Below are 71311 nucleotides of genomic sequence, written 5' to 3'. Positions count from 1 at the left end.
TCGTTCTCGGGGCGTTATCCAAACGGCTCCGACTATCAGTTACTAAATTATGGGACTAACGGCGCGGTGAGCGGCTCGTTCAGGGACCCCGGCGCCATGCACTCCGGGTCTTTCGGCTACAACTACAATGGCATGGACCTCACCGTGAACCGCACCGGCAACACCGGCGCCCACTTCGGGCCGGTGGAGGACGGCGTCCGCGGGTTCGGGCAGGACGCGCGCTACAGGCAGCCCAACTGCGCGCTCGCGTCCCCGGATCCCGCCCCGTGCGCCGCGGCCGCCGCCCGGGAGCCCCTGGAACTAAAAAACCCCTCTCCGCCGTCCGACCGGAGCGCGGCGTCCGCCGGCAACGGCAACGGCCTCGGCAAGAGCAACGGCGCCCATTTCACGGAGATAGAGGACGTCGCCGGCGTCACCTCCGAGACCGAGGAGGGCGCGCACGGCAGCGGCGGCGGCGGCGCAGGCGGCGGCGGCGGCGTCGGCGGCACCGGCGCGGCGCCCCGGGCTCAGCAGCACCAGGAGCCCAACGCCACCTCCTCGACCCCGACACCAAACGATTGCCAAACGCCACAGATATTTCCCTGGATGCGGAAACTGCACATAAACCATGGTACAGATCATTCTACTATTGTGCTTTGTGGGTGCGAGGGGGGGGTCAATGCTGCCAATTCCAAGGGTCATCCCAGATCAAGTGTTGCATGATTTAAACACACATGCGGGGAAGTGTTGGGTGGAATAGTTATTATTATTATTTTTTTTTTTGGGGCGGGGGGGGGGGGGGGGTTGATACGAATAGAAAACCGTAGGGTGGAAATGATTCGGCGCGCCGTGCGTTTTTTGGGGATGCATGGAGAGGGGGGCGGCGGGTTGGGGTGGGGGTTGGTGGGTGGTGGGGGGCGGGGGTTGAATCGAGGGGAATTCGCATGCAATCGGGGCTGATGGTCGTTGCTTAATTTTTTTTTATTTTTTATTTTTACCCCCCCCCCCCCCCCTCCCCCCCTTTGCATGGCTTCTCTCACGAACTGTGTAGATATGACCGGACCTGACGGGAAAAGGGCCCGCACCGCGTACACCCGCTACCAGACTCTAGAGCTGGAGAAGGAGTTTCACTTCAACCGGTACCTGACCAGGCGGAGGAGGATAGAGATAGCCCACACACTGTGCCTCTCGGAACGGCAGATCAAAATCTGGTTCCAGAACCGCAGGATGAAGTGGAAGAAGGACAATAAACTGAAAAGCATGAGCTTGGTCACCGGGGGCAGCGCCTTCCACAACTGAGTTTTTGGATCACTTGCAGGGGGGGGGGGGGGGGTAATAATAATGGAGTTATTATTATGGGGTTGCAGAGAGAGGGGTGGCGGGTGGGTGGGAGGGGGTCCGTGAGTACTGTAAAGCTATTGAAAAGCAGCACCTTCCAGCATGCAATTGTCTTGAAATACCATTTTAGTTCTACTCTTGTTGTACTATGATAGCCTAGTTGTCTTTATTTGGAAATGATGAGAGGTGTAAATAATATTATTGGGGGTGTTGTTGTCCGTTTTGCTCTTTTTGGAGGTCGCCATTCCTCGCCCTGAGCTCTTTATTAGTAAATCCAGTGTACAGTTGAAACGTTTCCAAATCATATGCTGCTCTTATTCCATTGAATGTAAAACCTTGTGTATTATAGGGCCGTTCGAAGCGCTTTAGTGTGACTTTAAATGCTGTGGCCAGGCCATAACTTTCATAATAAATAAGCCAACGTGTAGGTGGGCTATAGGCCATTTTGTGCATCTGTTGTTTTAGAATTATGAACAATGTAAATGTGCTCAACCTGTCAATGTGATGATTTTTTAGTGCAGAGGGTTATTCTGTGGATATAGGCAGTGATGTGAGCTTTTCTCGCCTAATAAGCTTTTTTTTTTGTTTGTTTGTTTTTTTTGTATGTGTAAGTGAAGTCATAGCGCTTGAAATAAAGTTTCTCTCAAATGCTTTACATCTGTTTAAATAGTGCAATTAATTCGCACATCGGTTGATATAAATGGCGAGTCCTCGGGTTATATTTGGGACGCGGCATTTGCAACAAGACTTGACACATCCGCTTAAGAAAACGATAATCGTAATCATAAAAAAACAAAAACAAAAAAAACCCACCACAACACCGCCGGTAAAATTCAGACCAACTTTAAGAGAGGAAGCAAGAAAAAGAAAAATGAACAAAGAAATCATTCTATTTCAGTCAGGGGATCAACTCCGAAAACCATCCGCTTTGTCGTTAAAACTCGCAGCATAATTTGTCAAAGTTGATCCGGTGGCTCTTTTTCTCTTTGTTTTTTTTTTGCCCCCCCCCCCCCCCCCCCCTCTGCAGTGTAAGAGGTTTTAATAAAGATCTGACATTTCAAACTCACCTCGTCTGACACACGGTGCGTTAGAAAACTCTGCTGAGGAAAATCCAAACGAGGCTCTTTACAGGGTTACAGGCCTCGCAGGCGAGACCCGAACTTGGCCAAAAATCCCCCCTCGCCCACGGTCCTATAGGCCTATATTCCTATACAGACCGTGGAAAAAGTCACGTGAGGTCCATAAAGTTGCTTTTATGGTTTTGGGGAGTAGACAATGTACTATATAATTCACAACCTTGAATGAAAGTGACGGCTTAACTGCGTCGATGGGTGGACTGGTTGGACTGGCGATTTGGTGTCCAGTCCAGTCCAGGTTTACGCCAATAACATTTTCCTTAATGCGCCCTGCTTTGAATTTTACAAACACACATTCCCATGGACTGGGTTGTTAGAGTTATGCTTATAAGTTTTGGCCTGCGCGTCACATTAAAAATATGACTTTGTCCCCTGCTTTCAATTTGAGGAAAAGGGGAAATTCACAAGCAGAGGAGCAAAATAACCTAATTATAGTATATTAAATCCGGCATGGAGCACATTGTGGTGCACAGGGAAGAAAACAAAACTTAAAAAAGCAAATATACACACGTGTACATAATAAAAGCACAAATACACACGCATCAAGTACGCCAAACAAAACAAATAAAAATAGGAGAAAACTAAAAAACAAAAGACCTTTACAGCCTAGATTTATAATTTGCTATTTAAATGTTTAATAGTTTAAAAAAAAGTTAGGAGGCTCCTTGGAAAATGCTCTTGCCAAGTGTCTTTATTGATCGTGTTAGGCCTTCTATTATTATTATTATTACTTTTATTATTATTATTATTATTATTATTATTATTATTATTAGATATTTAGAAATAGCTATCAAAGGTGATACTCGGCGGAAAATGATCAACACTGGCCCTTAAGACTTAAAAAAAAAAGGCATTTGTGGGGTTTTCATGGAACGAACTTGAGCAAGGTCCTGAGGTGATTTATCCACACCCACGGAGCGTGTCACGCAGCGGCCAGAGGTGAACTGCTGGACAACTCGGGATCCACTTCATTCACACATATTAATCATGCTGCGGGAGGCTGTTCCACCCTCGATCAGTGATAATCAAATTGTATTTTGTGCAATCCCAACCCAGGGAATATTCAGTGCCGTTTCATGAATCTTCAAATTTGAATAGGAATAAAAAAAAAAATCAACATAAAAGGGTTAGGGCGTAGCCTATACTTAAGAAAAAAAAAAAAAAAATATATATATATATATATATATATATTTTACAATATTACCACTTATTTCAGGTGAAAATGATTCTACCGGTGTGTGCTGTGGAGGTCCAGATATTTCACATATTCATACCTATTAAGTGGCAGTTCAAGCAGCGTAATGAGCGTTGCATATTGATATGGGTAATCAGTGCCCGGATCCAATGAATTATTCATAGGGAGGGATCATCGCCGGGTCAGGAGACGGTAGACTACCGGGACAGAAAGGACCAGAAAGCCCGGACCGGGCCCGGTGCCGCCACGCTGTCGTCCACAAACCGCATCGGACGCACAATGTAAATAAGAAAAAAAAAATTGAAGGACTCATTGATCGATGTTGTTTTTAGGAGCGATGTCGGAAGTGGGCCTGCGTACAGGCCCTGCGCAAATCAAACGACGCGCAGTATATTCAGTACACAAACTATAGGCACTACAGTCGAAATACCCTATATTAAATTATTTAGATTTATTGTGGTATTTTTATTTTTATATCTTTAGAAAGTCATAGTCTTCGCATTTCCAAATCTCCTTTATTTGTCCTTCTTTATTCCGCTAATTAAGCAAGCCTCAATGCGGAGGGATTTGGGAAATGGAAAACACAAAGGATCAACTGTCACATTTATTTAAACTAAACGCGTAATGCTTTTTATTATTTATATGCTGCCTGTTAGATTGTGGTGAGCGTCCGTCCTGAGGATAAACGCGGCGCCGCTGTCCACGTTGCAACGCGCCCCTCGGCCACTAGAGGGCGCCTTAGACCGGCTCGGAAATGATGGATAGTTTCTTAACGACGTTCTGCGCTCATTTGGGGGCGTGTTGCACTCGGAATAATTAAACCTGTGAACGCACCGTGTTGTCTCAAGAGGAGGCACTGGGCGTAATGCGAACGCCAGGAACTTAAACAGGCTACTTAGGTTTTAGTCCCCTAAATATTCTATATGCTGTGAGACTTACACTCTCAAGGTCTCAATTGAATAGCCTGCAACGCCGTCAGAAATGAGAACTGAGCCGTCAACTCAGGTCAAATCATTAACTAATAATATAATATAATATAATATAATAGAATAGAATAGAATATAATATACTCCACTTTCCTTTTTCACAAATGTCCAAATGACAGGAAGAATACACCTAAATGCTGAAAAGCTGTCATCTATATATACCCTGTAGATCCGAATTTGTGTTAAAAACACTTACAAATTCGCGTCTTGGGGAGTATGTAGTTGATGACACTTCGACACGTGGAAACACTTGAAGACAAACGAAGAAATGAACAAACGAAAAAAAAAAAATAATAATAATAAAATAAACCGCATGGTGCCACTAATTCATCAAATCAGACCTTTATTTTTTTTAAATATCGCCATCATATCCGTATCCGTGGAATTTTGACCGCGCTTTAAGCGCTGCCTTGAACGCACCACAACAAGGAGAGATTATGACATCAGTGCAACTTGCGTGACCTACAATGTGTGCATTGTCCACGACGTCATCTATCAGAGCCTTTCCCCACTAAACGATCTGCTGCTGGACAGGTGTTTTGCGGGAGCTGGGCTAAACAGAGTGAAGGTTGTGAATCTTACAGCTTCTATTTCAGGCCTAAGAAGTACACAAAAGGGTTTACACAAGGAAAATAGGATTTAAAACAGCGTTGACCATTTTCTATTTTGTTGCAGACGTTAATGCTAAAAGAAACACGAAATACAATAAAAAAAAGAGCAAATCAAATCAATAAATCACAGGAGAAAAACAAACAAACAAACAAACAAAGATAAAGCCGTTTCCTCCGATGTTGTTTTCATTGTAAAGCAACACCGAATTCTAACGGGTGCTCTTTTTAGGGATTCACGCTTTTATTTTTATTTTATTTTTTTGTGACCCTGTGTTTAACATGCGACCCCCCCCCACACCCCCACCCCCACCCCCTTAAGATTTGCATTTGTCAGGCCTGGCGCACCACACGGACCCCGACCGCAGCACCCGGCAGAGGATCCGCCCTGCACGGGGAGGGAGGGGAGGGCAGGGGATGGGGAGGCTGTGGGGCTCTGCGGACTCCTCTGGATGACGGCAACTCAATGACATCTGTGCCATTTATTCAATCTCGTCCCGCGGACTTTGATGATCGGATGTGCACTTTGCATTTGAAAAGAATAACACAAGGCAGTAACTATCCAATCGTGTTTATATGACAGTTTTGTTGTTATCGACGCGCGGGGGGACACCGGGGCCATTGGCGTGCGCGGCGCTTACGATTTATGGGGTTTCTCGGGGGGGCGGGGGGGGGGGGGGGGGGGGTCGTGCACACAGGTCTCCAAAGCGACCCCGAATTCTCTCTCGCGCCCGTGGATGACGCACGCGGCGGCAATGTGACGCCGGCAACGACGCGTGGCGACATAAAACGCGGTAAAAGCGCAATTTCTGACTGACAGGAGGAGTTGTCGCCCTTCCGCCCCGTCGCGCTCCGCCGTCGCTTCGAGCGGGCTTCGGCGCGGCGCGGCGCGGGGAGTCTCAAAGAAGCGTCCGCCCGCGTCGATTTAGTTAAATATTGCTCGTGCTCGCCGATCGATGGGACCGAGCGACACCGGCGATCAAAGGAGCCGGATCGATCCGTCCCGATCGGCGTGGAAGGGGCGCGGGCCTCAGTAAACCAACCCCCCCCCCCCCCCCCCCCCAGTGCCGAGCTCACTGGGTCGGGATGGGGTTGGTGGGTTAGGGGGGGGGTTCTGACGTGGTTCTGGAAGGCAGATTGAGAATCATCACACGTCACACGTATGATCACTCTGGAATTTTGAAAAACAAACAAACAAAAAAAAAAAAAAAAAAACGTTCCCAAATACTGGACTTTGACCCGAGTCCTCCCCGAGTCTCGCTGCCTGGCCTCGGTCCAACGCGGGGACGAGGCCCCGTTGAGATCCGGCACCGGGACTGCGGGGGAACTGGAGCTGATCAAGACTGTGCTTTTCTCTATTTCACTCTTTACTGGTTTAGAGTCGGTTCACTCTCATTTAAATGCACTAGGATATAATCGCAACCTAATTTAAAAAAAAACAACAACAAAAAAAACACGTTCCAAAACTCGTTTAGCAAAGTTGGTATTTAACACTAACGTATTACAGCGTTGGCTGCCCCTCATTTGTGCTGCTGAGACATGTGTTTGTTTTGTTTCTAACCTTTATTTATTGCAGGGAAATGTCATTTCAAATGAAAGTGTCATTTAAAAAGAAAAAGAAAAATGACAAGAGTGTCCCGAGGCCGGTATGTAGGACAATCAGACGAAAGAAAAAAATCGGAAAAAAATGAGTGTAAAGGAAGCTTTGGCTCTAAGCAGACAGATAAACATCACAATCAAGTCATTATATGATGTATTATAAGTCGTAATCAATCCATCATTTTGTTGGCCTCGGAACAGCATCATTTCCATTCTGAAATGATCTGCTTGAAGCTCTGCAAGAAATGTAAATACAAAAATGAAATAATAATCCACTTTTGCAGAATAACGTGTTAAACAAAGGTGCTATGTGATCTGAGCCCATGCATGCTCAGCAGAAAGGCTTTCCCACGCACGGACAGTGTGTGCGTGTGGGGCGGTGTGCTGTGCACAGTGGCTCCATTCTCTGCCTCCTCCACCACCACCACCACCACCACCACCACGCAGGGAGCCGCACCAGCCCACCGGCCGACGCAAAGGACTCCCAGTGCAATTATCCGATGGTCCTCAAAGAAGGTGGGAGACGTTGGTGATTTTTTTTTTGTGCAAAAAAACCCCCAAAAAAACCCAAGAAAACAAAACAGAAAACAAAAACCAAAAAAAAAAATGAACGCCACTTCCAAGGTAAGCGTGCACGGTGCTGTGCAGGGGACTGGTGCTGTGTGTCGGCGTGATTTACGACCCTGACTACGCGGCGACGGTTCAACCAGAGTTCATAGAGCCGCATGCCTCCGGATTTATTCTGCATTCGTTGTCTCCCTCTTTCCCTCTCTCGTACTTGGGAACTACAATCGAAATAGATGGAATAATGTAGATCCTGATTCTGGAAAGGAATTGAAATAGGAGATACGTGTAATTGTGAGGGAAATACTGCACAGCCCCCTGTATATTCGAGGCTAAATCGGTTATTTTATTTGTGTTTTTATTATTATTTTAATCATTAATATCACTCGTCATTCGTAATAAAGCATGCGATGACCGTTTGGTGATTTATTTTAGTTTTTCTTGTTTTTTTTTTTTTTTGTTTTTTTTTGGGGGGGGGGGGGGGTGCAATTAAGTGTTTGTTGTGGTTCGTTTCAAGCCAGTTTAAACGAATCAAGATATTTTCATCTTTTTGTGCGACGAATTTAAATTGTTTATTTTGTTTCGCGTTGTGTCGTCATAATCTTTCCATGAATGTTACTTGATGTAATAGATAACGGTACACAGCTATATACATGCAAAATATATATGGAATATTTATATACACATATGGACTATATACTGTATATTGAATATAAACCATATATACTGTATGTCTTTATATATATATAGATAGATATACACACACACACACACACACACACACACACACACACACACACACACACACACAGTTTTCTATTTATGATATATATTTCTCAAATAATGTTGCCTTTCTCCTAGTATTGACTATACAACTAATAGGAAATATATTATAATGAGTTTATAACCTCGACTATTGCTAACGCCATTTTAAATTAATTGCAGAGGGAAACTGTTGTAGAATTATGTTTTTGGTGCTATTATTTTAATTTTTTTAACCAGTGTCTAATCCCAGCATCACACCGCTCCGTGGCCGGGAGGGGCTTGCTATTCATGTCAGAATACTATTGAGCTGATAAGATGGATCATGCCGTCTCCTCCCTGATTTTGGTCTTTTTTTCTTTTTCTATATCCTCTCAGGCCACCAACGGACTGGCCCCTGGAAAGCTGCCACGTGACACTTGGCTGCCGGTTCTCTGTTAGGGGGGCCCCTGGGGCCCCAGTGGACACTTCACAGAACATGCAGAAAGCCGCCTACTACAACCACACTCCCCGCGACCCCACGAGCCGGTTCGACGAGGGTGGCTATGTCCGTGGGTTCCCGTGTGCCCACCCGCCCCTGGCAGCGCCGGTTGGGTGCAGCCACAGGAGCGTGTCCGACTGCACCGCACAACGTGGCAACAAACCACAGCTTCACCGGAAACCCCACCCGCAGAACACCACCCCCAAACAGATCTTCCCCTGGATGAAAGAGTCCAGACATTTCAATCAAAATCAGGACATAAGAATTGCAGGTGTGTATAAAACGGCATAATAATTTGGACATGGTCGAAATTGGAAAAAGTAGTTCAACTCGGTTCCACATTAGAGAGGTGTGGTGAACCCCCCCCCCACACACACACACACACACACACACACACACACACACACACACACACACACACCACCACCACCACCACCACCACCACCCTCCTGGGGTTTTAAATGCATGCACAGCCCGTTACATCTGCTCTTCTTTATTTCCCTACCCACAGGCTCCGGGGGCGAGCGACGCGCGGTCACGGCCGCCGCCGCCGCCGCCTCCAAGAGAGCGCGCACCGCGTACACGAGCGCGCAGCTGGTGGAGCTGGAGAAGGAGTTCCACTACAACCGCTACCTGCGCGGGCCGCGGCGCCTGGAGATGGCCGGCATGCTCCACCTGCACGAGCGGCAGATCAAGATCTGGTTCCAGAACCGGAGGATGAAGCAGAAGAAGGACGACAGGCGGGGAGGGCGGGGCAGCCCCACCCTCTCCGGCCTGGGCTACGTCCGTCTCGCGGGGGATTGCCGCGCACTCTCCCCGCTGCCGCCGCCTCCGCCGCCGCCCGAGGCCCAGCGGCTCGCAGACCCGTCCCGCTTGGCAGGCGCCGGGCAGCCATATGCCGCCGCAGGTTGCGAGGCTCTGCCGGCTCTCCCGGAAGACTTCGCCGGCGACCCCGACTTCGACGCGCACTACGGCCCCGTTTTACAAGCGTTGGAGCCGGATCGGGGGCCCGGTCATCCTGACGTGTCGTACTACTCAGAAAGCCAAAACGCCCAGGAAAGGATCATGCAAGCTCCCAAACTGTCCCATCTGTAGGACAGGGCAGGCCTTTAAACCGCTGCCCATAATAAACATTGTGTGAGGATAATGAGCTCATCACGCAGTGAGGACACAGCCCCATGATCCCAAACATGCATCCTCAATAAGATAGAACAGGTTGAAAAGAAAATAACAAAGACTAGAGCCTGTTGTACAAGTGGAATCGCATGAATCGAGTCAAGGCCCACCCTTATTTATTTATGTTTGTTTGTTTATGTATTTATTTCCGTTATTATTTCCGTGTTTATTTAATTCATTATCTATTTATGTATTTATTTAATGTATTATCTATTTTAGTCTTTATTTCATTAAATTGTATATATTTATGTATTTATTTAATTTATTATCTGTTTGGATTTATTTAATTCATTTATTATCTATTTGTGTATTCATGCAATTTATTTATTATCTATTTATTTATTTATTATATATTAATGCATTCATTCGTTTATATGTATTTATTTACAGTATTTTCTTTTTAATTTGCAATGTCATCGTGCACGTTCCGCAGCCATTCCTCGTTGTCTCCCATAGCAACTACTGTTTCAAATAATACGAATTATTTCAGACCGACACGGGAATTCCAGGATTGAATGAATGTAAAGATAAAACAACCAAGTGCAGGGACAGGATCGCCAACAGTAATAATATGGCACAGCGCGCAAGTTATGTTTTAAAGATGGGAATACTATCGTGGCCTTTTCATTCCGCTTTAACTCGCAGTTAATCCCAATTCCTTTCTGTTTGACTATTTTCTTAAAATCTTTGGCCTTCTATCAAACCGCTGCATGTCTCAGACTCTGAAATGTTTCTTTGTTCTGTTAAGGGGCAAATAGGGAAACCGGAGCTGTCCCTCTTCTAAAAGGGGGGATGATTGATCACTGAATTAATCGCGAAGCTCTTTTGGTCGGACGGTGTTTTAATTAGACAGCCATAGGTGCTGGAAAGGCAGGAGCATATTAGAAAAAAAAATGTTTTGCATCGTAGTAGGAATCTTTTTTTTATTTTATTTTTTATCTTCCAGATAATTTTTTTCAGATAAATAAGGCTTGTTGTTTGGTAACTCACTCCCCACCTTATGCAAGGGACATTGTAAAGTGTATTAAAATAGAGAAAAAAATAGATATAATTATAAAAAATAAATGAATATAGGATCATCCTCAATGCCCACCCTGAATTAATTTGGAAATACAGGCCATAACAAACTATAAAAAATTGAGCCATGGGATTAATTAAAAAAAGAATGGAAAAAAACTTTATTTTCACTATTTGTCAACTTAAAACCGACAAACTTTCCGTTTTCGAAGGCGAGAAACCCTAGAAATACGTTCCGACAAACTGAAGAAAAAGTTGCTCCGATTACTCCAAACTGAATGGGGTTGGGCTTCGTCCGGTGCGGACTTTAGTCATCGCGCCATCCCATAATCTGCTCCCATTTGGATTTTTTTTTTTTTTAACACCGTCTCCCCAAACGCGTCTCGATGTTGCTGTTCTTATCAGATGGATGGCCTCTGATCGAAGCGTTTGTCATGTAAATGTTTAAAGGCGTTTGATGGACGATGCGGCCGACCTGACGGAGGGCCGGGGCTCCCTCTTCCATTGGTCATTCGGGGAGTCACATGGAGCTGTCAGGAAGGTGATATGAGGGTGGAGGGACACTTCTCCAGCTTTGACGGACTGCCCAGAGGTTCGGGGGCAAAGGGGAGCGGCGATTAATGACGGAGTAGTCCTCACCGACAGGCCCCGCACCGGACGCCAGGATGAACTCCTACCTAGACTACCCCGTCTGCAACCGCGGGGCCAATCTTTTCAACGCCAAGGCCGGATACCACCACCACCACCACCACCTCCACCACCACCACCATGACCCCAACCACGGATTCGCGTCGCCCTGCGCAACAAGTGAGGGCTACGGCTCCGACGGGAGGCTGGTCGGCGCGACCCCCGCACCGCACCCGACGGCGGCGAGCCACCCGCTGCACCAGCACGACCTGGACCTCCAGTTTGCACCGGCAGCGGGGAACTCCGTGTACGGCGGTGCTGCTGGTGGCGGTGCGCCACTGGAATATACGCACCAGCACCACCAGCACCACCAGTATGGGCTGGAGCAGGACAGAGGCTTCGCTGGCTCCCCCGCCGGAGCCAACATGGCCCCCTACGCTGCAGGGGACAGCTGCGGGGGCCAGTATCTCCACCTCAGCGGCGCAGACCAGAGGCCGCAGGACTACGGGCAGCAGGACGGTGTTTACTCCAGACTCCCGGAGCGGATTAAGGAAAGGGGCGATGCGGAGCGAGCGTCCAAAACGTTCGACTGGATGAAAGTGAAAAGGAATCCCCCAAAAACTGGTGTGTTGAACGAGTCAAATATATAAACATGCAGCAACTAAAAAAAAAACAACAACAACAAAAAAAAACTAACAAAAAAAAGTTTTTTTTAATTGATTCAATTAAAAAAAAACAGATTAAGATATTCAGAACTGATAATAAATAAGTGGAAAAAATAAAAAAAATGCACCGACTTATTTTGAAGTAATGAAAAGAAAACGCATAGTTGTGAAATTGAAGTAGCTATTTATGAAGGGAAGTAATATGGTTAATAATATTATTTTGACTTCAGTAAACTAATATAATAATAATAATAATAATAATAATAATAATAATAGAGTATTACTTACATTTTTTGTCTAAAGTTGGTGTGTTTTCCTTTATTACAGTGTATCCTCTAATCTAAAGATTCACCCCAATGGGGTACAATTCAGAAACCACAGAATAACTGTGACCTTCATTTCGGTTCACTACACCTCAATCGAAAACACACTTTTTAAAAAAATGTACAGCCTATTTATAAAAAGGGGCCTTGAGCTCAAATTGACATAGGCCATGCCATCCACTGTTGCTCCACTAATTGAATGCTTTGTTTCTCTTCTCTTCCAACCCCTTCATCACACAACGTCATTCCATCCCTTTATCTCCATTATATAGTATTTTCATCCATGCATCCATTCATTCATTCTTCTTTTCGCAGCCATTCTGTCCGAGTACGGGGTTCCTGGCCAGCAGAACGTGATCCGGACCAACTTCACCACCAAGCAGCTCACTGAGCTGGAGAAGGAGTTCCACTTCAACAAGTACCTGAGCCGGGCCCGGAGGGTGGAGGTGGCCGCCAGCCTGGAGCTCAATGAGACCCAGGTGAAGATCTGGTTCCAGAACCGCCGGATGAAGCAAAAGAAGCGGGAGAAGGCTGGAAGCGTCCCGCTGAATTCCCACACGCCGGCTGAGAACTCTTCCCCCCAAGTTCCCGACTCTTCTCCCAGTGAAAGGGGCAATGATTGTGAACTATAATGTGACTTAAATAGAAATTCACAGCCTTTCACACACTGTGAAAATGCCTTTTGGACTTGTGGAATATACAGGGTATTTTGAATGTGGTTATGTTTCTTAGGGCATTTATTACTGAATTTGATTTTTTTTCTTCTACTGATGCATTTCTAGCATTCCTGTTCTACATTTAGGCCTATGATGTGTTTTGTGTTATAGCACTGGAGTTATCAGTGTCACTGTTTGCACTATTTATTTACAGGGTATTTTACAACTATTGTGATCATTAAGCTTAATAAAGACTATGCCGTTACAATTAAGTATGCGTTTTTAAATGTTTTTGTTTACGTTTTATTTTATCCAAAAAGATGTTAAAAAGTGCAAAACTTAAAAAAATAAGTATAAATACATAAGTCATTTTTTTAATCTGTTTTTTAATCTTTTAATTTGATTTTTTTTTTCTTTTTTGTTGATTATAAAGCAGAAAATGTGTATTTAGTGTTAGCCCCACCAAAGTAATTTTGTATAATTTGACATGAGGAATCTTTCACAACACATGGGGTGGCTCCTTGTGACCTTTTCACCTCCAAATACCTCCAGGGGCTCTAAACATGACAACAAACTCTGGGGGGGGGGGGGGGCTAGGTGTCACACTTGATTTCTTGCCCATATTCTGAATCTATTTGAGGAAAACTGAGTTACACGGCTAACTTTACTCTTCAGTTGACAGATACAGACTTAAAATGTTCTTAGTGGAATGATTAATTTATTTCATATATTTATTTTAATACAAAGCTGACTATTTCAACGCAGCATGGTTGCTCCGGCCTCACTGCTTGGTAAACCTGAGTCAAACCTGACCACCAAGCTTCATCTGGAGGAAGGGGCAGTTTCAATATTTGCACTGGGTGTTAGGTTCGTACACATAGTTTCTGCCCCAACAGCATTAGCCTGTTGGTGCCCTTTTCCTAAAAGGTTCACACAGAGTTCACCCACAAATGAATTCAGAGTCAATCTGTCAAGACACCAGAGTGGCTTGGAGAACTCAACTCCAGATCTCCCACACATTCTATTTTTGGAGGTATCTGATTTTAAATCTGGACTCAAAATGGTATGACATTTCATAAAAAAAACTTTTCCACATTCTAGTTTGTGGAACCCAAACATACAGTATGTTGCTGGTTCCAGGAGGTGAAATGCCTCGGAAATGGAAATCTACTGAGTCTTCTAAGTCTGATATAAGTCTTCGGAAATATGTCTGCATGAGTTTGCATTTCCCCTATAGCTATATTAAAAATTAATGCATTTCCACCGAATTGCATTCACAGTTGAAATACCACACTGGCCATTACTGTAAATTAGAAGAGGGATTTGGAGGTTTGTTACCACTGTGCATTGTGCACTTCCTGCTAAAAGCCACTTCTTCAGATGACGTGCAAGGCCATGGTCTGTGAAGGGGACACTACATATGGTGAATAACGACAGACCCAATAGCAACAACAAAAGCGGCAAAAGAAATACGGCGCAGAAAACAAGTGTGGGACTTCATTCCAGAGGTGCGATCCCTGCCATATTTTGATGGTAATACCTCAGAGCTCCCAGCAGGCTCTCCATCTGGAGGTGTCAGAATCAGTGCTGGAGACAACACCACAGAGACAGATGTTCAGCTGGGGGAGAGGAGGAGGACGTTTTTCAATCGCCGATTCCTTGAATGTAGGGCAAGGAGAGGAGAGGGTTAGAAAATGGTTAATGGACACAGAGGAAGGAACAAGGTGAGAAAAAAGAGCAGCTCGGCGCCGGCTCGGAAATAATCGAGCAATGCCACGGCAAACAGAAATATGACCGCCTACTAATAGATACAGCAGGGCCATTTTCCTTTTTCTCCGATATCTTTAGTCACTCCCCCCTCCTCCCCTTAACACTTTGTTTGAGGTCAAAGCAATGCTGTTTGTACCCCATGCTGCTTGCAGTTGTTGCGGGCTCTTTTAAAAGTCTATTGCCAGGCTCACTTCCTTGGTTTTCCACCAGTTCTTCTGTCGCATGTCACTCCGCAGGCTCAGCAGGCTTCAAAGGAACACTGGCTACAGTATTCATAGGATAATGGGGGGTTGCTGATCTGAGAGGCGGTATAGAAGAGTGATTTTTATTATGAAATTTAAAGAAAGCCATTTCTTTAAGAAAAAAAACCCAAAAAACACTTTTCGTTGGCACATCTTTTACTTGATTACGCACCAAAGAGGATATAACACCTTGTTATTAACAACAACAACAGGCTAATGATGATGATGATATTTGTGTAAATTTTATATAGTACCATGTATGACAATGTACTGTACTTTTTGTGTGATAAAGACAAAAATAAACCACAGTTACAGAGTGATTCGTGATAGATACACTACAATGTTGAGTTTACAGTTTCAGGTGTTTCCAACCACACCATGGGTTGAATGATCAGATGTGTAATGCTAAGTTAACCCATTACCGCCCAGTAAGGCCTATTCGAGTCATGGCTTCTAGTTGTGCCTGGCACGCACCCTTATTCCTTTGTTATAGCAGCAACGGTGGTGGAGAGTTCTCTGATAACCATCCCGATGTGAATCAGGCTCTGTTGGATATGGAAGCCTCTGCCTCCTGGGTGCTCCGGCAACTGCATCCATTCCACACTCCATCAGCATAGTAACCGAGAGAGACAAGTGACTTGGCAAGGGTTAACATCTTAATACTCCCTGGGATTGCCTGCAGGATCCAAATAGCTACTCCCTAATAGTTTTCCTCCTCTGTGTTGCCTGTCAGACCGCCATGACTGCGTGGCGTAAGAAAAACAAGACCAGCTGAGAGGCAGCGTAACGAAGCAGGACAATGGAATAATGAGGGGTGGAGAAAAAGAAAAGAGCATAGCATGAAAGGTTTGCTGTGTGAAATATGAGTAAAGACGCTGTTTGGCAGCGATGCCAGCTGCCTGGATGCTCATGTATCAAGCATTGGTACTTTGCATGGAGGGGCTGCACACTTGGAATTAATCCTGCTCCTTCCTCAGAACCCAGGAGGGGGAAAACCAGAACTCAATCAGTGTCACGTCGCATGGTTCAAAGCGGCCAATTCGATGCTGCCAGGAGCTTGAGAAATGCAAGGTGACAGTTCATTTTACCAGTGACAGTGTGTCGGTCTCGCTTGCTGGCTCCCAAGTCAATTCCCAGCGAGCAGTGAAGGTTGAGTGTTGCAGGAGACAGACAGCACCCCCCTCCTCCATCCCGCTCTCTCATCGACCCCACTCTGCTTTGTATTCCAATTAACTGGACAGGGGGAGAAGCGGCAATGCGCAGGATCACTACCACAGGCAGACACATTCTTCTGGCTGGCCCCCATCCAGGCTCGCAATCCCACTACTATCAAAACCCTGGTGCATTGCCATCCTTCCCTTCTTTTCCTTTGCTTCCTCCACAGCTCACGACAAGGGCCAGTTGTTCAAGGGGTATAATTCACAGATTCTTCTTTAACAACTACCCCGAGGGAACGTGTCTTGGTAATGAAAAATAGGTCACTCACCATGCATTCATATATCATGTGTAATAGAGGTGTAGAGTCACTCAGTTGAGTCAACGTACTGATAGCTGTGACTGCGAGCCCTAATGGACATCTCAAATAATACTGAATTCATATTTTGAAATGGCTCATATATCCTAACATAATACAATTTTAATATTTATTTTCTTTGCATTCAGTGTTACCGATGAGGCGAGTACAATGGGAGGGACTCTTCAAGTCAGTGTTGGTTGACAGGAGGTTGTAGATTTAGTGCAACACATTTTGTCTTTTGTGTCCTCAATCTATCATCACCTTTTTTTTTTACCTTTCCAAGACCAAACCTCCCTTACTCTGACATATGTTTGAGTAATGGGTGGGTGGGGAACACAATGATTCAAAGGAAATCCTAAAAGTAAACTACCCCTTTTTATCTCCTCGACCAACACAAACACTTGCAACAAACCCTTGAGTATCAGACCAAACACCTTTTCATCAATGTTTTCAATAGGCTCTGAAGTGTTTAAATTAAGTGAACATTAAGTGAGTTCTGTCCCTAAGATGAGATAAACCATTTCGTAATGTGACCTGTACACCCCACCCCCCCAATAAATAAATAAATAAATAAATAAATAAATAAATAAATAAATAAATAAAATAAAATAAAATAAAATAAAATGATGAAATTAGTAAAAGCACTTCAGGAATTCGATGTTGTTTCATTTGCCCAAATGTTTCATTTTGCAACAAATAGTTTCCTCTGCCATTTCTCGGACTAAAATGAAGATACCCACATTCCAGTCAGTGATACACACACAGGCAATTGTGCAGAGCCTGAAAGACAAGCATGCTTTAGGAATCATCCCTCTGGACTGCTTATCTTGAGAATGCATTGTGGGGCAAAGCGAGTGCGTTGTCTGAACAGGACACACACACACACACACACACACACACACACACACACACAATGCCCTCAGGTTCCTCCTGGCTCTCTGTTCTGACTCTATCAGATCAGAGAGACCCTCTGTCCCTCCCCATACCGCAATGCAAATGAAAAGGAATGCGCTGATAAAAGGCCAGATCCTAGAGATGAGAGGGCAGAAGGAGGACAGAGGGAGTGAATGCTAAACGGGGGAGAATCTCTTGGGGAGATGAGAGGTGGTGGAGGAGTCAGCGTTGGTAGTAGTGGGAGATCATAGCCTTGCTCCCCCTCAGCGGTGTTTGATACAGGGCTTTTGTCGCTCTTTCAGCAGTGTATTGTTGGGTGGTGTAATCCCTGTCGGATTACAAAGGGCTTCCCTTTTCATATGGGGCTGGCTCAGCAGGCAGGTGGCTGGGGCTCTGTGGAGCTGTCAAGGGGAGGGGACCTCTTTTCCAGGGGAGGGGACCCCAGTTCCTCTTACCTTCACAGGGGCTTTTTGCTGGGAGGGCAGTCAGCCGTAGGTCAACGTGGGGACAATTCTGACATGGGATTCAACTTGTCTTGACCCCATGGTGTCCTGTAGTGAAGAAGCACGGAGGGAGACCATCATGAAGCACCACCTCAAACACACAGAAACACGTACACACACACACACACACACACACATATATATATATACACACACACATACGTACATACTATATGTGTGTGAGCTAATGCAAATCGTCAATTTTCTGCAGGTGTGTCTGCAGGAAAAACACTGCCCTAATCCAATAACATGAGGTCAATGACAGATGAAAATGGAGGGGGGAGAGGGCACACCATCAGGAACGTGCGTATTAAAGTGCACGTGCTTAAATATTCTCCTCTTTCAGGATACACATTTAACCGTCGTAATAAGGTCCATTTCCGACGAACGCTCATCGACTTGCGAGACACCGGTTAAGCACCTTTACGTGATTGGGTTTACATGCACATTTGTCTTTTTTGACTGTCGTGTTCTCGATATTGGCTAGTTTAAATTCCAATGCTGCTCACTTAGAGGGAACAAATAGGTAAACCGTGCCGGACTCCTCGACGTGACTCCCCAGCGCCCACTGCTCTTCGCTCTGTCTTTAGAGCTGGCTCACTCTGTTTTGTAGATGGGGCTCTGCTCACTGGATGGCAATTGTTTTGGCATTCCCCACAATGCGACCAATAAGGCCTGCGTCGAATGACGAAACGGAGAGGAACACGCCAGGCTCAGACAACAGCGACGAGCCCCCCCCGTTAGAAATGGCCCAATCGGCATCTCGACCAGGTGACGCACCACTGGATGGAACGTGGCGCTTTATGTGTCTGTTGTTTATTGATTTTTAACCTTCATCGCAATTCATTCGTTTCCGCTCTTTATTTCACTTTTCAATTTTCACGCATTATATCATATACCCACCATTGTAGCGACGTGACGTCCCTGTTGACATCCTTCATCCGGGTCCCTGAGAGGACACACCAGCCCGAGACGACTCGTCGGGAGTTTTCGGTGACGTCACGAGGCTCTAGGACTCCTATGCCGAGATTTTATTTGATCCAAAGCAAGGGGTTTATTTTTAATCTATTTTATTTATACGACCTTGTTTTTAATTGTTATTTTATTTTATGCAAAACAAAAGTGTTGTTTAATTCAAGGAGAAATATGTTTTTTTCTAAAGCAGTTTTATTTTATTTTTAAGCATTAAAAGGACAGTTCAGGTCAGGCAGGTGACACAGATACCTACATCAAATGCCGCAGACGGGGCAGGTTTAAAACACGGTTTACAGCTTTTTCTCGGGTTAAAACTGGTGAAATTAAACTTTTGCCATTTCGTCCTGGTTTGAATGTTAAGATAATCACCCCCAAACACACACAGGTACAGTACTTAAACAGCGTTGTCTTGTTTTAAACCATTCTTTTTTCTTTTTTTTTTTACATTGAGGCGCCCGGGGAGCGCGTCAAATATCCTAAAATAACAAAACATACAATTCAACATGAGGTGGAAAAACAAGTGACTGGCTGTGGAACGAATCACCTCCATCTTGTGATGTTTTGCATTTACTTTATTTAACGGTGGCCATCAAGAGGTGAGCATGTTTCACATACCGGCCGGGGTTTGTTTATTTGGTTCTGACCGTGTGCGTAAAGTGCTCGAGCTCTCACGGTTATTCCATGATCGCCAGATCGCGATTATTTGAGTTCGAAACGTTGCACCAGATTTTACATGAATTGGGTTGAGGGAAATGATCACCAGGGATTTTCAGTGTATTAATACGCCATCATCATGGCATCACAATTATTTCCGCGACTCTGAATTGCCAAATAAAGTGTCGTGATCGTGACAGCCCGAGTCTATACCCCCTGTTTCTATGGCACCAACGCTTGAGCACTGATGGATGACCGTCATCCAATGTGTGATTGGCCAATTTGCACTAACCTGCAACACAATCTACCGTCCAGAGCCGGTTGGGATAATAGATTTCGCTCCGTTTCCGAGAACACCTGACTAAACCATCTCTCTGCTTTGGGGGTTTATAGGACAGTGTAGTCGATTAGACCTATTGCCCATATCGAAGTCTGGTAGCACTCCTCCTGGTTCCAGTGTTCAGAGTTTATTGATAAGATCTATGGATAAGCTCGTCTCTAGCGTGCCACCTTTGTTTTACAGAGACCCCCGTGTTAACGGGAATGTTTAAATACGTGTTGAGGTGATAAAACTCAGCATAATGGCGGCCGACAAAGGGTTTCCTCATGTGTTGCTTGGGTACATTTCACATTGTGCAATGATTTGTCTTCCTAACGCATCCGCCTGCGGTTGGTGTCAAAGTGCGCGACACAATTTGTTTAACCCTTCCAGCTCTAAGCACCAAGATAAAAACCTGGACTAAGAAACCTTGAGAAGGGACCAGAAATCAGAATCCCCCTTCCAGGATGGCTTGGTTTCACAAATAGGTGCAAAGTGGGCAACATAGAAGGGCAAAGGGTTAAAAATAAAGAAATTGTATGACAACTAGTATGAACCATTAGAATATTATTTTTACATTAAACACATGGAACTGTGTTTGACCGAAGCTTCGTTTGCCCATCTCCAAGACCACAAGCTGTTCCACCCGATCATCTCCATCCATCGCATTTAATTTGTGACTGCGCGAACTCAGACAGTTGAGATCTTCCTCCAACACCAGCCTTGACTGAGAAACCACAAGCAGGGGCGAGTCACTTTCTGTGCACCTGCTCCACCCCGCTTTGTGCAAATGTAGATGCATGCACGGAAGTTACGTTTCAGGGCAGTACGACGCAGGTGGTTGAATGTAAGCTGATAGTGTGAATGTTTGACAGTCTGCCCGAGCCTTTCATTGGCCCTGTGACAATATGAGCTAGGGTTTCTTCAGGCAGGTTAACGTGTGGAATGGTAAAGTGAGAGGTACAAATATAGAGTCTGAAACAGTCCGAGGACCAATGAATTTGGACAAGTGAATATTGAGAATGGGGACGATCTCAAATGACATCAGGAGGCTTTTGGACGGTAAATATTTAGCCTTTTTTCCCCTCAGATTGTCGACTGTTATGGGATATTTTCTTAAACTGTATTTTTAGACACAAACAGACGTATAGACATATCAAATATCTCCTCTCGGAATTGTACTATCGGTTGTACTGTAACTGCAGATAAGGGAAATAATGAAAAAGATATCCATATAAAAATGGATCATCATGTTACTTTTTATGTTGTCTTGCCACACTATACTGTAGCTTCATCCTGATACCTTTCCATTCTTTTGATTACCCACTCATTTTCATATTTTCCATAGATTGTCATCTTGTTCACCCTGGTATTACAACTCAAACTGGTCCCCAGCCAGTGGCAGTCGGGCATTTTTTACATTTGCATGAACTACTAGGTTAGCAAGCTGGGACTGGGAACAAACATTTGCATCCTCTGCACATAATGACAATATAAAGACTAGCAAATCAATTATTCAAATCCAACTCATGGGCCACACTACACTTTGCCAGCAGATTGGGCCTCATACTGGTTTTCGAGTTCTTGTATGACGTGAAGTCAAAGTTTTGGTTATACTTAGTAGACGTTCCCAGCAGGTAATTTTTTTCTTAAAAATGCCATTATGTACTGTTGATGTCTTGGGGTTGAATAAGGGATTCTTATTTTTCAGTAAGGACGCAAAACCTTTCAGATCACACTCATGACATGTGAAAGGCTGTGTTTCCACCTAAGTAAGTGGTAAATATTCGGCATGCTTCGCAATCTGATACCAATTTTGAATCCTCAACATATACAGTGCTGATGCATTACATTTACTGAACAGTACACTCAGATAGTTTCGGGTGATTATAACACAATGATTGACATAAAATTAATTTTTCTCCATTGGGGACATCCAACATGCTTCTACATGTATAAAAGCAGAAAATGAAGTCACTTTTCTGCAATACCTAGTCAGTTTGAAACGTCTGTGTTCACAGTCGTGGTGGTGGTGGGGGGGGGTGGTCTTCTTTTTACATGGTACTTTCGTCTGACTTTAGGGCGGCACCATTTCATGTGTTATTTATGTCATTATTTTCAATCATTCAGCTCCTTCTCGCAGCCATCGGGCTGAGAACGCTGCACTGCGACACCGCGTCTCTCAAAGGAGTGCCATGCTTAACAGTGCCTTCCTCTCCCCGCAGACTGTGAGCTGTTTGTGTCGGAGATCCTGCAGAATGAGGACCTCAGTGAGCACGCCAGCGACACGCGGGTCATCTTACTCAAAAACTTTCGGGTTGTCCACCTGCGGTACGTTTTTAGCGCTTCAACAGCTCACAATGGACAGAATAAAGGTGTAACCGCTTAAGTGTTCAAATTTCACCTCGCCACCATCATCCAACTTAATTCCTAAAATACTAGCTATTCTAAAAATGAATCTATCGAATCGACCATTAGATTTAACAATAGGCAGGAACTGTATTGATGAGGTCAGCTTTGAGAATTGGTATTTATGATGGGACATGAAACATTCAAACTCATATTATGTCAGTTCCTATGAGAATTTTTCTCCATCCTTTTTATAATTAATTTTAATAATATCATTTTAGTTTTACAAACTAGTTGCTTGCCATGTCAAATTGAGGAGTTAAACGTGTCAGTTTTCTCGCCCACCCTGGAATCAACCATCTTGCACGTTGCCAGCGCTGTATGATAAGAAGTGCATGAACAGCTTGTGATTTTTTGGCGCAGGAAGCTGTTTTGTGTTTGCTTCTGAGCGTTCTCAACCTGAAGCCTTGGGCATCTAAAGGTCTTCTTCGGTTACAATTCAATGCAAAAACTGGCTCACACCCACTTTGGTTTTACAGAAATCCTCAGGAATTCCCCTTCAGATGTAAGTAATTATACTGTACCTCAAAACATTAACACATACAGCATTGTTTCACAAGTCACTTCATGTGGTAGAGTGTGTGTGTGCTTGTGTGTGCTTGTGTTTAAATGTGAAAAACATAAATGTGCGATTGCGACAAAGGTTTGTTTGTTTGTTTGTACACTGCAATAAATAACGCCCCCCCCACCTCCCCCACCCCACCCATGTCTTTTTGTCACGACGACGTACTTGCTCGATGATCTATCCACTCTGTTCTGACGTTCTTTTCCTGTCTCTCTCTCGCTCTCTCTCATACACACACACACACACACACACACACACACACACACACACACACACACACACACACACACACACACACACACACACACACACACACACACACACACACACACACACACACACACAGCGGAGTCAAGGCAGGAGGACGGCTCTGATGATAACCAGAGTTCCAGTCTGGGACGGTCAGCGCCTTCAGATGATGCATCCGTAGCCTCTGACTACCAAGATGAAGCCTCTCAAGAGTGTAAGTCACAACTAGGGGTGTGTGTGTGTGTGTGTGTGTGTGTGTGTGTGTGTGTGTGTGTGTGTGTGTGTGTGTGTGTGTGTGTGTGTGTGTGTGTGTGTGTGTGTGTGTGTGTGTGCGCGCGCACTTGTAACACATTCAGGTTCATCTTAATGTGTTATGGTGATGGTTTAATCGGAACCTGTGCTACTGATTATAGCTATCTAGTAGGAGTGCATGAATATGTGTGGGTTTGATTTTATTTTTGTACTCACCCTTCTCAAAACACCAGTGTTAGTGTGGAAACGATGCGTCCAAGTTGACAAACAAGGGAAATTGGACTGTAAAACGAGAGGCCAGGAGTGTGTGTGGACATGGTGCCAGGAATGTGCCGGACAAGAGCAAGTGCTATGTGAAATATGCGTCCGTATTGTCCTGATGTATTATATTTGTTATTATGCTTTATGTGCATTTCCTCTGTTAGCTGGTGGCCAGGTAGTGGTGGTGCAAAGGAGGAGTTATTGATGTCAAATGAGAGGGTAGGAAATGGCTGTTGGATAACTACTCAGTGCCATGGTTTCTTAACTACTTTATTCACGACATGATAGTTGTACTGTGACACACCTGCGCCATTATTGAGGATGTTTATGTGCGCCTTTCTCCCACTAACTCATCCTCTTAGTGTGAAAAAACGGACCAGGTTGGTCCTGACTCTCAACGTGTGTTGGAAGCGCTGCAACACCAGCGACCCCCCTGCTCCTCCCAGCCAGTGTGTAGGGTAGGCTGTTGCCTGGACACAGAGCTGATTGGTAACCTAGAGCGCCCTCCAGTGGTGAGTCCCCAACCGTAGGCGTGCCCCCCCCCCCCACCCACCCAATGCCTTCTGCAGCGGGTGAGATATGGACGTAGCCCACACAGAGAGGACGCACTGCAGCTTCAGGCTAATAAAGTGATTGATTGGCCCAAAGCCCCTCTACCCTCTCACAATCGTGTTTGAAATACAACACTGTACCTGAGGGGCCATGTGTGTTCCATCCCTCTCTCCCTTTATCAATCTTTCTCTCTGTCTTCCTCTCTCTGACTTTCTCCCCCTCTTGCTTAGATGGTTTGTATTTCTGTCTCTATGCGACAGTTAATAGCTCTTGATGTGATGTGCTGCAGGTGGGCGTTGTTGGGTTGCCTCAGGTGCCCATCTTCACTGTGAACCTTTTTTTTACATTTTGTCCTGGAAGAAATACAATATTGTGGTTTCCAGTGATTTAGCGATGCTTTCATTAGAATGCTCCTCCTTTTGATGATACCAGTTAAATGAACCCTTATTTAAAATACGCATAATCCTAATTTTGGATTCTACACCCCTAGAAGAGTGACTGCCATGTGGCTTTGCAACTTTGGGAAAAGAGAATCAAGCGAACGTGGCAGATGGTCGGAAGATCGACAACGACGCAATTTGTTTTTTTTCATTGCCATGATTTGTTCGTTGAACAAGTCGACGCGGAAGAAAAGAAAGAAACCCATTTAATGAGATAACATAATAACATCAAACTTCCCTGATAAAGTGGAAGTTGTTTCGCATTATCCGGGGGTTGTCCTGTTGTAGAGAGGATTGTTTGGACTTCTGATGATGAATATTTATGTATTTGACGATATGAAACAGCACCGGCTTTCCCCCTGTGCTTCACCTCAGTGTCTTGCATTGCACATACCTTGGCACGCATAATCATTCACTGTGGCTGGAGAAAACAAATCAAAAAACGAAACAAATCTCTCTTCTTGATATATTTATTTATTTTTCAAAGTAGTAATTTCTGAGTGGATCGATAAACATCGTGTGTGTGTGTGTGTGTGTGTGTGTGTGTGTGTGTGTGTGTGTGTGTGTGTGTGTGTGTGTGTGTGTGTGTGTGTGTGTGTGTGTGTGTGTGTGTGTGTGTGTGTGTGTGTGTGTGTATATATGTATGTGTATATATATATATGTATGTATATATATATATATATATATATATATATTAAAAAAAAAAAAAAAGGCGTACGCCTCACAGCCCCTCGTTTCTCTCCTGGTAGTGACCAAGGCAACGCACCCAATGGGTAGTGTCCTCAGCAAAGGGCATGTGGAGTTCAGAGTTCATTTTCTGTTCACTGCCAGTTGAAAAGATGGCTCAACACATCTTTTTTGCAGGGCAGTTCAAGGGTGTGTTTGGTGGAAATAATGACACGAGCATTTAATTAAATCAGTGACATTTTACAAGGAGGAATTATCTGTAGATGCAGTTTGGTTTATATTTGATTTGATTTTCCTTCTGAATCTCTGCTGCTGCAGGATTCAGCAGCATGCCTCTGTCAAAGAAATAAAAAATGGCGGGACAGCTTTGTGATTTAGAGAATTGCATTCTACTATAAAGAAAACTGGGGATGGGTACTCCATTTGCTGCTGTTTATTTCCAATAGATATTTGTAATCCCACTAAACTGTACACAAAAGAGACTTCGTGACTAGAGAATATATTATCCGTGCTAATTGACTGCCGGCCTCAGCTTCTCCTCTCTCTGTTCTTGTGTGTGTGTGTGTGTGTGTGTGTGTGTGTGTGTGTGTGTGTGTGTGTGTGTGTGTGTGTGTGTGTGTGTGTGTGTGTGTGTGTGTGTGTGTGTGTGTGTGTGTGTGTGTGTGTGTGTGTGAGAGAAAGTGTGTGTGTGTGTGTGTGTGTGTGTGAAAGTGTGTGTGTGTGTGTGAGTGAGTGAGTGCGAAGACGATGGCTGCTTTTTACACAGAAGGAGCCTGTGCCGTTTCATTAGATGGTGGGGGCTGTTGTCTCCAGCAGGCTGGGTGACACCAGATTTGTAATGGCTGACGGGAACAGATGGAGCCTCCATTGTTAGCCTGGATGTCTGCATGGTAATGTGAACTGCGTTTCACCCGACGACCGCACCGGTGACCTGACCGCGCCCGCTGCCTCGTCTGGCCCCCGACGCCACCTTCCTCGCCCTCTCTCGGGCTATTTCGAGCACAGACATACATGCTCGAATTATCTTGCACGACTGTTTTGATTTGCCTTGAAATGGGCACGTGCGGAAAAATACTTTTCGCAAAGTCTCTGTCTACACACACACACCCACACACACACTCGTACACTCAGTGAGAGACCTCGGAAGACAGCTGGGGACGCAGGGCTGTTAGCGCTGGCATGCTGTTTTTCGGGTCAAGTTTACAAAAGTCAAAATGGCCTGTTTGTTTTCCTTTGATTGGGACCACCGCCGGGCGCTAGAGGAGGTGAGCAGGGCAGCGGCAACGGTGACGGTCTCCGTGGGATTTCTCACAGCACCTACCCCACGCGCCATATTTGGTCACGTTTTGGCAGGGTAAAAAAAACAAAACCTTTTTAGCATTTTCTTTGTTACAGAAAAATTATATTCGTTAACCAAATCCATAAAATCCCCTTTTATGTGCGTGAGGGGTTTTGTTTTATTGATCCCTCTTATGAACACGTTCCTTATGTGGCCTCGGAGATCTTTTCAGGTTGCGATATAGACGGATGTGTGTTGGTTATTTGGAGAATGCTCCAGTGTTGCAGCTTTCGACGGTAACTATGCCAACGCAATTTCATAAACCAATTACTGGCGATAGAATGCGAAGGGATATCCAATTTAAAGTTACGTCTCGCCATGGCCTATTTCTCATCTAAATATGGAGACGCAATATACAGTAGCAACATTATTTCACTGTGCCAGGAAATAGAATATTAAATTTGAATTTTGTCATTTTGCGTGAACCTTGAAGGACCTCTCGCAGTTAAGTGCTTTTGAAGCATATTGTTAATTTAAATAAAAGGGATATATAACAGAGGCGTCTGGCAGCCTGATGCATCTCATTTCCTGACTAAGCACCTCTGCTAGGTGTAAACCCCAGGACCGTTGGACGGCAAAATAGAAAAACAATACTCCGCCGTGGATTGATGTCCCCTTAGTGGGTTAATTAGCAGAGGTTTCTCCCTTTTTCTCATCCTAACCAGCGTTCCTGATCCCTACAGATCAAATTTATTCACAGACTGTCACTATTCAGGATTTTTTTTTTATACACAACCGGCCCTCTCCGCAGTGGGCCGTGGGCGTGCCGTGTGTCCACCACTGAACTTCTGACCCCTCAGCCTTTTGCTTGGTCAACCTGCGACCCGTCTGAACTCAGACCGGGCGATGTTTTGAGTGATTGAGCTCCTCGTCACCAAAACCTCATTAGGGGCGAAGTGTCTTTGCGCTCGGGAGGCGGCCGCCTACTGTATCCTGTATCTCATCAGTACATTCTTCCTGGGGTTTAATTTTTCACGGGGCTCCTCGGCGTGCAGATAGCGGGCGCTCATTCTCAGGGAAGCGGAGGAATATGTTAATGAACTCCGCGTCTCCCCGTTCCCCTCCGCTCTCCTTCCCTTCCCCTTCCCTTCCCCTCCCTCCCCTCCCTCCCCTCTCTGCCTCGGCGCTTTTGCAGGAGAGACACACATTACGAGGCAGGAGCAGGCTCCGTGCATCGCTTCCACCGCTCGCCATCAGGGTTCAAAAGTTCACACTATTCCCCCAGGGCTACTGTGCTGCTGCAGATGCTGATAGTCTTTTCTTTCACCCCCTCTCTTTTTCTCTCTCTCTCTCTCTCTCTCTCTCTCTCTCTCTCTCTCAGCTCACTTTTTTCCTGCCGCCCTCTCTCTCCCCTCTCTCTCTCTCTCTCTCTCTCTCTCTCTCTCTCTCTCTCTCTCTCTCTCTCTCTCTCTCTCACTCTCTCCCTCTGTACCCTCTCTCCTTCTCTGTTTACACTATTAATCTTGTACACTCTCTCTCACACACTCACTCAGGATGCCTGGCAAGAAAAGGGTGGCTTGAAGGGGGGATTTGGACGTATTTAACCAAAGGGCATCCATCACTCTCGTCTCCCCCCCCCCCCCGTCAGCCCAGCCCAGCCCCGCCCCAAGCCCCAAGCCCCAGACCACGTAGCCTCTCGCGCCCTCGTGTTGCACGCCCTTCTATTTGCCTCTTTCCTCATTTGCTTTGTTTTATTGTTGTGTTGCATATAAATACATCCCTTTCATTTTTTTCCCCCTTCCGGGGGTGTGAAGCCTCGAAGAAATAAACCTGGGCCAGTTCGTGTGGCGGCCGGTCTGTGAAGGGGAACATTGGTAGAATGCAGAGCGGAAAGCCGGGGCAGGGTTGGCTCCTAATCTCCCCAGAGCTGTCAATGTCACAGACAAATAGCAAAACTATCAGATGTGGCGGGTTCACCCAGAGGTTAGCCTTCCCAGGTACCTCCCGCATCCTCTCTCTCTCCCCCCCCCCCCCCCCCCCCCCCCCCGCCTTGTAAATGAGAATTTGATTTTGCCCTCCGCTGGAATCCATTTCTTGAGAAGAATGAAGTTTCAATGCCAAGCCCAGGTGGGCCCCACTGATTTCTTAGGGAAATAAATGGAGATGGGAGAGATGTGTTGGCCTGTACACAGACGTTGACACGACAGATCCCAGTGCCTCTGGGATCCCTCTGTTTAATTGTTTTGGTAATGCAGCACTTTGGGGTCATTAACATGCCCTTGTGGAGTTATTTGAAAATGTTGAGAATGCATCCCAATTTGCAAAGGGATCCTCACACTGCTGTGTGTGTGTGTGTGTGTGTGTGTGTGTGTGTGTGTGTGTGTGTGTGTGTGTGTGTGTGTGTGTGTGTGTGTGTGTGTGTGTGTGTGTGTGTGTGTGTGTGTGTGTGTGTGTGTGTGTGTGTGCGTGTGTCAAGTGGGACACGCTGTCCCCGTGTAAGTATACTGTCGTTGGATTGCTCATCTTTATTGAAAAGTGTGACATATCATTTTTTAAGGGCCGTATTTTTAGTACAAAAGGACATTGTAATGTACAAAATAATGTCCAGTCCTCTTTTATGTGAGGGGAAAAAAAAGGACCGGGGGTATTTATATTTTCATGCTTGTAACTTTGTTGTTTTCGTTGAGAAAAACAAAAACACCCTCCTCATTTATTTCACAAAAGGCAATTTATTATTATTATTTTTACCAAAAACACATTTTTAATGATCAGTTTAACTATAAGAATTCCTTAATACACATTTCAAGACTAAATAGACAATTGAATAAAGTGTTGAGTCTATTTGTCATGTTAAGCTGCTTCATTTAATATATATTTAATAAATACTACTGATATAAATTACATTCACTGTTTGATGCACTTGTTTGATATATACAAACAAACAATTAACCCATCAAATGTAACATTTGAAAAGGGATGAATTAACTGAAAATAACATAAAAACTTGCCATCAAATGTACAACCAATATTGTCATTATTACAATACATTACTACATGTATTCTGATTACATATGTCATTTTTTGTTCATGTATTTCTTTTGTCCTTAACGTTTTTGTCTTAAAAAAAAAAAAAAAGTCAAATGGTGATGCATTCTAATTGAGATTTTTGAGCAAAACTATACACAGGTAAATAAAAAATCAACTGATACAAAATCAGTCTTTATTTAATTTCAAAGACAAATTCAGAAAATGTATTTATATTTAAAGAAAATTCGTTTTTTGAATTTTAAACCGTACAATAATTATATACTAGTTATTTCAGCTTCCTAAAATGGTGCAGTCATATTTAGTATTTTCAAATGAAAAGCCTTTAAGAATGTTTACATATTCTAGATTAATCACTTTAAGATCCATTCGAAAATGTGTTTGGCCATCGGCCTTATCTGTTGATTTATCAGATTGAATACATATTGAATATAAAATATAATAATAAAGAAAATAAATTTAATAAAACAAATATATATTATTTGTTTTATTAAATGTATTTTGACATGTTTAATTGAAGCTTACAAATAAAGTCCAAGAGTAAAATATAGAGTTACAATAACTAGCAAAAACTATACTAACGAATAATCATCTTTCTAGAATTCAGACATTTAGAAAAAACAGCTTATAATCTGCTATGACATTTAATTAATGTATTCAACCTTTTATTGTTTTTAAAAACCTTCAACAATAATTTGCTTAATTATAATTAGCTGTATCAAATATGCTCATTGAAAAGTGACCTTAAGAAATTCAGAATGTATTAGATTTGGGTTTATTAGTATTTTTCTCGCTGATTTACTACATTTCTTTCCCACACCTGTTGGGCCTGAGCAAACCTGTGATTTACAGCAGGTTTCTTGTTCAGAGAACAAGAAACAAAGCTGTTTATTGGCACCATGCGTGTCAACAATGAATCTGTAAAATAAAGACCGTTTTAAATAACGCGGTGCTAAAGAACATATTTATTCATTCATACCCATTCATATTCACTTTCCATTACTGCTAAATGTATTGTTATTAATATTTAAGGCATTTAAGGTAAAAGGAAAAAACAGTATTTTAACCATAAATTTACTGCTCATACAGAGGTTTAGTGTGTTGGTTTTCTTTGAGTGCCGTTCCTCCCGCCAAGGCTCTCACTTTGACTGTGCTATGTGCCGTTTTTATCACAGACGTACAAGCTCTCCTGTGGGCCCAAACTCCCCCTTTGTTGGTATTTATATTCTTACGACAGTTTTTTCTCAGTGTCAGTGAAGCCGCGGAAAACCATCCCCTGCGATTAGAGGATCATTGTATCTGCAGTTAAGCATTTGAATAGTGGTAGTAAATCTACAAAAGAGAAATTCAGGGTCGCTGTAGACGCCGCTTATGGCTGCCCAGGGGGAAGCCGATGTCACATAGTAAATTTAGCCCCTTAGTCTGTTTCACAGTGGCCAGCCTGTGTTGTTTGAATGTAGAGAGGCAGCCCTGCGTGATTTGACATGTTTCGACAGAAACCGGGTATTAACTTTATTCCATTTTTTTTAAATCAGATTCCGTTAAAGGGACATTTAAGCGTTTTGATTCTTCAAGAATATGAGAAAAGCCTTTGTCAGTAATTTCAAATATAATTCATTTGAAGTGGATGCACCTCGTATGTGGTAAATACGTATTGGTAAGTAAATTATTGTGGAAATAGATGTTTCTGTATTTTCTGTCTTGGTCCATTCAGGTTTTTCCACTCTGTTCAATTCTATTCCATTTTACTCTATTCTACAAAGGATTTTAGCCCTATCCAAGCAATATCCAGTACCCCACGAATGAGACACCAGATTTGTGGTGTAGCCTCATTGACATTCCTGGTTCAGGAAAAAAACAACAAAAAAAAAAACCGCGTACGTTTCCATTGTAGTTTCGCAACGGATGCTTCATACCCACGGTCCATGCAAACGGACATAACGTCCTCTGGTTTAAGCGCGCACATTAGGAGCCCCTATACGCAGTTTATGTATCGATGACTGAAGTCCTAATCAAATCAGCGGGTGGAGTGGTGGGCGTTCAGCCCTTAACCTTAGAGGCGCTCTGTCTCCTCTCCTCTGCTCTGATGGCTGCCTTCCCGGAGCGACGCAAAGTAAAGGCCTCCCGCCGTAATGAGGAAAAATGTATAAATTTAGCCGGGTGCCGCGCGCATATTGAGCGGCGGCCGGGTGAAGGTGCAGCCGGCGAGTCCTTTTTCCTAATCAAGGACGGTATCGGGAGAGGGTTGCGGTCTCGCACAGGTCGCCCATAGAATCGGCAGCATTCCACCTCGCAGCCCCCCCCCCCAGGGCCGGGGAGCCTCTCTCTGCCTTCTGTTTCACCTCATCAGCAGGGTTCATCTGGGGGTCAGGTCCTGCCCCCGACGCCGCATTCAGCGCGATACGTCTCGAGCTGAAAGCCACCGCGCTCAAGGACTAAACAGAGGAGAGAGAGAGAGAGAGCGAGAGAAGGAAAACATACGGCGCAACGTCCTGATCCATGCCCGTTCTTTTGGTCACGTATTCCCCTCGATCCGTTCCACCCCGGCCAGGCACACCCTGAAAGCATCGCTCCAACGACGCATGCGCTCGTCCATATTATCTTCCATACCAACTTTGTTGTTTTCGCCGCGGTTGCTAACAGGCAAGTGCGTGAGTTTGTTCCCGGCTTGTGCTCTGTTGAAGTGGCCCGAGGATTTGGTATGATTATCTTCTGACAGTGGAGATAGCGCAGCGTCCTGTGAGCCCTGCGTACAACACCCACACATCTCCCACCGCTGACTTTCGGTTGAACTCCCCCGCCCACCCAGACGGTCCAGTTTTCCACGGAAACCTCAGAATCCATGGTTTCAGTAATAGAAAACACGGGGAACGGATGGGGATTATTATTATTATTTTTTATTTTTTTGCTTGTTCCCTTCCACTCTGGCATTGACAACTGTCCTTTTGAGCATTTTTAATTTTAATTTTATATTTTGGTGTTTTCATAACATCGTTACATTGTGACCAAAGTTAGATATCGTAATAATGTATTTGTCCTCCTACTCAACCATTTCCCTTTCATTTTGATTCACTCTCTGCCTGGCCTTTGATTGACTTTCAGTCTAACTAAAGTGGATTTTAATGAGAGAATACATTAACTCCCTCTGGTCACGGCAGCATAAATCAGCTTTTTCTTGTGGGATCAACTGCTCAGCTCATAACACCATGCTGAGCGAGTGTGAATAACCAAATGAGAGATTGCCGCCTTGGCAAACCGCTGGCAGCACAGATGCATTGTTGTGCATCCGCAGAGCTTATAACCAGTCCGGCAAGGCGGCGAGCATGGCACATTAAAACTCAGTGCAGGGCGATTTGTTTATGAGAAAACGTTCCTTCGGCGAGATTAATTAAGCATACACCTCCGGTCAATTACTATTGATTATCCCCCCCCCCCCCCACTCTCATGCGGGTTGACTCTGATGTTCTCTCGTTGTCGGGCGTTTACTACCTGAGTTGATCCAGCCTTCAGCAGGTTTCCACCTGGATGTACTCATCATGCTTTGCGATGGTAACATTTAATTTATCTCCTTCTGAAGTTTGTAATTGCACTCATGTAAGAGCTAAATAGGTTATGCTCAAATATAAATAAATGGCCATCAAATTAACGTCAAAACCCAAGCTGGGGATGGCACTAATTAAAAAGCAAAAGGGATGAAAATGAAGTCGTGGCATTGCCCTGAATAATTGATAAGGCAATTTATGATTTGTATGAAAGAGTGCCGTCTGTCTGCGACTTTGATGAGGCCCTAATTAGATGCATTAATGTGCCTCTCTCCGCCCGTACCCGAGAAAGGAATCACTTCCAACCCAATTCAAGCACCGCAATGATTGTTGGGTTTTTAACACTCTAAATAATACATGTTGTCCAATAACATTACCTTTTGAATATCCACTTAAAGATTCTTTAGTCCCAAAGAGGTATTTATGGGTAATTGCATTAGAGGAGTCATTGCTCACTCTGGACCAATCGGAATCTGTGGAGGGTGGAGGCAAAGAGCGCAGGAGAGACGGTGGGAACTTTGCCGTGCGCTACGTGTTTTACAGCTGCTCTGCTGCGAAGGGTGCACTCGCACGCCTTCTTTCACTGCCGCTACAGTTCAGTCCTCAACTTAAAGTGAGGCACCTTCTCTCGTTTTTCACCGAGCGGTACATCAACCGACATCCGAGATGTGTCAAAAACCAGTGAAGCTGTTGAATTTGTCTTTAACGTCTGACAGCGTTTGTTATGGTTTTTGGTATCAGGTTGTTGTTTTGGCGTATTCTCTGACACGATACCCCGTGTTCCGTGTACAGAGTAATATTTTATACCGGCATCGCGGCTTCCTTAGCCGCCGCCCCTAGGAAGTAGTTTAGGTTTCCCTTGAAATTACAAAGACACTCGGACGCCGATCCCCTATTTCCTGTATTTAATATCAGATTTGCAGATAAGTGAGGTCATGTTTTCCACTGCGAGGGTGTTAAACACGCATGGACGTGTAATGTTTATTGACTCAAGTACATCAGAGTTATCCCGTGTTGATTTTGTACCTCTTTAGCTATTAACGGGGCTCGACCTCCGAGATAAATGAAGAGTGCGTGAGATAGACGGATGAGGGGATTAGAAGAGGGCCGTAACAGGGAAGCAGGCCGGGGGAAAAAAATGGAGGGACTGCCGGCGGATGGATGAGGTGGGAGCAGCTTAATGACTGCTGCTTGTTATGATGTACTGAATCGGGTTCTCTTTGACAAAACAGTCCTTAGCACCTCCGTATTTATAGTGTCACCAGTCAGTCCATCCACAAAGGCAGGCCGATGATATGTGAGTGTGATAGTGCTGCGAGGTGTCTGGGGCTGTGCTCTGGAATGACCCGCTCATCCGTCAGACCCACGAGCTCAAGCACTGCGGGTTTATCTGATCACACAAAGGAGCGGCATTAGTCCCGTAACAGATTGCATAAATCTGATATGATCCTCGAGCAAAAACTATGAACTATGTTTTGTTTTTTGTTTTTGTTTTCTCAAGTTCCTTATTTTGTGATTTGAAGTAGGGTGGGAGGAAAAAAAATCATCGACTACTCGGTCGGAGTAGCTATTGAGTCAGGAAGCTTTTCCAAGTTGCCAATTTTTATCAGCGAGGAAGAGGGTGTCATTTGTCAATGTTTGGGGGGATCCTCCTTGTTTAAACTATGGGTCCTAGTTGCGGTACGACATGTTTGGTTTTCTTAGCGGTTAAACAGGGCCGTCTGAAAGGGGATGGATTCCAGGCCCTTGCCTTTGTCAGTGGTCTGAATGGGGTGTCACACCGACTAGTGTAAATGGACTTTAAATTGTTCCTGTATATTAAACTAAAATGGCGGTGCCTGTTCCACCATTACTTTTCTCCTTGTAAGGCTCATGCCTAATGTCTAGTGACCGGAGAGAAAGTTCAGCTTTGTTTGTGAAGCAAAGAAAACCAGGTACTGCTGAGTGATCGAGCTGCGGAGCCTGCTCTGGGTTCAGCTGAGCTGTTATACCACTGATGTACAGCGTTGAAAAGTTAGGGAGTAAACAACATGAAAAAGGCTTTTCGAAGCTGTTTTTTTTTAATTTATTTTTTTTAATTTTACGGTGAATCATAGAACAGCACATGTTTTCTAAGGATACAACCCTGGTGTCACCGTTGAAGAGTGCTAAAATTTGTTTCCAGGGTCGCTCCCACTGAAAGCGCCGTGTGAGCATTAGACGCCGCATGTTCATGGCGTGTCTGCCTGCGTTTCTTACGACCGCCGTTTGTGCCCTTTTAACGAGGAGTTGATTTAAGATGTAACGCCCCCCATCGCTTCTGTTCTCAGTCTTTGGGGAAATCTCACCTGTGGCAGCCCAGGAGCTAAGCAACATCCTGAAGCAGGGCTACTTGGAGAAGAAACGACGAGGTACTGCAGCGCGGAAGTCACGTGTGTCAAATTGCATTTGCAAAGATAATTCATCCAACTTGTTATTTAATTGCAGGAGCCAATTTATGAATGGAAGGTGTGTGTGTGTGTGACAAAGGCTCTGTGCTCTGTGTGTTCAGTGCTAACCCTGCCTCGTCCTTTTTTAAGACCACAGCTTCTTCGGCTCCGAGTGGCAAAAGAGATGGTGTGTCCTCAATAATACCATATTCTACTACTTTGGCAGTGAAAAAGGTTCGTCCAAATGCCATCAAACAGAAACCTACGGTATGAGCAACATAAGGCGGATCAAACCAAATGTCCACCGTCTCCCCCCGTCCCTGTCTCCTCAGACAAACAGCAGAAAGGTTCTTTCTATATCAACGGCTACAGTGTGGAGCTTGTGAGCGGCTTGCGTAAAGACTCCAGGAAGAACGCTTGTTTTGAGCTCAGCGCCCCCGGGCGACGGACGTACCAGGTGGGTATTATCACACCACAGACACGCAGTTAAAAAATCTGAGCGATACGGATCGAAAGGCTCATTTTTTTTTTTCTTGTTTTTAAAGTGGCGTTGAGAACACTGAATTGCAATGCGAGGCACTTCATTTAATTCTCTGGCAAGTAAAAACGCAAAAGCACATTTCTAGTTTAAATATTTAAGGCAATTTCTCACGACTGTTTTTCCCCGACGTTTCTAAAAGCACATTTGTGAAACATTTATGCTCCCCGCGCTTATCGTTTCCCGTCATGATTAAGAGTATGAGGCGATGTGACTTGAGTCTAGATTTCCACTGGTACAGAATATCAGCTTTTTATGAAATCGTTTGTGCAGCATTGAATACCCCCCCCCCACCGCCACCATTTCAACAGGGCCAAGAACATTCTTCTTTGTTGTTTTCTTGTAAATAGACAAAAAGCGATTGGAACATGAGGGGGAAAAAAAACAATAATAATAATAATTTAAATGTGATTTCTTGTAAACACGCCCTAAGGTATCATATAATGATCGTGGTATTGATGTCACTGCATCCCACCAGTTCACTGCCAGCAGTCCTCGAGGGGCCAAAGAATGGGTTGACCAGATCAATTTTGTCCTGAAAGGTAAGACGCCGCCGCCTCCCCGGTAGTTTTCGAAAGACACACCGGGAGTCCAGAAAACAAAATTAAAGGAGGAGCCCTGGTTGCCTCACCGGTGATTTTTCCAGCCGTTTGACTTGTACATGTGTGTTTTGTGCAGTGGGGTCAGAAGTGAAGAGAGGCGGTGGTGGGGGGGGGGCGGCTCTTTGTCATCCCCGACTCGGAACAAAAGCAGCCCCCTCTTCCGTCACGAGCAGACTGTCCAATCACACGGGCTCAGAACCTCCTCATTGTGAGCGTCACCCTGGGTCCGTGTGATAGACACCACCATCTTACCTCCAGCTCTACACTCTTTCCTGCGCTGCCCCCCCCCCCCCCCCCCCCCCACCTCCCACACACACACACACACACACACACACACACACACACACACACAAATTCCGACTTACGGGAAATTGATTGGGAGACGTTCTGGTTATCCTCCAGCGACATTGATTTCTGCCCCAGCCGCCGGCGCACGGCGGGGGACCTGATACTCTGTGTTGCAGTAGCCAGTCGCTCGCAATCACACCGGCCCTCCATCTGAGCGGGCGGCTTGTGCTGCGGCTGCTCTATAACGGGCTCGCATCGGCCCGCCCGTTTGCGGGAAGTAACCCACACTCGCAGCTTGTCTCAGTTTTGCCCTCTGCCCCTTTTTTTTTTTTAATTTATTTTTTATTTTATTTTTATATTTTTGACACCACAAATCAAACATATAGGATTTTTAGTCAATCATTTTCTCACTTTTCCCTTCTGTTCTCCACATGAATGTATACAGATTTGTTGGGAGTGTAAAACGTTGGTGTCTGTTTTTATCCGATAGATGCTCCGTTCACTATGAATCAAGACGTATGTTAGTGTTTTTTTTATTTTATTTTTTTCGGGGGATGTCATGTTCGCCTCGTAAAAGAAATATAGAGCGATGGGGGACTCATCTGAAACACAGGACGCAAGTCTAAATCAAACGGCCGCGGCACCGTGATCCCCGGCGTCAGGTCACGCGTCCCGTGCAGACTCGTGACTCGCCGAGGACCCGTCAACACTTGTATTCCTCATGTTGTACCTGCTGCTCATGTGGCTCTTTGGTGCTGAGCTGCACCACTCATCTCGCTGTGCCGCCGTTCCCCGGCAGATCTCAGCTCCAACTTCATCCCTTTCGACGAGGAGGAGGATGAGGATGAGGATGAGGAGGACGAGGAGGGGGAGGAGGGAGAGGAGGGAGACGAAGAGGATGAGGAGACGTACGATGACATTGAAAAGGTAGTCGGCGGACCTCCCCCACCGCGGCCCAGACCTGCCAGCAGCCAGGAGGAGTGGAGGAGGAGGCAGGGAGGGCTGGAGAGGGGCAGGGTGGGAGAGGAGGAGGAGGCAGAGGGCGAAGACGAAGATGATATCTACGAAGTTCTGCCAGGTAAGAGGGAGACACACACACACACACACACACACACACACACACACACACACACACACACACACACACACACACACACACACACACACACACACACACACACACACACACACACACCCTCATCTCATGCCCCACAAGGGACTTAGTTAACGGACAGTAGATTGCTGCAGTAACTGTCTGTGGTTGTGATGTTTGTGTTTCCAGGTGCTGGGCTCACAGCGTAACTCCCAGACTGATCACTGATTATAAATCAGGCAGCACTAATAAGCTTGTCAGGGCTGCTGTTACTGAGCCACACAGGGTGCCAAGGGGAAGTTTTTCACCGCGCTGACTGGTGATCCGCTCTTCTTGGTCTCTTTCCCAACCTTGATCATTAACGGCCGTAGAGCCGTCCAATAAGCCCTTCAAATCTGCAAGCTCAGCCGATAAAACCAGCACGACCAGATCAGATATAATGTTTATTTTGACCAACGTTGCCAAGAAAGTAAAATATTTTTCGCGTGGAGAGAAACACCAAAGGAGCAACAAAAGACGCCGTCGTTTATTTGTGAACATTGCAAATCCCCCAGAATAATATCCAGGACCAAATCCATCCAGCTCTCTGTGTCCTGTGTGTCAGTCGACTACAGGACCCTGAGAAGGACAAAAGGGGCGATCTGATCTTTCCAGGGCCGCCATCCATCACCCTCTCTATTAAAAAAGATACATCAAGATTTTGTTTCGCTCTGCGAGTACATTACCTTTGCCAAAATCATTGGTAAGAGGGAAATCAGTCTTCAGACTGTCATGCCTGCGTATAAAGCCATCTGGGAGGGGGTACAGACCCTGACCACAGATGGCATATCGGATGACAGGCTCTTTCGCTCACTTTCTCACCCCTTCACTTATCAATCACGCTGCCTTTCTCTTTGGTCGCTGCTCGCTTATTCCTCTGAACGGTGAATGGATACTGTCAAATAATCTGGCTTTTACTGGCCCCAAAAAAATCGAATTTAAAATTGAATTAACACATTTTATAATATATTTTGTACCTTTTAAAAAAAAAAAAAAAAAAAAAAAAAACTAAAACAAAAAAAAACCCTGGTAATTAGAATTTTCTGTAATGGTCTTCGTGACATTCATTTCATGTTATTTTCTGTCATACTAAATACAAAAAATGAAAAAAGTCAGTATCGCCAACATTCTAGATTACGTACGTCTATGTTCGTATTTTTATATAAACCATTTTCGATTCTTGCAAACTGGTTTTCAGTGTGAGCTTCATGTCATGTGGTTTGCATGCAGCACAGCTCTTCTGCACGTCTATTTTAATCGGCAATGGGAAGTGAAATTGCTAAATATGAGCTCTCAGCCTTTTTCCAGGTGAAGAGATCCCTGTGTTTGGCGTGAGCTCAGCGCCACACAGGGCTTTGTTGCAGAGAGCATTCAGAGGGGCGGTGGCATCGGCTCCGCTGCTGATGACTGATTTTATGGGGTGGAAAACGAAATCACGTTGATAAAGAAAGCGCTGGCCCATGGCGGTGGCCCCTCAACTGAAGAATGCTCTGCTCTACACAACTTGAGCAGCCCTGAACTAATGTTTGGACTCTGCAAACAAGATTAGTGTGTGTGTGTGTGTGTGTGTGTGTGTGTGTGTGTGTGTGTGTGTGTGTGTGTGTGTGTGTGTGTGTGTGTGTGTGTGTGTGTGGGGGGGGGGGGGGGGGGGGGGTCTTGATTATCTCCATTTTATATTGACATATATTGATTTTTAATTATATGCACGATGCATTGATGTGTAGTCGCCATTTTGTCAAAAAATATATATATTTGTGTGTGTGTGTGTGTGTGTGTGTGTGTGTGTGTGTGTGTGTGTGTGTGTGTGTGTGTGTGTGTGTGTGTGTGTGTGTGTGTGTGTGTGTGTGTGTGTGTGTGTGTGTGTGTGTGTGTGTGTGGAGACAGATAGAGATTGAGAGGGAAAGGGAGAATTGCCAGTTCCTGGAAGCGGAGGGACACGTTGCGGCGGAGGGTGGATAGGATTGCCGGCTGGTTTGCGCGGCTGTCAGCCTGCCCGTGTGAGGATGGATGCCGGAGACGGGGCAGGAATATCACCGTGTCACCACTTAGAGCAGCGTGCGCCACGCCCACCAATCGATAACGCTTCTACCTCCGTGCACCTTGAAGGCGCTTTGTACGGGCGTCGGTACAAGCGGTGACGAGGTTATCCGGCGGGGAGGCGTTACAGGCGGCTGGATTTTTGGTTTGAGTTCTCAGTCTCGTGTAGTGTAGAAAGAAAATAAGAACAACTCTGGAGAGGTGTTCAGTTTGTTTATTAGTGGTTATGAAGATTAATTACATCATCCTGGATAGGGGTGGGACAAAAGATCAATACTGCAATATATTGCGGTACTTCCTCTTGTGACACGTCATAGATACACAGTATGAAATACCCAGCCAATAATAATTCAATAACAATACCCTAAGACTGTATGTATGTATTAAAAAGCCTTTTTTTTATTTTTATTTTTTATTTTTTTAATATGTTTATTTGTGTTGGACTTTTGTCACTATATGCACTTTGGGTTACCTTGTTTTATCTTTGGTTTCTTAATTATCCCGTGCACTTAAAAATGCACTGAATTAAATATCGCAAATAATTGCTGTTTGCTGTTGCTCAAAGTCTATTTCGCATATTATTTCCTTCTTCAATTACAGATATCGTGCGGAACCGTGACAAACTTTCTCACAATATATCATTTATCGCAGAATGGGGTGTATTGTCATGCCATCATCACAACCATTATTTTGTGAAATGTGTTGCGAGTTACCGCGTCGATTCACACCCATTATGCAAAATAGTACCAAAGTGCACTATCACGGATGGTGTTTTCATATTTCATAGTAAATATTTGATTTTGACGCTTTTGCTTGTTTTTATTGTTTCCCAGAAGAGGATTTTCCAGATGCTGTGGGCGAGGCCGGCGACAGCAACGCCAAACCAGGTCAGAACCTACCCAACGATATTCTTTTCACGACCAACGTTCTCTCAGAATCCCTCAATTTACTTTCTTTCCTTTATCACAATAGAATTCTCACCAGTATTCCTCCATTCAAGCCATTTCATATTTTGCAACAACTGTTTTAGTTTATTTATCTTACAAAGTATTTTCTGAGCTCTACAAATGGTATTAATATGGCGTATGAAGATGAACGCTGTCTCTATATTTTAAATGCAAATAAATGTTTTTGTTTTTTTTCCTGTGATAAATTCCACTGTCTTGGCTGCATAGCGATACACGCAGTTAACGTTTTAGTTTTTTTTTTTTTTTTTCTCTCCCGACAGTGTGGTTGTCAGATTATTCTAACTACTACCAGGGCCTGTGGGACTGCGAGGCTGATCAGCCAGACGAGCTGACCTTCCAGAGAGGAGACCTCATCTACATCCTTAACAAGGTCAGAATGAACCGCAGCTAAATGAATCAGTGATTACGTCCATTTTTTTTGCCTTCAGGTTATTAAGTGTTTTCTTTTTAACACACAGCACCTGCTCATTACGAATACGCAGACACGGTTGAGTTGTAATAACGGCGGTTCGGAAAACAGGCAGAGTTGTCGTCAAACGTGTAATTAGTAGGCATTTATTTTGCCTCACGTTCGGTGGCTTTTGACAAAATTGGGCTGTAACCGCATCACGCTCAACATTAACTCCAATAATCGCTTTCTTTTGCTCATTTACCCCCCTCATCATACTGATACCCCCCGCGACTGCATTCCCCCGTCTGATAGCGCTTGTATCTGGTGACCGTGAAGCAACAGTGACGCACCAGCGGCACACTGTCTATTCCGGGGCCACCGGGGTGAAGAGCCATTCAGATGCTCGGTAATGGTGCTGTTGTTCATTATGGCGCCTACACCGCAGGGGTTAATAGAGTGAACAAGTCATGCAAAGCCCTCATCATATTGTCACTCTGACACAAACTACAGGAGAAGCTGCTCCGGAAATCAGATCTTCTCCCTTCAATCGTTCTCCGTATTTAAGAGCTATCTTTTAGCTGCATACAGAGTGTCTGCTGGAGAAAGGCTGCCATATACTGGAAATCAATGGCTTGTCATTTAGCCACTTTTGTAATACTGCATTCAGGGACTTGTTCCCATACACACTCGTATCTATTAGGGGGTTCTATCTGGGGGTGGAGGAAATGCTCCTTTTTTTCGGAATTTACTCTGTGGCGGCTGAGAAATAATTTTGTATTGATATTATATTGATTATAGGATATTAATTTTCCTATATTGACTTTACAGTGTAGCATAAGCCTATTTTAGAAAACACATTTTTCCTGTAATGATAATATACGCTCTGATTACAACAATCATATTGCTATGATTGTGAAATTCAAAAGGTTTGGTTTTACTTAAACCTCCCGAAACAACCAAACCTTTTCAGTTTGCTTTTGATGAATTGGAGCCCTTTTAGGTAAAACCGACAGAACGGGACAAGTGAAATATGGCCGTCACAGGTGATGGACTTTTAATGGAACTCGTCTTGTCAGCGGCCGATTAATGAGTTGCCACCGTCCTGGCTCCGTGTGCGCTGGTGGATGGGGGGGGGCGTGCCAAAACAGCCATGCCCGTATTTCATTTCAGGATGATAAAGGCGCCATACTTGAGAAACAAAGAAGGTGGCTTGGCTCTGTGCTATGAAATTCACCGCACCTTCACATCCTTGGCCCTGCCCGTTGAATTGCTTCCCGCTGCTTCAGATTACCACCTCACTGGAGGCTCAAAAACGCTCGCCTGCTCCGGGTCGGACGCACAACTGTAGCTGCAGCATTTCACCGTCTTTAATGACACAGATTAGTCTTGTTTTGTCAAGCGGTACGCCTTAGTCATAACATAGTGACAGACTGCAAGAAGGGTATCCTAACTATTTGTTAATGGATTCAAACCGGTGGTCTGGTTGTAAATTATTTAGAAGTGATCTCCGGGTGACTCGCAAATGTTTGGTTTCAAGTGACGACGTGACTCCACCCGTGTCCCATTTTGCGTCCTAATGGCATCGCATTTCCCTCATGAATGGCATTATTAGGATTATACGCGGTAATCAGCTATTTATTTTAATGGGCCCTCTGGGAGGGCTTCCCCGCTTCATCCATGCGCACGCGGGGGCCCGACAGCCTTCGGTTTTACGGGGGATTCCTCAGAACCCTGACCCCGGTGAAATACGGGCCCTTGGCAGCATCTCAAGTCTGTATCTTAACTGAGGACCCGGACACATAAAATGGCCGCAATAAAACCAGGGCCCATAAATTCTCCTATGGGGTAGGAGGCCCGGTTGTCTGTGTTGTTATGTCAACACTGGCCATAATTACAAGGTAATAAGGACACACTCTAAGTGCTAAATCAATGGTGCTAACAAACTGTTATTTTTAAAGCTTGGATGTGATTGACTGCTGAAGTGCAGAGTGGGATAGCCACAGGCGTGGTGTCGTATGGCTGTGAACTGAGTAGAAGCTGCCGATTATATGAAAGGCCCTCATCAATCATTATTGATCTCTCACTTACAGTAAAGCGGGGGCATTTTTACTGTATTTGTGTGTGTGTGTGTGTGTGTGTGTGTGTGTGTGTGTGTGTGTGTGTGTGTGTGTGTGTGTGTGTGTGTGTGTGTGTGTGTGTGTGTGTGTGTGTGTGTGTGTGTGTGTGTGTGTGTGTGTGTGTGTGTGCGTGCGTGCGTGTGTGTGAGACACTTGGCAACGAAAATGAATTAGAGACCCACTGCTGCTACGAATCCCATTAGTTCAGGAGGATAATCTTATAGTACACCTCCGCCACTGGTTTACCATACTGAGGTCTTGATATTACGGCTCAGGGCGCTCATACACACGAGGGAAACACAATGGGAAATCCATCTTGTGATTTTTTTTTCTTTTTTTTTTTTTTTTTTTTTTTGCTCTGGCATTTCATTTGAGAGCTTGCATTTTTCTAATGTGCATTACGGCTTTACGCTGACATTTTAGTTTGTTATGAAAAATACTGTTAATGTTTTGCGATATCGCTCACTCGGATATTTTGTCTTTTCTTTCTTTTACGCATGATAATGCAACTAAAACCGCATCGTGACATCAGATAGCCAGAAAAAAATATTTTGTAAGATGGAGATTGTGATCATGTCAAGACAAGCTATCACGATGACAAAAGGTCATCGCACGCACGCACGCATGCACATACGCACGCAGCACCTTTGACATCGCTAATGCTCCTATTCTCTGCTGGGGACGTTTCTCACTAATCCGTACTGTTGTCCTGCATTCTCGCCTTCTAATTTATGTAGCAGAATCAAAGACACGGGCTCTACAGGTCAGCTCTCACATTCCTGTAATCCCACAGGCACTCATGGAGAACGGCTGGACGGAGTGGAGAGAGATTTATGACACAAACCCATTCGGGGGTCCCTTTAAACTCCAGCAAGGAGCGCCGCCGCCGCCTCTCCCGCTCTCTTGCCTTCCATCTTCCTGCTCGGCGCCCGCTGCCTCGGCCCTCTCCGTCCAACCAAAGCCCGGAGAGCGGGCGAGGGTTCATCCAATCCTGTGAGGGGCCCCAAAAAAAAAAAAAAGACGCGTTCACGTTGTGTCTGGCCAGGGGGTTTCTCCTGTTAAAGCCGGCGAGAACATGGACACCACTGACACCTTGTGACCGCGCCCAGCAGTGCTCGGGCCCTGGGAGAGCGCCTCGTGTTATACGAGCAGCGTTTTCACCGCTGACAGGCTACACACGCCGGGGGCTGATTTACGCCGCGTTTCGCTCTAAATCAACAGCAGCTTTACCGTGCGTGATTTACACACAACGCCCCAGCAAACGCAAAAGGCAAATTATGATTTGGATGGGTGCCGCATCGCTGGATGATGTGGAAAAACAAACTAATTAGGGAAGGGGGGGGGGGCGGGGGTGGAGGGAGGGAGAGCCCTCCTTTTTGGGGCCGTATGCATCCTATCTGTGGGTAAGCTACGACAGTAGCCGGCGTCTTTAGCGACCGCAACCGGCTGCTCCCCTTTCCAACCCCCGACGTGTCCACGGGTCACAACAAGTGAATGCGGCCAAAGAAAAAGGAAGGAGTGGGGGAAAACAATCAGATGGGAAAAGTTAAGCAAGGGAAACAAAGAGGGTGGGGATCCCTTTATCCCTTTGTGTGGATCCTGCCCCCACCACCACCACCACCACCATGACCACTCCCCAGCCTGCCTTTTCTCCTTTTCTCTGTCACACACAGACCATTTAAAGACCCCTAGCTGCTATTGTGGCCATAGACACCAAGACACTATAGACAGGCAAGACATCCTATTTACCACCCAAAGTAGCAGGGGGTGAGTCTGGGGTTCGGGGTCGTGCAGGAGGCAGCGGTCATCCCCCGGTCATCTACAGTAGGTCATTATTCAGCCCAAGCCAATAGTCCAGAACCGTGCCGCAGCGTCCCAGCCCCCGATCCATTCTGCTTAATTATTATAAATGAGGGGTGGCGTAAACAGCCATCATTACAGACACTCAGCGGCATACACAAATCCACTTTAAATTGCTATTAAGTTAAGGAGCCATCCGTAATCCCTGGCGAGCATTAGAAAGGAGCGAGTAGCTTTGCTTTTTATTAAATCTCATTGTCCCTGAGATATTTTCGAGCGTTCTCATGCCCCGTCATGCTTCTACTTTGGAACCAATCCACTGATTTAATTGAAAGCCCTCTTGGAGAAAATGGACACTAAGTAGCCATTTCAATCTCTGGTTGTGCAGAATAATCAGCCATATATCTTAATTGTTATCACCCCCCCCCCCCCCCCCCACAAAAAAAAAAAAGATAAAGAGAAGAAAATTCTATGTTCAAAATTGATTTAAATAGAGAAAACAAGCACTGGAGTATTTTTTTTGGGGTGTATCGTCAGAGCATTTGTAGAGCACATAAAGTGGTGTACCTGTGTAACGAGTTAAAAGATTTCGCTTCCGTAACCCAATTGTGTGTGTGTGTGTGTGTGTGTGTGTGTGTGTGTGTGTGAGAGAGAGAGAGAGAGAGAGAGAGAGAGAGAGAGAGAGAGAGAGAGAGAGAGAGAGAGAGAGAGGAGAGAGAGAGAGAGAGAGAGAGAGAGAGAGAGAGAGAGAGAGAGAGAGAGAGAGAGAGAGAGAGAGAGAGAGAGAGAGAGAGAGAGAGAGAGAGAGAGAGAGAGAGAGAGGGAGAGGGAGAGGGAGAGGGGGAGGCTGGCTGAGTGGGAGAAGCAGAGATTGTAACACCCAGGCGGTGGGTTCAGCGGCAGGGCAATGAGAGACTTCCTGCGCTCCATCACGCCCAAGGCCTGCCACAGTCAGCTGGTGGCCCAGGAAAGATGCCTCATGTGTCAGGCTTATTAGCACTCCCTCTGTGTGTGTGTGTGTGTGTGTGTGTGTGTGTGTGTGTGTGTGTGTGTGTGTGTGTGTGTGTGTGTGTGTGTGTGTGTGTGTGTGTGTGTGTGTGTGTGTGTGTGTGTGTGTGTGTGTGTGCGCACGCGCGCTAAGAAAGGCGTGAAATGAGGAGAAATAGGCAGATATACTGTAAACTTTACCATTTTACCGTGTGTGTAGCGGTGGAACACAGAAGCGGATTCACTGAGAATGCCCGTGTCTGTGGAAACGAAAAGCGTCTCCCGGTCTCTCCTCCGGATAGACGGATGAAATAAAGATTTAAAAAGGGAGTGTGAGGATTGTCGTCGCCCGATAAGGTCTCAGGACCCGGAGCACCTGTCCCACGCCGGTAAACAAGTCCTTGTCATTCACAGTAGCCAGCCAACCTCTACCAAGCTGCGCCCCGCCCGCCGCCCCCCGCCTGTCAATCTGTCCTGCGGTCGGGGACGTGAGCGATGGGGCCCATCAGAATGCCACCATTAGCCAGCCCCCTGAGTGGTAAATAAACGATCGTGCCGGTACACTGCAGGTGTTGTCACGGCAACCGGCTCTCATTCGCCGCCCCCCCCGCCCCCGCGTTTGCTCTCAGCCCTCGGCGGAGTCACCGGGAGGTCAGCGCGCGCGTGCGGCGCGGCGCGGCGCGGCGCTGTTCTCCGGCGGCAAGGCGCCGTCGACACCGCGTCCAGGCGCGGGCCCCCCCCCCCCCCCGCCCCCCCACCCTGGCTGATGGGATGGCGTCGCGCGGACACATCCTAGAGCTCAGCCGCGGAGAGGACACCCGAGTTCTCTCAGCCCAGAGAGCGCGCGGCGGCCGCTGCGGCGGCGGCGGCGTCTCCGACTCCACCCTGCCTGTTTATGGAACACACAGCTCCATTTCAAATGAATACTTAACAACCCGTCTTCAGTCACGCCTCCTCTATGGCCAGAAATGTGTCGTTTCCATCCTCAATATCGGGTTTTCATTGCGGAAGACGTAGACGCACGCAACGCAAACAAATCAACCTAAAAGACAACAAAGAAATCAAACAGAAGGAAGGGGGGGACATTCGAGACTTAGCTCGAGTTTTTGTCATTTGGATAATTTACTCTGCGCGCCGCTCGGAATGTCCCTATTACAGCAGGTGTACTCTGGATGAACCCGTCTCAAGTACGAGGAAGATGGACTCTGCACGCCTGACAGACCTCCGCCGCCATTGGCACCCACTCGGCGATGCGGCAGTTGTATTAAAATGGTGGTGCTGATAATCCAAAAGACCTTTCTCGGGGAGAATTTCCGACCGCGTGCACAGATGGGCCACGTAGATAAATAAAACTCTCTGTCACGACGGTGAGTGTAATAGTGCCGCGATGCCCCCGAGGGAGAACAGCCCACCCCATCGCCGCCGCCCCCCCCCCCGTCCGTCTGTCTCCCCTCTTCCCATCTTCTTCCCCCCGCGAAGTACTCCAGCTCGTCTTCCGCAGCCGGGCCTCTCCCTCCGCGGCCCCGACGGGCCCGCGGTGTGCATGTGGAGAAACTTCCGGCCACCCAGCTCCACCCCTCCCCCGCCGTGCAGGAAGCCTCTTCTCGTTTTTTTTGTTTGTTTTTTGTTTGTCTTTTTTCTAAAGATCTCAAAGAAAGTGTACATTTATCCGTTGCTCGGAGCGGCTTGATGAAGGGTCTGACCTGGTTGATAATGTACAGTACTGTGTTCCGCACGGCGGGATGGATCATCTGCTTATCGTGGCTAAATACACGTGCTCCAAGAACACTTGAGTCTCCGGCTCCTTCCTCTCTAAGCGATCCATTCATCGCGGTTGTCCAGCCAACACTCATTAGCAGCTGGCCTGCCTCTCATTACTCTGGCTGCAGAGGGGTGTCAGAGGTCTGGATGATAGGCTGCACCACTGACAACATGCCGTTCATCACCGCGGCCTGTGTTTGCCTTGGTGTGTGTGTGTGTGTGTGTGTGGGTGTATGTGTTCTTTGCTGGACCCAATCAAAGGCTTTCACAGACCTCGCATCTATGTACCTTGCATAAGTGTGTGTGCGCGTGTGTGTTTGTCAAACCAATGTCGTTCTCGCAGATTGGATACAAGGGAGTGTGTGTGTGTGTGTGTGTGTGTGTGTGTGTGTGTGTGTGTGTGTGTGTGTGTGTGTGTGTGTGTGTGTGTGTGTGTGTGTGTGTGTGCGTGTGCGTGCGTGCGTGCGGACTTTGAGTCCCTGAGACACACTTGCACATAGACAGGCATCTTGTGCTCTTCTTGACTGTGCTAGATAGACAGGGTGCTCACCGGGTCCTTGACGTGCTTGAATTTCATCTTTAAAAATGTTAGTACTGGAATACTTTGAAAATAGAGCCAGATAAAGATATCTGTCTTGTAGACATTCTTGAAAAATGAAAAAATTGTGCTTTAAAAAGTACTTGAAAGTCCTTGAATAAAATGTGATAATTCAAGAATGAGCCCTGAATAGAGGATCTACTGTATCTGTTTCATCTTCTCTGCTCAGTACCAAGATTAAACACGCATACACACACACACACACACACACACACACACACACCTCTCTGCTGTAAAACAGAGAGGTGAGGGCACTGGGAAATGAATGAAAGGAGCCTCTGCTTATCTCACCCACCTCGCCTCCATCCATACATTGATTTTTTTCAGTTAAACTACTCTAGGGTGGTGCCAATCTACACAGTGGAAGTGTGTGTGTGTGTGTGTGTGTGTGTGTGTGTGTGTGTGTGTGTGTGTGTGTGTGTGTGTGTGTGTGTGTGTGTGTGTGTGTGTGTGTGTGTGTGTGTGTGTGCGCGCACGCACACAAAGTCGTTCCTGGACGTGTTTGGAGAAATGGGGAAAACCCTGGAGAGGTCATTGAATAAACATCCTGGAAAGATAACTTACAATAATACCATTTACCCTTAAAACAAATAGAAATGCGACCAATCAAGTAACAACTCAAGCAACAAATTCTTTGTCCTATTTTTAGGTAGATGGTTCACGTCACATGTTTGAATCAAAAAACATGTATGGTATGTCATAGATAAAAAATATATATATAATAATTATGTATTAATTATTAATTAAAAAGTAATTTTACATGGTACATCGATTTAGCACAATGCTACAGCTTAGATAACTTTTAAGAAGTCTACAGCTTAGATAAAATTTTTAATAAAATATGAAATTTTTGATGTCACGTAAAAGCAGCTATTTAACCACACCATACTCTTTTTGGTCAGATAAATAAAACTGTAATGCAGTGATTCACAAAGGGATGGAATGAAGATAGTCTTCTGGTTTGGGAGTAATTGAGGCATGTGGCCATATATATATATATATTTCTTTCTTAAGACCAGTATTTTTTTAATCAAACCTTTATGATCCGGACCTGAAGGCCCGTAATTCAATTGTACACTAAAAGATTTTGAAAGGATACGAGAGAAGTCACACTGCTTTTCGTGGGTGCTTGATTCTCCTTTGGCTATTTTATTTTGCTGTTGTTTTTTTGTGTGTGTGTGTGTGTGTGCACGTCTATATTCGTATTCATCCGTTGTCGTGAACCTAACGTCTTGGGTTTCAGGACTACAACATCCACGGCTGGTGGGTCGGCGAGCTAAACGGCACCGTGGGGATCGTCCCGAAGGACTTCCTGCAACCCGCCTACATCCTGTGAGCTCCAACAGGTACTGAGGCACTCTCTTATCATCAGCATTACGGACCGTTAGCGTGGCCTAATACACAGGAACCGTCCCCCTGGTACTCATCCAGATAGCAATTGAGGTATATTCAGTCGTTGACCTGCCACTTATGGCATCCGCCGGCTGCAAGATGTACTGCGTGGAGCCGTCCAAACGGTGGGACCGCCAATGCTTGAGAATAAATATGTGCAACAAAAGCATGATTACAACGACAGTCCTATTTAAGAAAATTATGCTCTAACCTGGTTCAATGGGCACGGCTTTAAATGAATACTGAATTATTAATGCCCATTTTCCCTGATAGCGCATCTTTTGTTTTCCTCCTCAGTGCTGCGGGAGACGCATCCACGCGTGAATTCTAAAGTGCTGATCCGGAGAGACCATCTTCTTTAAATCCGAGAGTTATTCCTTTTCATAAGTTATGTACAATTTCACTGTTCAATTTTTATCGGTGTGTCTCAGTTTCGGAGGTCTGTATTTATGTGCAAGTTGTATAATTACAGCAAACTGAAATTGTATTGATTCACTGGTGGAAATTACCAAAATGTAGAGCATGTTATTGTACTCTGTTGGGTAACTGCATAGCAGATAAGTATAATTGGTGAGATGTCGGAACGAAAGAGATAATATCAATAGTTTATAGTTAAAAGGTCGTAAAAACCCACATACATATTGCACAGCCGTTCCAAAAAGTGCAATAACATTTACCAATGTGCTCAAAAGTTTGAGGTGAATTTAAACGCGATCGTTTAACTGAAGTTCCACTCGCAGCCACCGGGTGGCAGGCAAGCTGCGGTCGCTGCCTGAAATGAACGGACTGGTGAGTTGGAAATTAAAAATAAAAAAAGCCCTGAAATACAAAGACGGAATCGATGCACAAATGTGGAAAATACAATTTATTTAAAATCCATTTCAAACAGTGCTCACGACAGTCTCGTTTTCGTTGTTGGAAAATATTCTTTCTGGAAATCAGCCTTTAACTATAAATATTTCCTTGAAAAAAAAAAAAGCCTGGTGTCCGTATTTAGCCAACGTGGTCTACAACATCACGGCCACCTTCAGCAAGCAGGGCCACAACGCTCTCAAGTGGCTCCGAATCGACCAAAGCAGACGTCGCAAAGGTTGTTTAAAAATCTGGGTCCCTTTATGAAGCGTGCTGCGCTACGGCAGACGAGAAACAAGCGGCGTGTTCAAAACCATGGTCCTCCTCCATTTCCAATTTCCAAGTCGAGGCTGATTCGGGCCTGAATCGTCCCTCGCTCCCGTCGGCGGACGAGGCCCAGGTGTGGGGGGGGGTTACGAGAACGAAGCTGGCTGTCCTCCCCCGGCACCGCCAGGGAAAGAAAGAGAAGAAGCGTAGGCTGACGGGAAGCCACCCGCTCAAGGCCGATCCAGTTGAACGTCCCGTATAAAGAACATCGGATCCGCATAATCATAACTGATGAACTTTAAAGTTTTACCAGGTCCCAGTTTGGGGAAGGAGTGCGTCTATATTTTAGATAGCGCACTAGTCAGTGGATGGACGAATGGTAGTGACATTACATATTTTGTGCCAGGGATTATTAACGATTGTTAAAAATGAGGTGTCAAGATGGGGAAAGGGAGGCAAAGATAATCGGTTGGTATTTGATTATAGAATTGTTTATTTTAATGTGTATATATATTTTTTTTTTTACAAATGTGGGACTCAGAATGACTACAACATCAAGCGGTGTTGTCGTATTAACCTAATAAAAACAGAAGTGGGAAAAACCACGTCCTGGAAAACCACTTGTTTCCATGGTGTCACCAAATGTGTCGCACGCACGCGACTGTCTGGTTGCATAAGCACATTTCTTTTGGAACAGAGTCGTGTCAGTGTGTGGCCTGACACTCCGGCTCGTCTCCCCTGGACAGAACTGTGCCTCCAAATGTGCCGTTTAAAAGATATACATATTTATCCGCCCGGACAAAAATCTCAAGGTCTAAATGAAATAAATATAAGTGGGATTAAAAAACAAACAACCCAACTATTCTTTCCTTATATCTACACGTGATGGGATGCGGCCCCTCCTGCATAAATTCAGCGTCAGGCGCCTGCTTCCCTTTTTAAACCCGAGCGCCCTCTGCTGTTCAGACCAGTGTCGCCAGAAAGAGGTGAGATTCCACCTGCTCGTCCGAGAATTCTCTGTGTTTGAAGATGAGACGCTTCACAGTTTAAAAGTAAAATATATAGATTCACCACGGGAAAAAAAAAACAAAAAAACTATGGTTAGAGCTTGTTGACACTTTTACAGACGACGTTATCTTCGAGATAAGATGGGGTACGACTTCATTTTAATATAATCAGCAGATAAGGTCTTTCCTCATAATACAACAGAGGGGTACGGTCGGCGTCTGTGCAGCTGAACGCATGCCGGTGACGCTCTTTGGTTAAAAACACGTCAACTCTGAAGCAGGAGCCCTCACTCAGACGGTCTTCTCATCACCAGCGCAGTAGTGACAGTCGGCTCTCTAAACAAGTGCCCCCCACCGTTCCGTACCATCATGGCTAATACACAAAGGACTGGACTTTCCCCCTCTGCCCATTCAGCCGCCCGGCTTCTAACCGGGATGTTTCCTGCCACCGCTCCCCGTCAGTTGTGCGCGGCGAGCGCGCTTTGGGCGCCGGCGCCTTGGTCGGAAATCATCAGGACGCCCGTTGAGTGTCCGTTCACCTGTAACTTCAGACCACCGGCGCCGGCAGCCTCCCCTCCTGGGGAGGGCGCCGAGTCCTCGGCGGCAATGTCCACGCGGCTCTTCAGGTTCTGGATAAGGTCCTGGCTCCCGTCGCCGTCGGGAGACACAGACGGAGCGCCCTCGTCGTTAGCGGAATCTCCCTCCCGCGCGTCTTCCTCTGCGGCGGTGACGTCACCGCCGCCGCATTCCGACTCGGGAAGGGCGTCGTCACTCGTCTCCGGCTTGCCTGCCGTGTCACTCTGGCTGCGATCTGGCTCCTCGCCGTGCTCTTCGTCCGGGGCCGTCTTCCCGTCCGCGGTGCCGGTTGCTCCGGAACGGCCGACATCTGGGAAGCGCTCGTCCGGGAAAGCGTCCTGATCCGAGCGCCGCTCCTTGTCTCCGCCGCGCTCCGAACACGGACTCCCGGGACTCGAGTGAGGCTGCTGCTCGGAGGCGACGCTTTGTTCTAATGGCAGTTCTTCCCCGCCCAGCTCCACCTCCTCCACCACCACCTCCTCCTCCACCTCCTCGTCCTCAGAGGAAGAGAGATGTTCTGGATCCTCTCGCTGGCGGCAGACAGCCTCCTGCTCAGCCCTGTCAGAACCGTCCTCCGGCTGGCGTCCTGCGTGGAGGAGCACCGACTCCGCCGCCGCCCCGTCTGGCTCCGCCTCACTCTCATCCTCCGCCGCGGTGTCCCGGCCGTTCATCGCCGTCTCCGCCTCCGCCTCACGGTCCTGCTGGAAGGCGGCCTCCATGGGCGAGTGCACCTCCACCGGCGTCTGGATCTGATGGCTCGTCTGCCCGGCCTGGGCGGGGCCCTCGGGGTCCGGGTCTTCCCAGCGCTCACCCACGAAGAAGGTCACCTTGGTGGGGTGGTGTTGCTCCACGACCGCCTCCAGGTGGTTGTCGGTCTGGAGGACCTTCACGGAGGGTTTCTCGGTGTGGCCGACGTGCATCTCCACAATGTTTAAGTTCTCCAAAATGGCCTCAAGCGGGTCGGCGTCGCTCATATATTGCTGGGTAGGGAGATGTGGGGCCGGGCTACACAGAAGAGGCGGAAAATACACCAAATTTACTTAAGTCACCCCTCTCATTCACCGGAATTAAAAGTATTAATGACAAGAACTCATCCATATAATTTGGTACATGCTCAGTTAAATATTTACTTAAACCTGTTATGCTTGTATGTGTGCATGATTACCGGTTTTTAGATACACACCCACACCTGAATCCATCCTCTTCCCTGGTCCCTCCCTCATACCTTTCCATGGACTCATAGGAGACGGCGGTCAAACTGGGCTCCTTGGCCAAATCCTCCTCCTGAGCCTGAGCCCAGCCCCGGTTGGACGACGCGTAGGTGAGGATGGCGTCCATCACGGTGAACGGCGTGTGGCCCTGCACGCAGTCCAGGATGTGAGCCACCGGCATCTGGGTCTGCAGGAAGAGGTGGAGCTGGCTGTCCGACAGGCAGACAGTCATGTGCAGGACTCTGAGGGGACGAACGAACGAACACACACACACATACACACGCACGCATATGACTTTCATTCAAGTAACCTATTAGCATCTTTCATAATTCAACACTGATCTATTTGACAGTTTCAATGTGCGTGTGAACTGACTTGTCCAGGAAGACTTGGAGGCCTTTTCTTCTTCTCTCCAGGAAGTCCTCGTTGCTGAATGAGAAAAGGGACTTGCCTGGAAGGTTTGGGACGGGCCTGGAAGACAAATAACAGGAAACAAATGAAGGCTCCATCAAAACAAGGCTTAATTTTGCCTGTTTTCCGATGTCCGTTCTTACCGTGTTTTCTATATAAGAGAGAGAGAGAGAGAGAGAGAGAGAGAGAGAGAGAGAGAGAGAGAGAGAGAGAGAGAGAGAGAGAGAGAGAGAGAGAGAGAGAGAGAGAGAGAGAGAGAGAGAGAGAGAGAGAGAGAGAGAGAGAGAGAGAGAGAGAGAGAGAGAGAGAGAATCTCAAAAAGGCACAGGCCGAGTGAGAGCGGACACAGAACGTGCATTCTGAGTGAATCCGCTTCTGTGTTCCACCACTACACACACACGGTAAATTGGTAAAGTTTAGCACGCACGCAAACATTCACCCCATTTAGCTTTAAGATGTTGAGAACCAATCAAGGGCATTGCTTAGCTGTGAGGGATTCATATTGTGTCCTCGTGTCATCCCTCAAGCCAGTTAGCAAGAAATTCATTTAGAAAACAGGGTTTATGAACACAAGCACCCAGATGGAAGATAACACAAAAATAAAAAATAAGGCGAGGCGGCATGCGTGAGGTTGCTTTGCCGGCCATGAGCCGGCGTTTCCATTTCCTCTCTCCTATTCCCTCCTCTCTAATGGGTTATCGAATTTAAAATAAATAAATAAATAAAAAAACTCCTGAACTTACACTAGACCAGCATTCTTCTGCATTTTCTTCTTGAGCCAGACAAACTCGCTGTAGCGCCGGCGCACACACGACGTCTTGGCTGTGAAGGCCTTGCTGTTGCTCTGGAAGTAAGAGAACAGACCGCCATTCCTCGCGTTATCGTCGACAGCATAAACGAGACAATTGAGCAGTGTCACGAAACGTGTTTGCTCCGCGCGCTTAAGTAGTAACTTTGTGACTCGCATGTAAAACGGCAATGACTAACAGAAACAATTATCGTGACGAGGCTCGAGTCATCCAGAAACCCTGTGACGGCATCCGGACACACCGCGTAACAGGCCACCTTCAGGCCGGCGATAATCAACTCTGAATGGTGTTCATCATAGGGTTCTCGAGCAACACAATTACATCCCAGGTGGGAAAAAAATTTTGATTTCTGCACAAAATGCTTCCCTCCCTCCGATTCTGATAAAGCAACTAACATATTGCGGTGGATGGATCCACCACAATTATGCAGTTAACACCAAGTAAAAGCTCATTTACAGACACGCAGATTAATAACTTTTTCTGCATAGCACTGGATACATTTTTTTCAATACTATATATTTATATTTTTTTAATAAATCAGGTTTAGTTGGTATTGAATAAAGAACTCAGCTTCCGCCATTTCTGTGCAGTCCATTTGTTCCACAAATCCCTCCCTGTGTTGAAGGAGTTCATGTTTTGGCATAAAGCTGTACAGTGCAAGAGATGGAAATAACATTCGGGAAGTCAAAACCACCATCGTGATTACTGGCAAAAGGTGAGGTAAGGTGAGGTGAGGTGAGGTGAGACCGGGCTGTTTCTGGCAAAGCCTTTCCTCCCAAAGGTCAGAAGCAACAGATAAGAAGCCAGATAAGCCAACCAACCGTCTCGGAATTCTCCAAGATGGATGGCAACAGACTGGCACGGATTCAGACTCTGGGCTTGGCTCGACACGCAGACAATGCCCCGGGTATGACTAAGCCGTGGTGAGTGTGATTTTGTTATTGTGTATTCTAGCAACTAGGACATCATACCACCTCCCAAAAAAAAGTGTGATTTCACCACAGTGTCGCTCCAGCTGTGAATCTATTCCGTCACCTACGCACCCCGTGCGCATTGACTCGGCTGACCTCACTTCCCCCTTTGTCAGCGTTACCGTGCCTCCCACAGCCGCATCACAGTGGTAAGCGAGGTGCGGGGAAGCCACGTGGGGTCACATGGTCCTGGCCCACGTTGTGACTCACAAACCCCCACGGAACCCCAACGCGCTCGCCGGGGCGCGGACCCTTAGCGCTGAGCAAGCGCCACCAACCGCTGACCGTTGAACGGGGGAGTAGTTCCACTGCCGCTCATACATGTATGTGACAAATAATCTCTTGAACTTGAAACGCAGAGGCCAAAATGTCACTTTCCAGTCTAGCCAGTCATTAAGCAACAGCTTTTTTATTTTTTATTTTTTAATTTAAATTGTAATATGGATGTAAAGTGGCTTTCCAAAGTTTCCATTATAAGAATCAGGCTTTATCGGCCAAGTACGCTGACACGTGCAAAGAATTTGACTCAGGTTTTCAGTGATTCTCAGAAGAGAACAGGGCAAAACTTAAGAAAAAATATTGACATAAAATGATATACATTAAACATGGAGATAAAATAAAGACATAAAAACATAAACATATAAAATGTGTAACGAGTATGCCAGGCATGTGCAAGGGAATGTGCAAAGTTGGTGATTGATAAATCAATACTGAATTATTGAATATATACAGTGGATGAATGAATGAACGTGCAGGTCTGGACAGGGACACAGCCTCAGGCACTACGATCAATTCCCTCCAATTGTTTATTTGTTCTCTCATTTGAATTTAACGGGTAATTTTACATGGTCTATGTTAAACCAGACGACCGCTTACTCAGCGCTTAAAGCTCCTGAATATGTTCACTCGCTGCACACTAAGTCTTATTACTTACATGAAGGAATATCTTGTAATCCACATATGAATTCCAAGAGCCTTCGTTCTGAATCCGGGGGTCCTGGACCCGTACAGCAATAAACTCCTGCGGGGGGGAGAAGGGCAGAAAAAGGAGGTTTGTCACATGTCAGTCTGAACAACATGTTTACGTGTCAAGCTGGAATAAGTAGGAACCAGCTCATTGTGGAGGGGCCTCAAGACCCTGTTCCAATAACTACGCCTGGACGGAGGCGACTTACATCTTCTTGGTTTTTGATCATCCTACCAAGGGCTGCAAGGCACAGGAACCATCTGCAAAAACATAGAAAGAGAAAAGAAAGAGTAATAATCCGAAGTGTCAACCACTTACACCGAGTGAAAAATGTGATGATGTCCCGGGTCGGACAACTCAAATGAACAAATTCAATTGTTGTATTACATCATCTTGTTTTCGCAGACGCTTTTATCCAAAGCGACTTGAGTAAATTTGTCACAGTTTCAAACCAAATGCCATCACATGCATTTGAGTTTTTATTATGAAAGGCACGTTTCATCAAAAAGCAACGTGAATTTGGGAGTCATAAGAATATTTTTGAGATATATTTAGACAGACAGACGGAGACTGACAGCAAATAGCTGAGATAAATTACTTATGCCCCCCCCCCACACACACCCAAAACACACACTCCTTCAAATCGCTGATTCATCGAGTAAATGAATGAGTCTTCAAGCAAACTTGCCCAATATTCCACACAAACACTTCCCGGTTCCAATGATTTCTGTCTCAGGAAAACAAAGAAAACAAAAGGAAAACACTGACGTTCGAGTCGCTGCGACTGGATGCGTTTAAATCCTCCCACGGGGCGAAGTAACCACATACACGGGCACATTGGGGGGGGGGCTAGGCATTGGTTCCGCTATTTGCACAAACTATTATTAGGTTTTAACCCCGAGGGATACATTTGAAATTGAGAAAACCTCAAAAAAAAAAAAAATGTTAGAGTCGCCTGACTTGATGGGGTTTTTTTTCTTCTTACTGTGTAGGACGAGCCAATGATATGGGCCCGAACATTTGAGTGTAGTGAATGAGGCGCTCGTTGCCCCTGTTGTTATTAAACCAATTACTAAACCGGATTAAACGAGAACACCTTACCCACTTGGCCAAAAAAACCCAGAACAAAACAAAACAAAAAACAGCTGGTTATTTCACGGCGAACGGCGCGAACGCACACAAAAGGTGCCAAGGCGCGATGGGAATTTCCGAGCTTTTGGCCGGTCCCAAACACCCATCGAGTTAGCGCTTTGTAAACAAACCCACGGACACGGCGCCACAAAGTGCGGAGCGGCGAACCGACCGACGGGAGAGGCAGCCCCGCGCCGAGCCTCGACGCCACGCTGGACGCAGGAACCGGGATAACGCGGATAACGCCGCCGCCGCGTGAGGACGGGGCTCGGCTCCCGTCGCTGTGGACCCGACGCGGGGCTCCGGGTTTGGGCGTTGACCCGCGGCGGCGGGCGGCTTTACTTACCCACTCACTCACTCACTCACTCTCACCCGGAGGGTCGCGGCGGCGGGGGCTTGTCGTGCCGTCCCGTCGCGGCGGCCGGGTACATCGTAGCCCTCGGGTCCAGCGGCGCCGGGCTTCCAACACACGCAGCAGCGGCAGCGGCGGCAGCGCCCCCCCCCCAGCGATGTGCAAGTCAGGACTCCCTGACGTCACACCCGTTTCCTGGCCGACTCCGTGCGGCGTTCGCGTCGCGCGGGGCAAACGGGAACAACGAGCGCTCCCGATTCGGGGTTGTCACGCACGCCCGGAGGGGGCTGCGTTCTACAACGGGAGCGGGCGACAGCAGCCTGCTTGTCAAAAAAACCCCAAAACAATAATACTTAATCAGCCGAGAATATACCGGATGAAATTTCATTCACGTTGGCCTGCAGATGCAATACTTACTTCGGCTGCACTATGAATTAGGAGAAACGGATGTATTGCAGCACCATCTGTCAACTGGCCCACGTATGATGCCTTGCTCATTTATTAATGTATTCATTATTACTTGAATATCTGGTAATGTTTAATTGAAGGGTTATTTTCCTCGCTCGGTTCTGCTGTTCTTGGGTGTATTTCAATGGAAGGGAAAAAGTAGAACAGATAAAACGTCAAATAATCAACACCGTCAATAGTCAACACAGTCAACAGTGGCAGTCGATAATCAGTAGCAGTCGCCAGCAATAACGATAGTTGATTATACCATGTACAAAAGCGAACCTTCCCAAATTCCAGTTGTTGTTACGGGCGGGCAAATCGCGCATGCCGTAATTCCCGCATGACTTGAATGCAGCACAACAAGCGTGTGCGTTTGGGAAAACCTGGCTCCTGGTTCTCTCTTTTTGGGTCTCTGACGGGCCTGTGAAACAAGACAGCCCGGTGAGGTTTTGTTTTTTTGGGAGCTGCCTATTTCAGAAAACATGTGATTGAACAAACCGTTCCGGTTTTTGTCTCCCTCCTACATTAGTTGGAGACTCAAGACACATAACAAGCACTGGGAAGTGCCCAGGGGGCTGCACAGACCAGCACAATTTTTTTTTAAAGAAAGGAATTAACACCAACTGTCTGTGACAGAACTGCGGATGAGGGAAATGTAAGTGTTCCGAAAAGTAATTGTGCTGTGTGTATTTTTCGAAAAAGAAGTAGTAATGTATGGGTAGGTTGACTGCGCGTTTGTCCCAACAAAACCAATAAAAACTCTGTTTTTATTGTAGATGTATTTATTTTACTATATATGATAACATCTCCTTTTATTGAATAAAACAAACAATTATTATTATTGTTTTTATACATATAGCTCTGTGAGATGTTGTTTTTCGTCTTTCTAGTCTTTTAGAATGTTGAGCTTTTAATGCAAATTGTCTGAACAACGACGCGCCGATCCTGACCAAGACCCGTTGTCAGTATATTCTGACAGAAATTCTTATTTCCTCTTATTTTACCACTCAAATGCATCACATGAGGTTCACAGAGTCGCTGACGGGGCTTGAGATAATTAGTATCTCAAGTATCTCAACTGTGTAAACTTTCCTAAAGTTTAAACAGGAATCAAGCACTTCCTCCAGCGATCCACTGATTCCTCAAAATCACACACACACACACACACACACACACACACACACACACCTGTCAGTCTGCAAAACTAGCATTTAATGCAGGTTTGGAGCTTGGCATTATTACGCACTGTGTGTGCGTGTGTGTGGGGGTTCTAAGGAGGGGTCAGAGACATCCCAGCCCCTCATTAGGTGGTGAAGAGTAATCTCCCACCCTAGTGTCCCATCACCAGAATCACACACACACACACACACACACACACACACACACACACACACACACACACACACACACAGTCCATTCCACCGCCTCAACACCACCTCGTCCTTTAAACCAGGCCGTGCAGCAACAGATCCATATACATGACGGATGGGCTCAAACAGGCCCCGCTGGCGGTCGAACGGGAAATCCCCATGCTCTATGCCGCTGCGAAGGCCTCACCTGCGTGTGGATGGCGATGGGAGGTCAGACTCCTTTTAAAGTGATTCGGTTCTCGGGAATGAAGAGTCAAGATCTCGATCCGCGCGAATTCCGACGAAATTATTCTTTCGCGGCACAAATGCAAAGTGTGCAGCAGTGGATGCGAATTATGCCAAATGCAGGTTCGCAGGTTCTCTCGCCGATTCGAGACTCAAGGAGGAAGCTCGTTTTTTTCCGACCACGAACCGAGTCGCAGCGACCCGGACGAACGACTTTTTGTGGCCCCCAGAGCCCGGGCCCCGATGAGGACCACGTCCCCGGGGGTCTCCACCGCCAAAGAGAACCTCATAGTGTTGAGCTGAGGAAGCGCCACACTTATGATTCGTGGTGTTATTACATTACATTACATTGATCAGACGCTTTTATCCAAAGCGACTTACAATTGTTCAAACACCGACGGACGCAGCCACAGGAGCAATTAGGGGTTAAGTGTCTTGCTCAAGGACACTACAGCATGCAGCATACAGCAGGAGGAGCCTGGGATCGAACCAGCAACCTTTAGATCACTAGACCACCTATGAGCTACCATCCCCACATGTGACCGTTGTTGCCCACTCGGGGTCCACTGCGGCCTGGTCATCCTGGAAGGCCCCTTCTCAAGGTTTCTCCCTAAATCCCTTTTTGCCTTGTCCGGGTGGAGGGCTCGGACCCGGGGGACCCCCGTCGATTCCTCCGTGAAACGTGGGCCTGGCGAAGCACCTCCCGAGGCCGCGCAGATAAACTCGACTCACTTCGCGACACCGCGTTCGCCGCGGGCGAATCGGCCGCGAGTCGCGCGTCGCCGCGGCCAGACGGAGGGGGCGGAGACGAAACGCCGTCGCGCCTGTGCCAAGCGCCGCAAAAACCATTTTGTTGTCGTTACGACACATTAGCAAAACAATAACACGACAGGACCCGCCAAGAGGCCGCCGCCATACCCCCCCCCCTTTTTTCTACTGTTGGTTTTGCTGCAGAAACGTTTAAAGTGCACGGCGTACTAGCTTGGGTGAGTGTGCCGCGCCGCGCCGCGCCTCGTCTCCCCCTCCACGCCGCACATGTGTTGTTTGTTTCGGGTGGCTAGCGCGTCTCGTCGCGGTCGGCTTGGGCGTCCGAACCGAGCGAGCGAGCGAGCGCGGGGACGGGCGTCGCATGGCCACGCGTGGCGGCCGCTCTGTCGCGTGTGAGGTAGCGTGCGGGGCTAGCGGGCAGCTAGCGGCGGTAGCCCGTTGGAGGCTGCAGCAACATGGAGGATGGTCTCCTCCCGCGCACGCACACACACACACACACACACACACACAGTTTAAAACAGTAACACACCATTAGTGTTGAACGGTAGAAGCGTGTGTAATTCATGTTTTTTTTCCTCTCTCTCTCCAGCTCCTCCCTCGTTTCTTCCCGTTTTAAGTTATTTTATTTGTGTATTTATTCACAGTTGACGCTGCCGGGTGTCGCAGTCGCGCTCCGTGCGGTTGTGTGTCCACGTCGGTGCCGTGATTTGTGACCAGATCAGTTCCGAACGGGTCAAAGTCCCTCGTTTCCACCCCGGTTTGCGCGATAGTTTCGGGTTCCTCCGAGGTATGGACGGCGGCTCGGCGTCGGCCCGCCTACGGGGTCCGATCCGGCCTCTCTGGGGGATAAAAGAAAGGGACGAACGAAAGAAAGGAAACTAAAACATTCACGTTCAGTGACAATCTAGATGTGTTTTAACCGGTAGAGCAGAGATGTGGGAGCGATGGAACGAACAACAACAACACAAGTGTAACTTCATGCGCTTGATTCCATCATCCGAGCGGCCACGCGTTGTATGTACACAAAGACCTCCAATCACGGTTTAAAGGGCCAGTGGGTAGGAGTTAGTGGTGTCCGGCGGGAACGGGCGGACGGCAGAAATGGAGTATTGCAAGTACGTTTCAGCGAGTGTACAATCCCATGAAAATAACAAGTGTTGTGTTTATGTCAACTTGGAACGAGCCCTTCGTGTCGTCTCGGGGGAGCGGTGCCCCTTCCACGGAGGCCGCCATGTTTCTACAGTAGCCCGGAAGGGACAAACCAAACACCCCCCCCCCCCCACTCATCAGAATCAGAGACACTTTAATAATCCCAGGGGGAAACTACTAACTTTTCCTCTCCCTCCGACCTCCGTAGCGTTACCGGGTGGTCTATGACGCTGCAAACGGATAATAAAATATGCATCCTGCTCACGCTACCTCGCCATCGGACTAAATGCAGAGAATAAAAGTTTTTACTATTACTATGGTCGTTGGTAAGGGAGGAGTGAGGGGTGTGTTCAGTTTGTTGCAATCTGCATCCTCACCACTAGATGGCACTAGATTCTACACACTGCACATAATACCGAAAAATTGATTATTATTTTTAAAAAATCGACGTTGTCTCAAATGTGACTCATCTCCGCGCCATAAATACCTGTCTTTCCCCGCTCTGTTTTCGGTTTCCTCCCGATCCGGTTGATTTCGCAACCGCTTCCATCGTTCCGCCAACCCGCCGTTGGGCAGGAACCCGGTCCAAAGGTCCACCTGACGAGCATGAGCCTGACCGCAGAACCCTCTGACGATGGCCCCGCCGTTACAGAAGGTTTATTATCCCGCTGTTTCCTCAACGTACACGCACGCACGTTCTGTTTGAACTTGTTCGGCGGAGAAATTAATGATGACGCCTCCCCACCGTCCAGCCCCGAGCCAGTCGGAGATCAAGGTGACGCCGGCCGAAAGGAAGGACAAGAAGGCCGACGACGTGGCGGAGGAAGAGGAGGAGGAGGAGGAGTACGTGGTGGAGAAGGTGCTCAATCGGCGAGTGGTGAAGGGGAGAGTGGAGTACCTGCTGAAATGGAAAGGTTTCTCAAAGTGAGTCTTTGTTTTGTTCTTCTCTTTGGCCCGTTTTTAAAAAAAATAGGTCGGAATGAGGACAAACTGATGTATAACAACAATAAAAATGTAGCGGAAGTAGAAAATTAAGTACAAAGCTGGGGATGAGAGTCCCAGCGGTGCCGCCAGACTGGTACACTTCAATTTGTTGTTTCAAATTCTCAAAAGTTAAAAATAATTGAGCTAATTACACCGCGTTCCAAATTATTATGCAAATGATATTTTTCTCTGATTTTCCTAAATAGTCGATGCAAATGACAGTCAGTATAATTTAAGTCCTCAACCGTTGGGGTATAATTCAAGTGTTATTGAACAAACCTCCCAATGATAACAGTATTTTTTTCAAAAATCAAAAACTCAAAATGCACTGTTCCAAATTATTATGCACGACAGAGTTTCTAAACATTTTATAGGTTGTAAAGAACTGAAAATGGTAATTTGTTGAATTTGCAGCATTAGGAGGTCATATTTACTGAAATCAAAAGTTATTTCAATCAAAAACATCTTATCAGGCCAAGTTACATGTTAACATAGGAGCCCCCTTTGATATCACCTTCACAATTCTTGCATCCATTGAACTTGTGAATTTTTGGAGAGTTTCTGCTTGAATTTCCCAGAGCTGCTGTTTTGATGCAAACTGCCTCCCACCCTCATAGATCTTTTGCTTGAGGATGCTCCGAAGGTTCTCAATAGGGTTGAGGTCAGGGGAGGATGGGGGCCACACCATGAGTTTCTCTCTTTTTATGCCCATAGCAGCCAGTGACACAGAGGTATTCTTTGCAGCATGAGATGGTGCATTGTCATGCATGAAGATGATTTTACTACGGATGGCACGGTTCTTCTTTTTGTACCATGGAAGAAGGGGCTCAGTCAGAAGCTCTATATACTTTGCCGAGGTCATATTAGCACCTTCAGGGACCCTAACGGGGCCCCCCAGCTCTCTCCCCATGATTCCGGCCCAAAGCATGACTCCGCCTCCTCCTTGCTGACGTGGCAGCCTTGTTGGGATGTGGTGGCCTCCACCAACCATCCACTACTCCATCCATCTGCACCATCCAGGGTTGCACGGCACTCATCAGTAAACAAGACTGTTTGAAAATGAATCTTCATGTATTTCTGGGGCCACTGCAACCGTTTCTGCTTGTGAGCATTGGTTAGGGGGGGGCCAATAGGACACAACTTCAAGCCTCTGGAGGATCCTACACCTTGAGGTTGGGGGGACTCCAGAGGCACCAGCAGCTTCAAATACCTGTTTGCTGCTTTGTAATGGCAGCTGCTCTCTTATTCCCATGAATTTGTCTGGCAGAAACCTTCCTCATTCTGCCTTTATCTGCACCAACCCGTCTGTGCTCTCAATCAGCCACAAATCTCTTCACAGTACGATGATCACGCTTAAGTTTTCGTGAAATATCTAATGTTTTCATACCTTGTCCAAAGCATTGCACTATTTGAGGCTTTTCGGCAGCAGAGAGATCCTTTTTCTTTGCCATGTTGCTTGAAACCTGTGGCTGCTTAATAATGTGGAACGTCCTTCTTAAGTAGTTTTCCTTTAATGGGGCTCACCTGGCAAACTAATTGTCACAGGTGTCTGAGATTGATTTCAGTGATCCAAAGAGCCCTGAGACACAACACCATCCATGAGTTTCATTGAAAAACAAGAAAATGTAGTGTTTATCACACTTAAATCCAATTTGCGTAATAATTTGGACCGCGGTGTAGTTGATACTGGTGTCGTATAACACCTGTATTCCTGTTTGAATTGGCAGCTTGAGTAATCCAGGGATCCAGAAATTGTTTTTCTTCTTCTGTGGTAGGCAGCTCTGGGCGTTGCAGTGGAATTCTTTGGTGGGTTTTTTTTAACGGCGTTTTGGCACTAACACTGCGGTGAAGCACTCTGGTTTCCCTTCAAGAAATCCAAATCCCCGGGGAAGGTGCCCCGTTGGATCTCAAGAGGTTCAGGCGTTTTGGGGGGCGGGGGGGTTACTCCCTACCGCGAATGTGTGTACCGCGCGTGCCCTGACGTGCAGGACACGCACGGTACACACATTCGCGGTAGGACGCCGGCGGATCGGAAACGCTCTGACGCGTCGCGGCATCAGTGGCTGTATCCACCGCTCAGCACTCTTGCCTCTTGTTTTCATGGCAGCCCTGCACCGAGATTTAGGGAGTCATGACTTTAAGAAAGTAGCCGCGGCGGTAAAGCTGTGCTTCGCCGTCGCGGTTAAGTTTGCCAATTAATCGGCGGGTTCACGCGCGAGCCGAACGGACCGTCCGCGCGCCGTCACACCACTAGTTTGCAGCGCCACGATGTTTTAATTCAAATATCCATATTTGGCGCCAGTGTATTGATAGCGCATCGCAAGAGGAAGTCTCGCGGTATATTCAGATATTCATTATTTTCAATCTATTCCACACGGCCAAAAAGTAAAGCCTTGACCGGGCTTTTCCGGTTTGACACACATTTAAAATAAATAAATAAATAAATAAAAATAAAAATAACCACGTTAGGTCCAGGTAGTAACAACTCTGTAGAAGCCTGCAGGCGATTAGAACTAGGAGGAGGGGGAGTGTTTTAGTGGCAGGATTGTAAATAATGAAGACGCATTCAGACGTATTTGAACCCAAGCGCCGTCCGCACAGTGACGACAACACGTGGGAGCCGGAGGACAACCTGGACTGTCCGGACCTGATCGCCGAGTTCCTGCAGTCGCAGAAATCGGCGCACGAGGGCAAGAGGAAGGCGCCGTCGGATGCAGACGGAGACGAAAGTAAATCGAAGAGGAGGAAGGACGACGTAAGTCCCACAATTCGGTGCTTTAGTGTTTTGTTTTGTTTTTTTTGTTTGTTTTTGTTTTAAAGAGCCTCACGCGGCTCAGGGCGTTTGGACGTGACGTGAGCGTCTCCGTGCGTCGCGCACCGCCGACGCGTTTCTTTCAAGAGGAGGCGTGGCCTCGTCCACTGTGGATAATCCACTGGATTGAAGGTGATAATTGCCAATATTAGCAATATCCTCACGAAGGGTTCTGTTCCCAATCGAGGTTTTGGAAAGTTGTTGCCGGTGCCATGTGTGCTGTTGCTATAAACCGGAGTAACTAAGTGAAATATTTAAAATATACCTTGAGTCCGATGGTTATCAATGCACCAAAGTTCTGAAACAGTGGTGTAATGGAGTTTTGCAGTATGTTAAAGATAAGCAATTGGTCAACTTGATACACACACCAGAAGAACACCATTATACCTTTCGGCCCGGAACTTTTACCATGTGAATAAAAATGTTTCTGGAAAAAAAACAACACATTTTTATAATAATTCCGTCATTTTGCGAAAAGCATTTCCTCACGGTGGATCTGTTTCCTGTTCACTGTTTGAGTCTTGTGTCTCGTTCAGCCCGACAAACTACGCGGCTTCGCGCGCGGTTTGGACCCCGAGAGGATCATCGGTGCCACGGACTCCACGGGAGAGCTCATGTTCCTCATGAAATGGTTTGTCAACAGCTTCTAACCCGGGCTGTCACGGGGATCGCAAAATTATCAGACAAGTAATTGGGATGATGGATTACATTTTTATTTATTTATTTATTTTAAATCCTTTTCTCATTTAGTGCCACGATCCGAGTATATGACTGTAGCAGTGTAATGAAACAGAACCAGAATGAGTTTATTCCGTCGGGTGCATTTACATGTACAAGGAGTTTGTCCTGGTGAGGATGGCTGCGTTTCCAAAGCCGATTCATTATTTAAATACATTTTGATTAAATGTGTGTGGGAGAACATGCAAACGCCACACAGAGAGGCCCCTATTTGGGAGCGCCCCAGGCGGGATTTGAACCCAGGACCTTCAGGCAATTAGCGAAAAAATACAAAACAGAAACAAGTCGTCTCTCTCTATTAAAAGAAATACAGAAATGAACAATCTTGTGGGATCCAACCCGATTGACTTACACACCGCAACATAGAAATTCCTGTCGACAGTTAATTTGCCTCGACACAACTGTAAAAAGGTCACGTTCTGTTCAGTCCCACTTCTCTAACACGTGTTTTAAGTCCCCCTTCAATTTGGAGGAAAACACACGATTGTGGTGAAATGATAGAATGACGGCGATCCGCTCAGGTAACTGCGATAATGTGAGAACTGTGAAACCTGGCACCGCTGGGGCCGAGTAGCTGTCACCGCGAAGAGGGGGGGGGTTTCTGCAACCAGTGACTACTTGTATCCGGGTTGTCCCCCCCCCCTCTTTTTTTTTTTTTTTTCTTTTTTAGGAGGAATTCGGACGAAGCGGACCTGGTTCCGGCCAAGGAGGCGAACGTCCAGTGTCCCCAGGTGGTCATCTCCTTCTACGAGGAGCGCCTCACTTGGCACTCGTACCCCACGGAGGACGAGAAAAAGGAGGAAAAGAACTGAGGAGGGAGCACAGCGATACAAGGTAGTTCCAGAGAGAGATTTGGGTACAAGGGGCATCGGACGACGTCGGACTCCCCTCGTCGTTTTCTGGCTTTAGCATCGCTCATCTGACTACTCCGGATACGATCAACGTGTAAATATTCTGTCGGTTCGTCCGGGGGAGAGCCACGCCCGGCGGCGGCGGTTTATCGGTGTTTACATTTCGTGAAATGGGGATCGTCGAGAATTGTTCATGTTTAACCTTATTTTCTACCTCCCCCTGAATCTAGCGGGGTTTATTTTTGTTTGTTTTGTTTTTTGTTTTTTTTGTTTTGTTTGTTTGTTTGTTTTTTTGGTATGTTTTTTCCGCCGGGGCTCAATGATCTGTCGCGTCATGTATTACTCTGAATGTCCGCAGAGAATTGAGTGCCACTGAGAATTAAAAAAAAAAAAAAAAAAGATTTGACAGGTTTTGTTTTCTCTCTTAAAAAAAAAAAACCTTCTTGGATTTGCTTGTTGGAGTCGTGGCATTATGTGTGATTATGAAACGCCGTTTTAACATCTCATCACTTTTTAAGTTAGCAGTACTTATATTTGAGCTACTAGTTACTATTCTAACAGTTACTATTTTAGTTTTACTCATCGAAATGTATTAGGTAATACAGTAGTATTTATTTATTTATTAGATACTAGTAACTATTGCAGTGTAACTAGGAACAAATTGTACAAATTTGTCATTGAATCCCATGGGGTTCCGTGTTTCGGATATTAATTATTTGCCTCCGACTTGTATCTATTCCCATTGTTATTATTGTCTCAGTTTTACTTGTCACTATTCATTGAGTACTAGTACTTATTCATTAGTGACAAGTGCCTTTTTCCTGTCGTTACTAGTAAGATTTTATGGGGAAAAGCCACTAGTCACTAATGAATAAGTACTAGTACTCAATGAATAGTGACCAGTGACACCGAGCCCCATTGGATTCAATGAGGAAATTGTCCAAATGGTCACCAGTACCAGTTGGAATAGTTACTAGTATCTATTACCTTATACATTTTGACGATTAAAACAAATAGATACTAGTAACTAAATTATAAGTACGAGTAGTTTTTAAAAAGTGTTTGTCCTATGGATTCACAGTTAAAAGGTCATGCCACAAGCGCTTATTTATATGCTGTAGAATCATAATGAAACTGCATGCGGTGTCAGGCTCACCACACCACACCCCGTGACGTGTGGCTCCAGCGTGAAAACATTTCAGAGGAAAAACGCGCAAAACAAGTATAAGCATCGGAAATTCCTGAGTAATCCCTTCAGCTCCCTCCCACCCTTCCATCGGCGGTCATTTCGAGTTAGAGATCGGTGTCGATTTTTTCGGCAGTCATTCGTCTTCATTGCAGTCGACAGTTTGATATTATGTGGTTTGATGCTTTTAAAAAGGCCGTTGTTGTTCATCTTTAATATTTCCTGTTTTATTTTTATTTTTTGGTGAACGCAGTGATTAAGTAACGTTTTCCACAATGCCATTCCAGTTACCTTGCTCATTAGTGACCTTCATCGTTGTAGTGTTTTTGGTAGCGATTTGTTGTCTTGCTTTTATCGTTTGAGAATAAAAAACAAACACCACCAGTTTTTGTCACCATGTTATATTTTCTGGTATTCCTCCGAGGTCGTACCGTACATGCAAGCCTCGGCTACAGCCCATGTTCGGCAATGTTGGAAAACACTCAGACTGAAGAAGAGTCACCGTTGAAAATAAAAACACTTTATTAAATCAATAAAAACAATCCCAGATTGCCAGCAAACATTTTAAAGTAAAACAAGGAGAAAACTACATCCAAACCGAAAGCCGGGGGTAAGAGGGCGATGGAGACGTGACGGACTACGGGAAAAAATAATGACAAACACAACATGGAAATATTTACAGAACAAACAAGACCGACAGAAGCAGTGCACTAGTAGTAGGAACTCAATAGTTGCGTTGAAGTGAGTAAAACTGCGATCCATGCCTGAATACCATATTGAATAAGGGCTTTTGACAAGACTTCCATTCAGAACGATTTTCTAAAACCTTCTTATCGATGCTGCGAGTTCTTTTTTTGGTTTGTTTTTTTTCCTTTCCTCTCCAGCCTTGTGTAAATATCTATTGAATTCTAACCTAACAGCTATCCGAGCTGCAAAATGGTCTTATTTTAACGGGGTAACGTACATGTAGACAGACTTCATTCAAAAGGACATGTAATAGCACTTCTGTTTTGAGAACCATTTTCACTTGTTCTCAAAACCTTCCGGTCGAGATGTGAGCGTGTGAAATAAAGGCATTTGAAATAAAGTGTCCACAACACACATTCGGCTCTTTGTCAGTAAGCTAATTTAAATAGTTGTTTGGCTCTCTTTGTTAGGCATAGAATATGACTTGAATCACTTGAGACTACAGCTTGGCTTTCCACCAGAATAAAAAAAAAAGAATAAAAAAAAAAAAAAAAAAGAAAGTGCCTTGGGTACTGACGCGATTGGTAAATAAATTATGGGGGCTTCCACATCTGAAATGGCTTTTTGCTTCATACTTAAAATTCACTTACAAACCAGATCATCCAAAACAATGTATTGCTCGTACTAATGCAATACAATCTGTAGTTGCCAGACCAGTGGGTCAGTATTTTAAATGTATTAAGTCATTTCTAAAACAGACGCTTGGCAAAGTGGGGAGAGACTTGTTTTCTCTTTATATAACGATGCAGCTACTAGACTTATAACCTCGCTTATACTACAGATTATGAACATGACGTGAGAGCCTTTCCAACTGCTGCCCCAACCTCCCAAACCTGCAGTGGAGAGTAAGCACGGGAGCCACGGCAAAATGCATTAAGTCAAGCCTTTTAAAAGGACAAATTACAGTGCTATGTATAAGTATTTGGAAGCTGAACCTTTTTTTTTTTTTTTTTCTTTTTTTCCCCCCAATGCAGTGTGTGCCTCCATCTTAAAATGTCCCATCTGCTCCTCTCGCAGAACCCTCTTCTCGGCTTCTCATCGGCGGCCAGCCCAACAAAACACGCCGCCCCAACGCCACGACATCCCAGCTCGATCTACACACATAAAACTCAAGCTCTCTAGGACCCCGTGTAACTGAAGTCCTTGACGATATCGGAGTCAAAAACTAGAATTCGCAATACAGCCCCATTGC

The 71311-nt window shown here is 46.0% G+C and overlaps 6 protein-coding genes across 8 annotated transcripts in view; 4 read left to right on the top strand and 2 right to left on the bottom strand.

Moving 5' to 3' along the window:
• Positions 1-1278, top strand: part of hoxb5b (homeobox B5b) — a gene marked incomplete at its 3' end in the record, with an annotated part of 1342 nt that extends 64 nt beyond the window's left edge. Inside the window, exons 1-2 of the mRNA XM_080021096.1 lie at positions 1-610; positions 1031-1278. The exon at positions 1-610 is cut by the window's left edge and continues 64 nt beyond it. Coding sequence (XP_079877222.1) covers positions 1-610; positions 1031-1278 — 858 coding nt within the window. The remainder of the gene's footprint in view (positions 611-1030) is intronic.
• Positions 1279-11506: 10228 nt separating this feature from the next.
• hoxb1b (homeobox B1b) lies at positions 11507-13088 on the top strand (the record flags this gene model as incomplete). The annotated part of the gene is made up of 2 exons (XM_080021296.1): positions 11507-12092; positions 12772-13088. The coding sequence occupies 2 exons, from the start codon at positions 11507-11509 to the stop codon at positions 13086-13088; spliced, it is 903 nt and encodes a 300-aa protein (XP_079877422.1).
• A 7860-nt stretch (positions 13089-20948) lies between these two features.
• On the top strand, positions 20949-50229 carry skap1 (src kinase associated phosphoprotein 1; the record flags this gene model as incomplete). Its single annotated transcript, XM_080021295.1, has 12 exons — positions 20949-21047; positions 22211-22316; positions 22874-22899; positions 23306-23422; positions 35576-35656; positions 35825-35908; positions 36007-36131; positions 36691-36754; positions 37902-38180; positions 41105-41158; positions 41500-41609; positions 50137-50229. Exons 1-12 carry the CDS (start codon positions 21008-21010, stop codon positions 50227-50229), a joined length of 1179 nt encoding a protein of 392 aa, XP_079877421.1. The 5' UTR covers positions 20949-21007.
• A 2640-nt stretch (positions 50230-52869) lies between these two features.
• Positions 52870-58961, bottom strand: snx11 (sorting nexin 11; the record flags this gene model as incomplete). The annotated part of the gene is made up of 7 exons (XM_080021294.1): positions 58834-58961; positions 57565-57616; positions 57324-57410; positions 55353-55453; positions 54574-54669; positions 54213-54440; positions 52870-53992 (listed from the first exon to the last, which is right to left on the bottom strand). Exons 2-7 carry the CDS (start codon positions 57583-57585, stop codon positions 52870-52872), a joined length of 1656 nt encoding a protein of 551 aa, XP_079877420.1. The 5' UTR covers positions 57586-57616; positions 58834-58961.
• Positions 58962-61736: 2775 nt separating this feature from the next.
• cbx1b (chromobox homolog 1b (HP1 beta homolog Drosophila)) lies at positions 61737-69756 on the top strand. Its single transcript, XM_080021095.1, has 6 exons — positions 61737-61870; positions 63378-63456; positions 63554-63725; positions 66387-66540; positions 67134-67228; positions 68006-69756. The coding sequence occupies exons 2-6, from the start codon at positions 63408-63410 to the stop codon at positions 68145-68147; spliced, it is 612 nt and encodes a 203-aa protein (XP_079877221.1). The 5' UTR covers positions 61737-61870; positions 63378-63407; the 3' UTR covers positions 68148-69756.
• Positions 69757-69870: 114 nt separating this feature from the next.
• Positions 69871-71311, bottom strand: part of nfe2l1b (nfe2 like bZIP transcription factor 1b) — an 8145-nt gene continuing 6704 nt past the window's right edge. For all 3 annotated transcript variants that reach the window (XM_080020846.1, XM_080020847.1, XM_080020848.1), the window contains one exon: positions 69871-71311. This exon is cut by the window's right edge and continues 2140 nt beyond it. The gene's annotated coding sequence lies outside the window, so the exon portion shown is untranslated.

The sequence above is a fragment of the Zeus faber genome (genome assembly GCF_960531495.2).
Source record: "Zeus faber genome assembly, chromosome: 20".
In the NCBI taxonomy this organism is placed as follows: Eukaryota; Metazoa; Chordata; class Actinopteri; order Zeiformes; family Zeidae; genus Zeus; species Zeus faber.
The sequence above is the reverse complement of the archived record's forward strand: the minus strand, read 5'-3'. Positions and strand labels throughout refer to the sequence as shown.

Excerpts from the sequence above, each read along its gene's own strand:
- cbx1b (XM_080021095.1), top strand. The coding sequence starts at position 63,408 with ATGAGCCTGACCGCAGAACCCTCTGACGATGGCCCCGCCGTTACAGAA. Across the intron at positions 66,541-67,133 it reads CGAAGAGGAGGAAGGACGAC|CCCGACAAACTACGCGGCTT; the intron begins GTAAGTCCCACA and ends TGTCTCGTTCAG. Across the intron at positions 67,229-68,005 it reads CTCATGTTCCTCATGAAATG|GAGGAATTCGGACGAAGCGG; the intron begins GTTTGTCAACAG and ends TTTCTTTTTTAG.